Genomic DNA, 72,089 nt, shown 5'->3' on the forward strand with positions numbered 1-72,089 from the left:
TTCACTTGATACCATGTATTTTCGTCTGCATGTCTTCGTGCATTATATTTTTTGAAAAAGGAATTGTAAAATCTTGGTTTGTAAACTGGTGTAAGGATGCTTTCTAATGTTTTGTTTCAAGTTGAAATTTTCAGTTTATCAACAAGAAGAAACCGCTTGAACAGGTTAATTGAATTCAAGTTTAGAATTAGTGTAATTTAATCAAACTAAAACAGAGGAGCAATTAACCTGCATTGTAACTTCACAGCTCAGTTTTATCTCATGACTACAGAAATTAATCATACGGTCATCCAAGTTTCTCCCTCTTTTTATTGCATGATGTAAAATGCCCAAACATTTTAAAGAAATGTTCTTTTAATTCAGTCCAGTTTCAATTTCAAGAACAGGGCCTATTACACGTGCATGTATTTGTAAATAAACCATTGGCAGATCGGCGGTGCAGCAAGACAAATTGTGTGAGACACTGCGTCTGGTCTTTACATTATAATAGACATTGGGTCTTTCGGCGCCATGATTGCAATTTCCACATGGTACAATTTTGAAGGTGGATTCGTCATTTAGTTATGTAAAAAAAAATTACAGTAAATAATTGTTGATGATAACGTTGAGAAATAGACATCGGGAATAGGTGTATACCTCCCGGTCCGGCACGGATGCCGGCCCGCGTCGCCACCCGCGAACTACGATCAAATTTATCTCGCTTGCCATTCAAAAAGCAACACACTTGTGATTGGTTATGTACAGTGTACACAGGGATATCAGAGTGAACAAATGCTAAAATGGACCACAATTTGAGCTATGATTGTACCTTTTTCCAGTACTTTAGCATACCGCACACAGAAGGAACCCTTCACGTACACCCCTGTGGTCAAGCATAGTGTGACCCGTGAAGCGAAATGTTCATGGTTTATCTCAAGGTCGAAGCGCACAGCCCTGCGGTGAGCTTCGTATACTAGTTGGTGGGGATTTTATCAGTCTCGTTATGCTTACAATTTCCCTCAAACAAATTGATACGGTGCGAGACACTCCAAACACTCCCACTAGCTATCACGCAATCGGGTCCACAAGTCAAACCACCAAAGAGACTTGATCGGTGAACAGTTGTGCGAACATTATCAGTTTATCACCATCAATGTTTTTTTATTGTTACTCTTATTATTATTATATTGTTTAATTTCATGTATATTGAACAGTGTTAGACTTAATGTTTTGCAGATGACTAACACTAAACACATGTAAAACCAAACTTCTTCCTCTTTTTTAAGCTGCACAAGTCATGCAAAGATTGTATTATAAATTATTTCCTACATTTTTTTTTTTTGGCAGTAGAAACCGATTTTTTTTTTTCCCCTGGTTATTTAAAAAAGCTTTAGAGACAGATTCATATAGAACCAGAGAGCACTTTGTATTCTGGTTAACAGCTGATTGTTATTAGGTGTTGGGCCTTGAGCCCAAAACCTATTGTTATTGTAAGGATTTACTATTTTTTTTTTTTTTTAGTTCTCCTCAGCAAATTTATTTCCGGAACTTTTTGTCAAAATGGAAACATATATGAAATTCAATTGTCAATGTATGAATGCACAACCCACTGGAGATGTGCTTTTTTTGCAATTACGTCATCATGACGTCATCATTGGTCATGTGACGACACTTCAAAAATTAATAAATTTAATCTTTGAAATTCAATATAAAATCAACCATTGGAGACAGGAACTTGAATTTTGCGGGAATCGACATTATAATACATGCTTTTTATATTATCTTGTGCGCGTAAAATCACGTGACCCTTCCTTCCGGTCGAAACCGGAAGTGCCTAATAATTTGAAAGTGGAAAAAGATATGAACTTACTTTTAATGATTTTCGTGTCTGCCTGGAGTGAAATTTCAAAAAAAATAATGGGTGACGCCTTGAAGTGTTGAAGCGCCCTCTAGCGGCAGGTTAAAAAACGTCAAAAACGCATTTTCACTTGATGTCTGTGGCGAAGTTTGCGGTAATCGCTTCAAAATTAATGTACATGATGACCATAATGCAGACAACACATGTGCGCAAACAAAAATGATTACGTCATCAGACCGGAAGTTACAATAAAAATCCTTTAAACCTTAAAAAATTGCTAAGAAATCCACCGTGAGCAAGATTTGGCTATATATAGCACAGTTAACATAGCTCTTAAACTTTCTGGTAATAACGTCACAATGACGTCATCAAGTATCATATTACAGGCAATCAAAAATGTCTAGATTTAATCTTTGAAAATCAATATAAAATCAACCATTACAGATTTGATTTTGTTTCTTATGGCAATCGATACAATATTGCAGGGTCTTCATTTTCAGTGTTAAGTGCAAAATCACGTGACCCTTCCTTCCGGTCGAAACCGGAAGTGCCTTATTATTTGAAATTGGCAGAAGATGCGAACTTGCTTTCAACTATGTGAGTGTCTGCCTAGGCAGTACTGTACACAAATTGTACACATGACGTCATCAAATGTTAGAGCGCCCTCTGGCGGTATGTTGAAAAGTCAAACATGGATTTAAACATGCATTTTGAGTTGATGTGTGTGGCATAGTTTGCGGTAATCCATGGCCCAACACCGTGTGGTTGTTCCTACAACCTCTAGTTGTTTTTGTTTTTTATCTGTTCGAAGTAATGACACACGAGAAATTTACCATTAATTACTTTTCTTCTACAAAGACATTTCGTTACATTTTCAAAGTTATAATCTCTAGATAAGCTTATTCTTTTTTAATTAAGGGGGGATGTAATAGTATCATACCACAGAGGGCGCTAGTCATATTTCCAGATAGTTCTCAAGTTCATGTTGCTGGGCAATATAAGACAGCCGAAGTTATCACCAAAGTTGGAGGTCATCTCGACTCTATGTGAATCCACCAACCATTACAGTGAGCACATTACGGTTGTTGGATTTTTCGGGTGTTGAACATTGTACGGCAACCTTGCATGGCACAACATGAGATAAGGTATTTAGTTTCCCCTAGCTCATATGGGCCACTGATTTTCTGGTAGTTTTCTGGCTGTTAAACTAGGTACTGACAACAGCGTTTACCGATCGCCAAATTGTGCAGGCACTGCACTAGCTTCAGTGTGGCGCTCATATTTCATTACAATATTTTCTGAGATGTACAACCTTCAAGGCCATGTATTATGGGTGCAAGAATTTCACTGCTCCACAACAATCGCAATGCTTAGGCCTCCACAACCACATGGCTGTACTTAGTGCAGTGGATGTTGTGTCTACCTCAGTGTCAAATTTCCAAATCTGGCTGAAGAAAAATAGGGAACCTCTGTTTATACAAATGTATTGGAGGGGCAACTGAAGGACATCGAACATTTGAGGTGTTAATAAATAGCTATTCTCTCTTTTTCTGAAAACCACTTGTTCTTGGTTCTCTAGGAGTGTACATTCAACCAATATGGAACGGTATATTTCCTTCCCAATGGATATGCTCCTAACCGCTCGGGAATCTTTCAATACAGTTCCATCCCTAATGACTTTGATAGTGATCTTCAGTTCAGGGCCATTACGTCACAATATAATCATATACCCAAGCTGTTAACATTTAGATGAAGCGCAATTTACCATTTAGGCTACGGTGCCCTTGAAAATAATTTTTCAAAACATCTTCTACTTTTGACATTATCTACATATACGTAACAGATGAAGTTTCCTGATGTGGATTCCGCATTAAGTCTATTGGATAATTTACCCCAAAGTTAGTGATGTACAACATTTGTAAAACGAGGCGAAATCTCACCTTCTATTCTGTGTGAGCTGAAGTGACACATCTGTCCCTTCAGTGGTTTGCAGTGTCAGCCTGGCTGTAGTAAATCGCATGTACAGATCCCGTACCTCAGCTGTATAAAAGAATGCATAACAAAATAATTAAAACACGAGAAGCTAAATCTATATGAGTATGTTTCAGATACTGGGTCACTAAAGTGTGACAGGCATCTCAAAAATATGAGTACAAAAAACAGTAATTTTTCTGTGTTTATTTTAATCTATGATTTGTTTAGGAAGCACCTTAAAAGTACAGAGATAGTTTCCCAATCCAAAGTACAGTTTTCATAGTTATTTATTTTCTGAAATTCAAATCTAACGTGTGTACCATATGGTGTCCTGTTTGTGCTATAAACAACATTTATGAGGTTGATAACTTGTGATATTTGGTATGCGTTAGCATTAGTCAGGGAGCCCAACACTTGAAATATCGACCTATTTGGACCAGGGCTTTAGGTTATAGAGAAATGACCAATGGATTAATGTACCAAAAGACGCTGTTACATACGTTAGATGAAATGTACAGAAAACACTTCAAATTTTGCTGTTGGTCAGTTTAGTCACTAAACATCAATTTGTCATTTGAAGTACAGAAATGTGCTATAATATTGTACATACCATGTTGGGAGATATTTATTAGACATTATTGTCATAATATCTAACGTGCGTTAACAAAATACACCAACTTTCACAAAACATGTAAAACCGCAGTGACTTGGAATAGACTAAAAGTGAACATTAAATGAAGATTCTATACAATTGCAAGCTAAATAATCAAAATATGATGTAAAATGTAGCCTATTTTATTAATTTCACATTTTGCTCTGACGTATGTATCATGTATCTATTGTGTGGACACCAAAGTTCAGCCATGCACCTTTTCTTCATTTATATTTGAATGTTATGAATGGAGAATAGTACAAAATGTATGCATGGGTAGCTTCACTTCAAATATATTTTAAAACGTATTGTTTCAATTTGCTTCCATGTAGGAGGAAAAATGAAATCTGACGTATGTAACAGTTGGACACCATGCAAAGTGATTTGTGTCCTTAACATGATTTTTATGTACATGGAAAGCACATGGAGACAATAACATTTTTTTAACTATAGACTTACATTTCTACTACTAGTAATGGTCTCGATGCTTTTGGTCATTTAGAGTTCACACACAAAACCCTGGGCTGCCAGGGTTTTCAGTGTAAAACCCCATGAGTGCCCAATGAGAGACAAGCGGCAGTGTCATTTGCATACATGGGTCAGTCCTGCAGTGGGGCGGTGTCCAAGGGGGCCTGACCGCCAAACCGCAAAGCTAATACATTGCACATGTGCAGCCTAGCTGTGCTGTACACGTAGATGCATCATGTGTGTGTGGTGCTTGCATGTGATTGAAGTTCCTAATTCTCGGAAACATAAGGCATAACACACTGTTTAACTTTATTATAATCATAGAGCAAGGAACAGATTGTGAAATAAGTGGAATCATTAATGGTTCTTATGGGAGGCCTAGATTCACTGTTGCTGTATTCACCATATCAAACTTTTACAAACAAAATAATCCTTTTGATGACTGTCCCTAAGATTATTCCCACTTTTTATATACACATCAATAATAATGATTCCCTCATATGGCGCTCTACAAAGATCACATCGCTTCACAATAAACAGCAAAAAGTTACAGAAAAATTACGAAGAAAATATATACAAAAACAACAACATATCATAACTTGGGAAATAAGTGTGCTTCAAGTAGGCGGTGGAAGCTACACATTATTCTGAGATTCATCGATAACAAATCCATATGGTTCCTAATAGTTTGTCTCGAATGCAGATCCATCATGTCCATTATTTTTGCAGTGTGAATAGCCTCAATGTAGCCTGCCCTTAATCCCCTATAAGTTGCCGCATATGTAAATTAGATCATGGACAGTTTCTGGACCCAGAGTGCAGTTGACCACAGCTTTTATTACCCTGCAGTGACTTTTTCGTGCAATGCAGGGTCCTTTTCAACCCATGATATCCCTGGAAAAATAGCTCGGTCGGGCGGCCATTTTGGAAGTAAAGAAAGGGCCTCCTCCTTCCTTTGTTTCAGAAAAAACAGCTAGGACGCTAAACATGTTTGTTTTTTATTTGGCCTAAATCAGATTTGTGAAATTTAATGCCGATTTGTTTTAATTTAAATCAGAATATTATTTCTGTTTTCACAGTCAACATATTGTTCTTTTTAAAATGTGTCTAAACCTTCCCATGCACCTACATTTTATACCCATGAACAAAAGGTTCAAATTCCTATAACACCCATAATCCACTAAACTGATTCAATATTCAGAAATTTCCAAACCGGTTCCAATTGACTTTGATATATTGCCTTGAAACATTTGTATTGAATCAGTGATTAAAAAAAAATCACCTGATTTCATCTATATGCATAGTCAACCTCATTGGTACAAATGGGTACTGAAGACACTTTAAAGGTGATAGCTTGATTGATAAGGTTAAGATACGTTGTGTGTGGATATGAATGAAAATCATGTTATTTTTTATTTTTTTTTAAAGAAAAAACACTGGACTCTAAGTTTTCTTAATTGAGGGGGTCAGCCTATTCTTTCAAGGGAAATTAATGCACTCGACCCTTCCCCTCCCCTCCCCTTTTTTTCAAAGCAAAAATACTTGACCCTTCTGAATTAAGTTTTCTTATTTTAGGGGAACGGCCTTTTCTTCCAAAGGAAATTAATGCACCCGACCATCCTATTAAAAAAGGGGGGTTGGAAAATTTCTTCAAAGGAATAACACTCGCCCATAAATTTTCTAAAAAAAGTCGTCCGACCCCTCTTTTTGGAAAGGGGGGTCGAGTGCATTACTTTCCTTGGAAAAGAATAGGCTGACCCTCTCAATTCAGAAAACTTTAATAGGGTTGAGTGTTTTTCCTTTGAAATAAAAAAAATGTCCAAAGTCCGTTTTTAAAAAGGGGAATGGAGTGCAATATTAATTTCCTTAGCCTTGGTCAAGGCGCTAGTTGTTATTCATCCGGCCGTAAGGCAAAAAAAAAAAGTCTCTGGTTTCTGGTATGGAGCTTGCCCAAAAAGTGGTGCGGCGACGCGGCTTTTTTTTTTTTTACCTGATTTTTTTGCTTCAAATGTCGGCTGATGACTGCAAATGGTGCCCGACTAAACTTAGTGCAAATATATGTGAGTCCAGAGAGGCCACATAAAGCTTATTCTCGAGTTAAGGAATTTAAAAAAACAACCACCGTTTTAAGGGAATATATACAACATAGAAGATATTGTTAAACTGACTTGTTTCACGTTTTGGGCTTGTAGATGCTTGAAAAGCCAAGAAAACCTGTCATGTTCTTGTAGTCTGGTTCCCTGACCCCACTTAAGATAAAACGGAGCAATTAATACACTTTGGGGAATGTAAGGTCAACACGACCACTCTCTGTTATTGTTCTGATAAATCTTTCTTTTTTTCTGACAATACTTCTCCGCGGCTTTTCTCCTAAACTGTTTATGATATGAACTTGTAACTTTCAATATACATCGACCCTCATCCGTAGTGGTCATATTACTCTGACGTCATGATGACGTCATTGGGTGTCAAATTACAAGCGGTTTTAGCTGAAAAAGTGACCAATTACTTTCACCTATAACTCTTGAACAACATAATCAATAGTGTTTGTATTCTGCAATCAGATTTTTTGTTGTGCACGTGAACTCGTTTGACTTTTAAGTCCAGGTTTACCGGAAGGTCAAAGTTAGGTGAATTCAAAATGAAGACTTTAGCCTGAAATCAAAACAAAGCAGAAATTCTTCCAAAGGGTTTGCGGTATGATCCTGAAACCTAATGTGAACTTGTACCATGCTACGAAGATTTTATAAATTTTGTTACGTCATCATGATGTCATCAGGTTTCAAATTACAAGCAATTTTTGGGCAAATTCTGACAAAATAGTTTGCGCTATATCTTTTGAACTAAATAGAGTATTGTGTTTGTTTGTATGCCGTGGGAGACATATCTTGTCCCCAGACACAAAACCTTCACTTCCGGTGTTACCGAAAGTGCAATAAAAACCGAATGTAACTCAAAAGCAGAAGCATTTTACTACACACATATAAATTATGACAGTGTTTAGTGAGGAATGCCAGACAAAAAAAGTGTGATGACTTCATCTTTCGAAAGGGCGCCCCCTATAATAATTTTTTTGTAAAGAACAACTTAGCCAGAGCATACATCGTTGAAAGCAAGTTCATCGTTGAAAGCAAGTTGTAAACTCTCTCCAGCCCACATGCACTTCCTAGCTTACTCAGCAACACTATTCCCCACTATTGATCAATTCTGCCTTACTCGTTTGAACTATGAGCATTTTTTTTCTCTTACGTGTTAGCCCTTGTAAACAAAACAAGGAGGAAATAAGTACTGATTGCAATTTGGCGTTACTCCATGAGTGTGTTGGTGCTGAAATAGTGGGATAAAGTAAGCCGCATGCTTGTATGTTGCGTTCATTGCACTAGCTTTGTGACCGACTACAGTACAGCAAAACATTTTCTGTCCATATACATGCACCGGTATGTCATGCAAATGCTGGTTCCATTTTTTATATGCTCAGTTATCGTTTTAACCAATACATTGCAGGCCTAACCCTATTGGCCAAAGCTTCAAGCAATTGAACATCATAGGGCATGTTATTTATTTCTTAATAAAATGACAATTGGGTCTCAGTCGCAAAAAATGTCCATTACAGCTCGATTTTCTGTTAATGACATATGCCCCCTGCTTTCATAAAATGTGGCCCCACGCCAAAGAGGCAAATTTCTGGAATTTTTTTTTCCTGATGTAGCTCTTGGGTGGGCTGTCCAAATGCTAAAAAGTTTTTGCGCATGAAGCCCCCACCTTTTAAAGTCAAGGCCCCGCCCATAAAAGGGTCAGAGAAAAATGGCTTTAAGTGGTTTTGAACTTCTTGAGGTATCTATTAGTGATCCCGAGAGTTTCAAAGAATGTACCCAAAAATGCCTTTGGGCTACCACAAGCCCACTGACTATAGCCTGAGAGCGTTGACTTGCATGGTTTAAATCTCAATAAGCCTTTAACATTATAAGTTGTTGAAGTATCAGACAAATGTAAAGTCAGCTTACAAAAACCTAGTTTTAACTGTGTGATGCCTGTGTAACTGTGTTTGAAACAATCAGGGGCATAAATGCATATATCCCTTCTCCACTTTTTGAAAAAGGGGAGGGGATTGGCTATTGAATCATTCCCCCCCCCCCCACTTTTTTGTGAGGAGAAACAAAAAAATGTTGATTATATGATGTATTTTTTTCGAAGTTTCCAACAACCAATATAATAATACTTAAAGGGAAAATACAACATTTGCAAACATCAAAAAATAAAACTACCAAATCATTTTGAAATACCTTGCTGGACTGTTAGTGAATGACAGTGTACAGCATCCTGTAAAATCATGGCACCTGGTATACTGTCATTTTCAAGAAAAGTGGTATTTTTGTATCAATTTCCAACGCTGGTCGGCCGACCAGCGTTGGAAAAAAAATGGCTTTTTTTTTCAAATACTGGCCCCAATTGACCATCGCACTTGTTTGCAATCGATTACACACCTATGAACGGGTACAAGCCAGCTAGACTGGTTCCCTGACCTTACAATTCCCCAATGTATGTAAACTGCTCTGTTTCTTCTTATATGGAGTCAGGGAACCAGACTACAGGAAAATGATTGTTTTTTTTTTGTTTTTATAGCATTTTCAAACCCAAAACCTCAAAGAGTCAGTGTAACTATATTTGCTATATATTTCCAACCCCCTAATTCCATCCATTTCTGAAAATTACAGCAAAAGCAAATGATGTATATTCCCTTTAGAAAAAAGTAACAACATAAAATGCACCGTTTTATGCAACAGTGCGTATACATAAAGATGTACATGAAAAATGTATCATGAACAGCGCCCCTAGTATAATGTGGTTTCCAGCCACCGCCAGCCAACCCCCCCCCCCCCCCCCCCACCATTTCGAATTTCCATGGTCGGGCAATTCTTTTTAGTTTGATCATCCCATCCCCCAACTCACCAGCACAGATTTATCTACTGGAAATAATTAGCAGCAAGACTGGCAATGTGAGGTATAGAATCCACACTTGATGTTTAAGTTAATTACATCACACTAACGCCGGTGTGACAGACAGGACAGTTGTACAAAACCTTTTCTTTTCAAAGGCCTGCCACAAACAATCTGTCACTTAATTTGTTTCGAACCCCGGGCTCCCTCCCCCCCCCCCCCCCCATCAAGTTTCTCAGTCGGGCAAGTGTACTTTGCTATATGGTCATCCCCGTCCAACCCTCCACTACCCCCCCCCTCCCCCCCAGCAGACCCAGATTTACACCACTAGCAACTGTGGCCGCTAAACCACCAGCCGAAAACCTAGAGTCCTGTGATGGTACATAGTGGTCAAATTACCTTACCCGGCCTACTCAGAGTTTTACTCCATAGGATTGTTCGTACAGTCTCAACTACCGGTAGTAATTAAAGACTACCAGTACATTTAAGTGTTGTACACAACCTTATGTACCAAAAACGATTTCCCCTTTCCTTTCAGGATCAGCACCACGTAATGCATCCACAAGTTTTTTCCACTATACAGTTTGAATTATTTGTATTTTCAAGAACCCAATGCTCTATTTGGCTAAGGTGACCTCCATAAGTATATATGTTATTTAAAACAATACTCCTTACCATTTAAATACTCCATCTGTTTTCCATATACTCTGGCAACACCAAACATCAACTGTGAAGACAGATAAAGTGAGAGACGCGGGCGGGCTCCACGGGGTCTCAACGGTGGAGCTTCAAGGCATATGTACTGGACAATGTCATCACTAACATGATACAAAAAAGTTACTCCATTATTAATTACACTGTGAGTGTGAATTGCCCTATTTCACGGCAAAGATTGAAACAAATTTATTTCCAGCCAAATTTTGTGCACATTACTGAGACATGATTCTGAGAGCCCAGTCTGTATGGGCAATAAAAATATCATCGTAAGCTGAAACCTAATAGAAGAATGTAATTTGTCAGCATTTCATGTTAATAAAAAAGTACAGTAGACTCCCATATGTAAACAGACCTGTACAAACATCTTAAAAGGGCGTTTCTTACATGGCAGCCATTGCAGTCCATGGGACGAGAGGCCGAAAATGCTATAGTTTACGAGATAGGCGATCTGGTCCGCCGAATTTTATATTGCTATCCAGATATGTAGATTATGATGTACTATATCTAAGCAAATTTGTACCCTGATCCAAAGGTTGTTTTGGAATGAGAAAATCTGGGATAAAAACGCCAAAATTCTGCATGAGAAAAATTAAAAAACATGAGAAACAGCGCCCTCTATTGACAGTCAGAAACCTTTTCACACGCAATGAGTGCTTGCCAGATAACACTTCTTTCAAGTTTCATATTACATACATATTCAAGATTTTTGTTGTTATTTCTCATCAGGATGCCAAACCCTTTTCATTACAGTTTTGTAGAGGCCATGGAAATTGGTCAACCCCTTTTTCAATTTTGCCCCCTCCCCTTTTATAATGTAATAGTCCAGACTTTGCTTTACCTCTGAAAATAATGGACTGATCCAAGAGTTGCCACATCAGCAAGGGACAGGAAGTTGGCTTCATTGTTCTTACAAGCAATGACCCTGCCAACATCTGCAATAAAGTTGTCCTCATGCATTTCTGTATCTTTGGCTGACAACTCTCCATTATTTCTTACAGGTATGTTGATTTTAACTTTCATTTCTGATAATTCACATTCATAGATTTCCTTTGATTTAAGCCTTTGTATTGTGTTTAGTTGTTTTAATTCTTTAGACTGTTAATGTTGAGACTTGAGGAAATAAGTAGTTAAGTTCTGAAACATTCGATTCCTCAAAGTTTGTGAAGAAGTTCATTATTAAGTTAAGGTTCAAAGTTCCTTCATTGCATTCATTTATTCTGTGAAACTTGTATAAGTGTTGAAACATGAAGTTTTAGACAACTGTGAGATCATGTTTCTGATTGATGAATTAGTGTTCAGTTGAAGACAGTTGATTGAGGAAAGTTTCACTGTTAGACCCAGAATTAATTGCAAGGTTCCTTTATGCAAGAAGTAGGAGTGAAGATGGTTTCAGTTGAGATGGATTCTCTGAAGCATTTGTACACGTAGAAGTTTAGCAAATTGTAACGAAATTGGCCCGAGTGCTTGTAGCTTTCGCGCGTCATAGCGCTGAGGCGTGCCATACTTGCTGAGCATGCGCAGTGGGCTGCTTAGGTGACCTTGAGCTGTTTTGCGCGCGCTGTGCCTCGTGTGTGTACGTGGCGGGAGTTGCTGTGGAGCTAGCGGACTGAAGAGACGTGTGACGGCGGAGCTCTAAGAGAGTTGTTGTAGGGCGCTAGGCTTGTGTGCGTCAGCGTTGCTGTTGGTGTGTAGTGGGAGCTGGTAGCAGCGAGGCGGAGCGGTATAGCGACCGACCGCCGGATCCCAGAGCAGCGTGAGAGAGGCTGATCGGAGTGTCCGAGACAGCGGGACTGTCGGAGCCGTGTCAGAGAGTCCGTGGCGGCGGCGGTTTGCCGAATCTAGTTGCAGCAGCTCATAGCGCGGGGTATGTCAAGCTGACGTATTTGATAAAGTTAGTGATGAGCACAGTTCAGGACCGATATTGTTGAACCTCCCCACAAGTTATCACATTCAGTAATAATTTCTATTAAGTGCCTTCAGTAATAAACCTCTCTATCAGTAATTCTAAGGCTCAGTAGGAAACTCGATTATATCCCTTAAGGATACAGGAAACCCTTAAGGAACCTCAAGGCTATACCTTAAGGAACAGCAATCCCTTAAGGAATCTGCAACTGAACTGAAGTGATTAAGGCGTCTTAGTTATAATAAAGGGAAAACCCCGCGGCTCTTGAGTGATCTCTCTCTTTGTCAGATTATTGGGTTCCTGCGCTGCTCTGCCTGGTATTTATCTCCGCTCCATAGGGTCCCGGGAAAAAGTGTTGCGCGCGGCGATATATGGTTGCCAAACGACCTCCCCCACAGTGCTGTAGGGCTGCCGCTCGCCTGTGCAGTACCGAGTCAAACTTGACCCGGACGGGATTCGCCACATTGGTGTCAGAAGTGGGATAAGGCGTGACACTTTCAGGAGACTGCATCTGCAGTGATGGATTCTAAATGGATGGAGGAGGAGCTGGATGTTCTGAGGATGGAGGCACACCAGGCCGAAAACATGTACGACGATGCACTCAAGGAAAAACGGGAACTTGAGGAACAAGTACAGAAAATGAAATCAATCATCGAGGATAAGGAAATAAGCAGGACTGAAACACCGGAACTGTTCACCCCAACTCCTGCTGTCTCAAGCACTTTTAGTTCAATACTAGGGATACCAGGCACACCTGCAAACACTAGACAAACGGAGGAGACATCCTTGGTAACCGCGAAGGAAACTAAGACAAGTGAGGACAGAATTAGGAAACCGAATATTTGTCCTGACCGGTTCAGTGGAAAAGTGCCATGGAAGGACTATAAGGCACATTTTCAAGCTTGTTGCGTAGCAAATGGATGGAAGGACAGCCAGGCTGCTGTATTCTTAGCGGCCAGCCTTCAGGGACAGGCGTTGAAGGTGCTGGGATGCCAACCAGAGGGGAAGGAACTTTCACTTAAGGATCTTTTGGACAGACTAGATCAACGTTTTGGACCAGGACAACAGGCAGATTTCCATCTAATGGAGCTTCGTCATCTTCGTCAGGGCGAGACTGAAACCCTGCAAGAGCTCGGAGCCAGTGTGAGAGAACTTGCAGCATTGGCGTACCCGGAGTTCTCAGACAAGAGTAGAGAGAGACTGGCGAAGGGACATTTCATGGACGCCGTGAAAGACAGAGAAATCAGGGAGGGTATTTTCCGTTCAAAGCCTGCCACCCTTGATGATTCGATCAAGGCGGCGTTGCAAACACAGAGTTTCCTGCAGACAGAGGATCGTAGGACTAGCGATAAGGCTAGGAAGTTTGCTAGAGTACTAGAAGGCAAGGACGAAATTACGATGAAGGAACTGAAGGGAGAGATAAGAGAAACACAGGAGTCCATGGGACAAGCCTTTGGAAAAATCCAGTCGATGCTACAGGATATCAGTAAGGGTAGCCAGGAGAAACAAGTGGGTTATGATTCTGGACCGAGATCTGGAAAGGGATGGAAAGGCAGAACACAGGACGTGTGTTACAACTGCAAAGCTTCGGGACATTTTGCTAGGAACTGTCCTGCACCAAAGAACGACAAGTGTTACAGTTGCAAGGAAAAGGGACATATTGCACGGGACTGTAAAGCACCCAAACGTGAACAAAACGTAGAGTCGGGAAACGATAAACAGCCTTCCCTGGGGTCCAAGGGTGGGCTGACGATTCGAAAGGACCACAAACAATAGGAGGAATACCTCAGGGGATTACACTTCCCTCAAGGGACCAAAGGAAGGGAGGACTTTATGTGAGTGCACGTGTGAGGGGAGCAGAGACACTTATGTTAATAGATACAGGGGCGACAGACACAATAATTTCGACGGCGGTATACTACAAGATACCGAAGGAACAGAGGCCAACATTGAGCACGGAGGGAGTAGGACTGTATGGAGCTGACGGTCACTCCATAGAGACGATAGGTGGAGCGTGGTTAGAGGTTCAAGTTGGGAAGACTACCTCCCCAGTGCGGGCGATCTTTGCCAAATTGGAGATGGATGGAATCCTTGGGATGGACTACCTCCTACCGACAAGGGGACGGTTAGATTTTCAGGAGTTAGTCCTTGCCCTGAATGGACAGAAGATTAAGTGTGTGAATAAACAGGGCAATAATTTCTGTGCCCGGGTGGTCGTAGGAGAGACCATATCAGTGCCACCAGGGCACGAAGCACTTGTATCAGGGAGAGTGACTCGGAAGTTTACTGGGCTCGGGATAATGGAACCTGCGGAGAGTACAGAGTTGACGGCTAAGGGGCTGATTGTTGCAAGGCTTTTGGTAAAGCCTGAGGAAGATAATTTGCCAATAAGGGTTTTCAACCCAGGAAGGAGAGTATGTGTTGTTAAGGCCGGCAGTATGGCTGGTTTGCTTAGTCAGGTGGCGGAAGAGGACGTGCAACCACATCAACCCATACAAGGAGGACGACCTGACCGGTTGCCTGAACATCTGCAGGACTTGTTCAACCGGAGCATCGAGGGAGTGAAGTCCGAGTATCATGTGGAGGTGGCAGGATTACTTACCGAGTTTCAGGATGTATTCTCGAAGGGTAGTGAGGATAATGGACGCACGGAATGCGTAAAACACCATATAACGACAGAGGGCAAAAGGCCTATGCGAGAGAGACCCAGGAGATTTCCTGCAGTCGAACAGGAGGAAATTAATCGGCAAGTCCAGGACTTGCTTAAGGACGGAAGGATTGTACCCTCAAGTAGCCCGTGGGCTTCAAACGTAGTGCTCGTCAAAAAGAAGGACGGAAGCAAGCGGTTCTGCGTTGACTATCGGAGACTTAATTCCATAACGATCAAGGATGCCTACCCAATCCCCAGGATTGATGATTCCCTTGATGCGCTTTCTGGGGCCCAGTGGTTTTCTACGCTGGACCTCGCATCTGGCTACTGGCAGGTGGCCCTGGATGAGGAGGCACAGGAGAAATCGGCCTTTGTAGTAAGGGGCGGCCTTTACAGTTGGCGTGTGATGCCTTTCGGGCTATGCAACGCGCCTTCGACGTTTGAGAGACTTATGGAACGAGTATTAAGTGGCCTTCACTGGGAAACACTTTTAGTGTATCTGGACGATGTTATAGTGTTCAGCAAGACTATACTGGAGGAACTCAGTCGACTGAAGGTCGTGTTGCAGCGCCTGAGAGACGCAGGATTAAAGTTAAAGCCTGCTAAGTGTGATCTGTTCAAACAGAAAGTTCGCTACCTCGGTCATGTAGTAACTCCGGAGGGCATTAGCACGGATCCTGATAAGATCAAGGTGGTCAGGGATTGGCCAGTCCCCAAGACAGTAAAGGAAGTTCGCAGTTTTGTAGGACTAGCGTCCTACTACAGGAGGTTTATAGAGGGGTTTTTAGCGGTGGCGAAGCCTTTGCACAGGCTTACGGAAAAACACAGGGATTTCCAGTGGACCAATGAATGTCAGGCATCCTTCGAGGAATTGAAGAGGCGCCTCACGGAGTCGCCTGTCCTCACTTACCCGGAACCAGATGGAGAGCTGATACTTGACACAGATGCCAGTGACGCAGGGATAGGAGGGGTCCTAGCACAGAGAAAGGATGGCCAGGAGAGGGTCATAGCCTTTGCTAGTAAAGTGTTGAAAAAGGCAGAACAAAATTACTGCGTCACCAGGAGAGAATTGCTGGCTGTGGTGACGTTCTTAAGGCACTTCCGACCGTATATCTATGGACGAAGAATCACAGTGAGGACAGACCATGGAGCCTTAAGGTGGCTCATTAACTTCAGGGAGCGTGCAGGCCAAGTAGCACGATGGCTACAGTTAATCGGGGAGTATGATTTCGAAATCATCCATCGAGCGGGGAAAGCTCATCAGAACGCGGACAGTCTATCCCGTCGACCCTGTTCCCAGTGCGGGATGGGCGAGTGGGACACCAGTAGAGATGAGGAAACCATATGGAAGGAAAGGGGTAGAGCTCCTTTGACATCACTGAAGGGAGGAGAAACCACCTTAAGTGATGGAGGCGCTCAGGCAGACGTGAAGGAGGGCGTAGCAGAGGTATGTGCGGTTGGAGTGTTGCCAGAGGTAACATTGGAAGACTGGAGGAAAGCTCAACTTAGAGAAAGCTCCATGGAGTGGGTAATCAGAGCTAAGGAGGCAGAAAGACCTCGTCCAGATTGGGAGACACTGTCCGTGACATCTAGCGCAAATAAGAACTATTGGTTGCGATGGGAACAATTATCTGTTCGGGACGGCGTCTTACAGCGCCGCTGGGAGTCTGATAATGGCAAGGAGGTTCAGTGGCAAACGTTGGTACCGCAGGAATTCCGACAAAAGATACTGCATGAGCTTCATGCAGGAAGACTGAGTGGACTGAACGGACCATGGCAAAGGTGCGCACCAAATTCTATTGGAAAGGGATGGGTGCGGACATAAGGTCTTTCATTCGGGAGTGTGATGTGTGCGCTAGGAGGAAGTCGCCCAACAAGAAGAGAAGAGCGCCCGTACAGCAACACCTAGTGGGAATTCCAATGGAGCGGGTGGCAATGGACATAACAGGACCCTTCCCAGTGACAAGAAATGGCAACCGATATATACTAGTGATTGGGGACTACTTCAGCAAGTGGTTTGAGGCATACCCCATTCATGATGAGAAGGCAGCGACTGTCACGGACAGGTTTATCAAGGAATTCGTGTGCAGGTATGGCGTCCCAAAAACACTGCATACCGACCAAGGGAGAAATTTCGAGTCAAGGCTGATAGCTGAGGTGTGTAGGATGCTCGGGGTTGAGAAGACCAGGACCACTCCCTACAACCCGAAGTCCGACGGGATGGTCGAGAGATTTAATCGGACCCTGGTTAATATCGTGGCCATGCTCATGAAGGAGCACAAAATAACAAAGACTGGGATGAGGAGTTGCCATATGCAGCAGCTGCTTACCGAAGCACACCACAGGAATCCACGGGGGAAACTCCGAATATGTTAATGCTCGGGAGGGAAGTCTCTCTGCCCCTTGATTTAACAATGGAGGATCCTCCTGCAGGAGATACAGAAGAGATGAAGGAACCGGACTATGCCAAAGTGGTGCGTAGGAGGATGCAGGGCGCACATGACAGGGCTAGAGAACACTTGAAGAAAAGTGCAAGGCGTCAGAAACTCAACTATGACAAGGGCACAATCCAGGGCAACTTTGCTGAAGGCATGTTTGCGTGGTTGTTCAACCCGGTGAAGAAAAAGGGAGTGTCGCCAAAGTTAATGTGTAGGTGGGAGGGGCCCTACCTTGTAGTGAACAGGCTGTCAGACGTAACCTTAAGGATTCAGCGGAAGCCGGGGGCAAAAATGAAGGTTATCCACTGTGACCGCCTTAAGCCGTACCAAGGCACGCCTTTGAAGTCTTGGATATTAGAGACGGGCGGCAGGGGACAGGAAGCGCAGCAGCAACCTGCAGGAGATATTCCTGAGAGAGAGGAAGCTCAGATAGAAGTAGATAGTAGCCCAGTGGAACTGGGCCAGACTTTAGTACCAGAGATACAGTGTGATCGGGAAGCACCTGAAGGTGCAGGCAATGCAGGATCTGACCTAGAACCTGCACCCCTGAACATGACACATGTAATACCTGCACAGGCGAGGAGGAATCCTTTGCGCCAGCGACGGCAGCCACAGCGCTATCTGTAAATAGCTCAGGAATCTAAGGGAGATCGATTAGTTCTAGGACTACTTAAGAAGTTGGGTAGCTACAGTGAAGTAACTGTTCTTTCGTTTTGTTTCTTTTGCTTTCTTTAAAGGAGGATGGAGGATCCCAAGGCAGGTTGGAAGAAGCCAAAGGACTGGAGTACCTTGAAGGTATATGCATGCTCTGAGTGTGAAGACACATTCATCAGTAAGAGGAGCCTGGACAACCATCTCGGAACTCACAACAAGAAGAAGAGCCTCCTATACTTCTGCAAAAGATGCGACAGGAGATACGGGAGGAAGGACAACCTTAGAGTGCACTATCACAATCACCACCCCGCAGGAATGGATGACCTGAAAAGCGTATACCCTGAGACGGAAGAGGAAAGAAAAGCAGCAAAGCAGTCTGAAGACTCGGATGAGGTACCGAGTACTTCTTCTGCCCCCTCCGGACGGAAGAGGAAGAGACCCGAGACTGCAACCGTCGACAGACCGGCAAAGGAGGGCCGGAAGAAGGAAGAGAAACGAGCAATGAGGTCAGGTGAACCTGAAGAAGAGACGAGTCTTTTTGCTGCCCCCTCGGCAGGAAAGGGGATGGGAACGGAAGTTAAGAGTGTTGATAAGCCACCGAGGGAACCGCAGAAGAAGGAGGCCGAGGAGGAAGAAACTCAGGTCCCCTTGACACCTGGCAGGGAGTTAGAGATAGATGATGTGGCTGGGATATCCTTGTCACCAGCTTCCGTGTCTCTGCTCGACAGCGTGGAGCCGCGACGCAGGATGGTATATGGAGGGAAACCACAAGGGATGATGTCAATGAGGCAGGATGTCCAGGCAGAAGCTAGCGACGGGGAGGAAACAGACCTCAACGACGACGCCTCTATTTCTGTTAACCTTGGGCGAGCACTTCAGGGAAGCTCTCTACGGTATCAGGAGGGGGATCTTCGGAAACGCACCTTTCCACCTGCCACAGATATTCAGCCGACGGGCAGGCCAAGACGTCAGCACTGGAGGAACCACCACGAGCCAGAGTATGCAGGGTCAGTAGTGGCAACCCTGGGTGGCGACGGGCGAGTCCGATCGATACTGCTGATCTGGAAGTGATGATGGCCGGGAATGTTCGTCAAGTGAAGGAGGTCAGCACCAGGAGCCAGTTTCAGAATGGGTTGAAGGTATCTGAAGAGGTCGTAGAGAGGACCTACGATGTGGAGTTTACGGCCGGTTTCATCCTCAAGTAGAGTTTAGGTTTTCTTAAGGTTTACATTGTTGTTTTTAACTTAGTTTTGGAACAGTGTAAAAGTTTTATAAGAGAGTATATTTGTTAAAAAAAGAGACCGATCTTGCCTTCATTAGCTACCGCATTCCCTTAAGGAATACTGTATTTATTGATGATCTTTGTGTAAACTCCCTCAAGGAGCAGGGTAATTACTTTTGATTATATAGACGTCCTTGAGGTATGTTGTGATTGTATTTCATGTGTATAAACTCCCTGAAGGAGAAAGTGGATCCTTGTCTATTTTTGATAAAGCCGTATCAGGTGTGATTTGTTTTGGACACTCCCTTAAGGAACCTCAGAATCTTACCTTTCTTTAAATTTCCCTTAAGGAGACCACAGTAGCCTTAAAGGTAAAGGTGCTTATTTTGTGTATAAGTGAACTTTATATTTTCATTGTATAAGATGGCACCTCAGTTAATTTCGTTTTGGTTGTTTTTCAGTTTAACGGACCGGGACGGTCCGAACTTAAGGTTGGGGCTGTGTAACGAAATTGGCCTGAGTGCTTGTAGCTTTCGCGCGTCATAGCGCTGAGGCGTGCCATACTTGCTGAGCATGCGCAGTGGGCTGCTTAGGTGACCTTGAGCTGTTTTGCGCGCGCTGTGCCTCGTGTGTGTACGTGGCGGGAGTTGCTGTGGAGCTAGCGGACTGAAGAGACGTGTGACGGCGGAGCTCTAAGAGAGTTGTTGTAGGGCGCTAGGCTTGTGTGCGTCAGCGTTGCTGTTGGTGTGTAGTGGGAGCTGGTAGCAGCGAGGCGGAGCGGTATAGCGACCGACCGCCGGATCCCAGAGCAGCATGAGAGAGGCTGATCGGAGTGTCCGAGACAGCGGGACTGTCGGAGCCGTGTCAGAGAGTCCGTGGCGGCGGCGGTTTGCCGAATCTAGTTGCAGCAGCTCATAGCGCGGGGTATGTCAAGCTGACGTATTTGATAAAGTTAGTGACGAGCACAGTTCAGGACCGATATTGTTGAACCTCCCCACAAGTTATCACATTCAGTAATAATTTCTATTAAGTGCCTTCAGTAATAAACCTCTCTATCAGTAATTCTAAGGCTCAGTAGGAAACTCGATTATATCCCTTAAGGATACAGGAAACCCTTAAGGAACCTCAAGGCTATACCTTAAGGAACAGCAATCCCTTAAGGAATATGCAACTTAACTGAAGTGATTAAGGCGTCTTAGTTATAATAAAGGGAAAACCCCGCTGGGGCCTGTGTGAGTCTTGTTTGCTCAACCAGAGTTAATCCTCAATTGTTTATCTCTGCATCCTGTGCATGGAGCAGTAGGGCTGTGCGATGTTGCAGTGACATGGGCATACATGTATGTATGGACGTGTATGTCAGTAGTAAAGATATCGATTATCACCAGAGTCAGTATCAATATGGTGTTCCATTGATATTGTTGCGTTCCCTAATAGCAGTTCATGAAACATTATTAGAGTCAAAAATAATTCAATAAGTTGGAAGGAAACAGAGCTTTGGGGTGACAGTCACACATGTCAACACACTGATTTATTCATCTCTTCACTTTACATAACTTTGTTAGATTTCATCAACCTATAGGGTTTCTCCTTTTGATAGTCTTTGGTAGCGTTATAGAGATAACAGGTTGGCGTCTACAAAGTCTATACATGTACTATGTACAATGGCAAAACCATGTCAACCAATACGAACTGAGTGGGCACCGGCACGGTACGGGTTATCGACGGTCTGACCGAAGCGGGAGCGGACCTCTGCGGTGACCGGGGAGGCAACGGCAACTGGACGGGGCCAGCAAGTGTACCAGGCCGCACTACAGTTCGAACCAAAGTGTGCATGTGGCGTATTGGGTATCCAAGGTCAATCGTGGCACTATGCACCAAGGATAGTGTTTATGACAAGACCGGGCTAGCATAGCTGAACTACGGGGGGAATGGCTACGGGGAGCCGGCTGACCACAGCGGGAGCGGTCCGCTGTGGTGACGGGGATGAACTAGCTCTGGCTGGGCTAGAACACCAGACAACCGCACAACATGTTCAAGCTAAGACTAGCAGTCCAATGGCCATTCGAAACCGCACAGCACCATTGGGACTAGTGTATTACTATTTCACCAGCTTCTACACACTCCTCGAGGGATCTAGGAGAAGGATGCTTCATAATAACACTAGTACTAGTGATTGCACTATTACTTCACCGCGCCTCAACCACCAAAGGAGGCCGATGCTTCGTAGTGACAAGAGTCGCACAACAATTGGTGTCTCAGAGTCGAGTTCATCGCACATCATACGATTTACCGCACAACATATAAGTTCGCCGTACAACTTTGGGTTTAGGGTTCGTTCGCACTACATTGGTTTCGTGGTTCGCCGCACTGCCGAAAGTGAGGAAAACCTCCGGTATTTATAGGCAGTAGAAGTCTCGGGATTAAATAATGCATGAGCACTGATTAGGAATTAACCAATAGTAATCTTCCATGTCTAAGGGTCACATGACTAGTCACATGATTTACTAAGAGTGCCTAGTGCAAGAGACTAGAAACGTGTGCATTTACATAAGGGAAAACATGGAAAGAGAAGTGTGCAAATACAGAGAGAGATGTGTGCAAATAGTTAGATCAGAGTGCAAAAGTGTTTACACAACATCTCGAGCAACCTTGATGGAGTGAGTGACAAGCTAAAAGGTTACTGTGTCACAGGTTATTTACATCACAGGATGTCTTACCACGCCCAGCTACGCGACCACGCAAGGTAACATTCCATTCCCTCAAGCTAAGTACGGGACTGGAAAACGGGACCGAGAACTCCCGTTAGAGTTCATGGGTAACACACGGGGGAGAGAAACGCTCCGTGCCGCTGAGCAGTCTCTCGGAGAACGCCAAAGCACGCATGCTATGGGGAAAGGAACTTAGCTCGCTGGGGCGAAGGGAGGTGTGGTCAGTCGCGCACATGTACATCGCTACATGAATAATGCATACAGTAGCGCGCGTGGTATTGCATCATGCGCTGTGCTTGGTAAGAGACCCTGGGAATAAAAGTGCAAGTTGGCAATTTACGATAAATGGGTAAAATACAGGAACTATAAAAGACAACAATAAGATTGTGTACTTCATGGACAGAGTGAATCCAGAGGGCGCTAGATTTCCATAATCAAGCAATCTGGGTTCGTAACAATATATTAGATATCGATTATACAAGTGTGTCACAATTAATCGATATTGGTAGAAGGAATTGGTCTTTTGCATTTCGTGTTTCTTAACTAGAATTTGTGTTTTACTTAGGTTTTATACTTGTATTTTAAATGTATTGTTGGATTTGTTCTTACAAGCAATGACCCTGCCAACATCTGCAATAAAGTTGTCCTCATGCATTTCTGTATCTTTGGCTGACAACTCTCCATTATTTCTTACATGCAGGGTCACCAACTTCATCATTTTAATGTAACTCTCGTAAGTGCCATCTCTTGCAATTACACGGGTGTAACATTTGGAGGCACGAGAGGGGTAGGCGTGTCTGACGAGAATTACAGTAGACCAAATGCGCCTATCCAGTGAAACGAACCAAGACCAGATGCAACAGTAAACGGCATCTAGACAGCCGACGGGACCAGCGAGTTGACTGGGTGTGCGAGACCAGGGTGTACCACCAGCGAGAGGAGGGATCGCCTCAACAGGGATTGCCTCAAGCCGCTGTCACGACTCGACCCCAGTGACGTCACCACGACCATCGTTGCTGTCTATCAAGTGAACAACATGGATATCCTGGAAGTTGTCGAGAAGGTCAATGCCAGAGTACGTGTCCTTTCCACTCAAAAGCTCCTTGGAGTATGCGAGCACCTGGGGCTGGAGACCGGAGATACGGCAGAGAAAGTCAATGGTCATCAGAGGCTGGTGCAGAACACGTACAGTGATGAAGTCCTAGATCGCGCCGATGGAGGAATTGAGCTGCTCCAAGGACTGGACGGATTCATCGATGGAATTGCTGGCCCCGAGGTTGTTCCGGATGAGGCAGCTGTCTCAGCCAAGAGTGCAAAGCCTGACTCTTCAGACGAACCTTTGGAAGTCCAGCCAGCCCCTTTGAAGTTGGTCCCCGCTAAATCCGAGCAACCAACTGTGGGACCAGAAGTCCTGAGTCTAATGCGTCGTGAATTCAAAATTTTTGGACAGATCGGAGAACCCGGCCAGAAGGACAGGCTGACATTTACCAGCCTGGCACACCAAATTGAGACTGGTCGTGAGAAGGGGTACCGGACAGTGAAGTCGTCCAAGGCGTAATCCGAGCTATTGTGCCGGGAGCAGCGCTGCGGAGTTACCTGGAGGGACGCAGACAAATCACATTGCCGAGTCTTCGCCGCATTCTGAGATGCCATTACCAAGAGAGGGACGCCACGGAATTGTACAAAGAGCTGGCGCAACTTGCCCAGGACCCGAAGGAGTCGTCTCAGGCATTTCTCTTGAAGGCGCTTGACCTAAGACAGAAGGTCGTCTTTGCCAGTCAAGAGGCAGAGTCTGGACTGTTTTATGACCCCATTCTCGTGCAGAACATGTTCCGGCATGCCGTCTTGACAGGTTTGAGGAGCGACAGTATCAAAGCTGAGTTACGCCCTCATCTAGACGACCCAGATTTGACCGACGAAACTGTCTTCGAAAAGTTGAGCGTGAGCTCAAGTTTGGAAGCAGAACGGCGAAAGAAACTTCATCTCGCAAGGCCAGTCGCTGTCAACCAGCTTCAGGAGAACGAGCCTGCACCAAAATCTCAACCAAAGCCAGGGCTGCTGACAACACAGATAGCAGAGTTACAGGCTGGGATGGCAGAGCTCGTGGCCCTGAAGACACAGGTCGCCGCCCTGACTGAAACGCTACAGAAGGCCCCGACAAGACATCCCCAATGACGAGCCCCCTCACTCCGACCCTCCACTAGACGCGGTTGCAGGAAGTGCGAGGAAGATGGCACTGGCTCATCCTGTGACAACTGCTTTAAGTGTGGATCGCCAGACCATTTCACACGTGGCTGTCGTCAAGGAAACACACAACGTCGCCAGGGAAACGACGATGGGTTGCACCCACGGGACAGGGTGTAACCAGGTCTGTAACAGCGTCCCAACCAATCCCACAGAATCCTGACCATAACAGAACTTTCATCTGCCACATTACCCCAAGACAACATCGGAAAGTGACAAACCTTGTCGGCCCCAGATGTACTGTTGATTGCCTCCTGAACCGTTTGCCCACGACAGTATTATGGGATACTGGAGCCCAAGTTTCACTGATAAGTACTGATTGGCTTCAGGACAACCTACCCAGTACATCTGTCCGTTCACTTTCCGAAGTTTTGGAACATGAGAGCAAGCTTGACCTACGAGCTGCTAATGGCACACAGATCCCATTTGAAGGATGGGTAGAAATTGAGTTAAAGATGAGGACACCACAGATGTGCCCTCCAGTAGCTTTCCCCGCTCTCGTCACCAAGAACCAGCTACAGCATCCCATCATAGGCTACAACGTGATCGAGATGGTTGTGCAGCATTCCGGCAAAGACGCGAGCTGCATTCTTGGTGGTGCAATGAAGAACTTGCAACAGAGTAGAGCTGAAAAGTTAGTTCAACTCATCCAAACAAATGACCCGGAAGAAGTGTGCAGTGTCAAATCGGGACGACAAGACATCGTAATACCCCAACAGAGCAGTGTCGGTGTGCGGTGTCGGACCCGTGCAGGACCACTAGACTGCAAGATTACGGGACTGTTTGAGCCAGATGTTGAACGTCAGTGGCCTGAAGGTCTTCAAGTTGAAGAGTCAGTAGTCAGTCTAACGCCAGGTACCTGTTGTCCCTTCATCATTCGAGTGACGAACACCACTGACAGAGACATTACTCTGAGACGACGGAGCCTGTTGGGCCATATTCAGCTGGTCCATTCTGTCTACCCGATAGAGCCATCCACTTTCAAGGAGTGGACAACATCCCAACGCAACTGCCCCACAAACAGCGGAAAAGCTACAGTTTCGAGTATAACCAGTGATGACCAATGGATACCACCAGTTGACCTGAGTCACCTACTACCTCTCCAGAAGGCTGCAGTGGAGAAACTCCTCAAAGAAAATTCGGCAGCTTTTGCAAAGGATGACTCCGACCTGGGTAGTGTTCCTGACCTAAAGATGAAGATCGACTTGAACGATACAACGCCAGTCCGAAAGACTTACATGTCCATGCCCCGCCCCCTGTACCAAGAGGTACTAATCAGCCGTGAATGGATCGCCAAATCTACTTCACCTTACTCATCACCGGTGGTTTGTGTCCGTAAGAAGGACGGGAGCCTGAGACTGTGCGTTGACTACAGGGAGCTGAATAGGAAAACTATTCCTGATCGTCAACCAATTCCAAGAATCAAGGATGTGCTGGACAGCCTTGGGGGCAACTGCTGGTTCTCAACCCTTGACCAAGGGAAAGCCTACCACCAGGGTTTCATGTCTGAAGAGAGTCGCCCCCTCACAGCTTTCATCACTCCTTGGGGACTTTACGAGTGGGTCAGAATACCCTTTGGTCTCACCAATGCACCCGCAGTCTTTCAAAGGTTTATGGAGACCTGCCTAGATGGTCTAAATGGAGAGATTGCCATGACGTATCTAGATGATGTATTGGTATTCAGCGACGACTTCCAGCATCATCTGGGACACCTACAGAAGGTCCTGCAGCGTATGCAGATCCATGGTGTCAAGCTACGACCAAACAAGTGCGAGCTGTTCCAGAGTGAGGTACGCTACCTTGGACGACTTGTATCAGCAGATGGCCATAGGTTAATTAGACCCCTCTGATGTAGCTGCTGTCAAGTCCCTCAGCGAAAAGAGACCAGAAACTGTAGGTGACCTTAGGAAGCTGCTAGGCCTACTTGGGTACTATCGCAGCTATATCCAGGACTTTTCTCGTATTGCCAGACCTCTCTACGACCTACTGAAAGTGGAACCAAGTTTCGAGCAGAGTAAGCAGAAGATGAAAACCAAGACAAAGACCAATCTCAAAACGAGGTCAGTGCAAAAGCTCTCCAAACAGAAGATTGACTGGGCAGATCATCATCAACAGGTACTGGATAAGATCCTGGGTTGCCTAGTCTCTCCTCCAATCATGGCGTTCCCAGATTACAAGAAACCATTCATCGTCCACACCGATGCTTCATGTGAAGGGCTGGGTGCAGTGCTGTACCAGAGGCTACAAGGCAAGATGCGTGTGATATCCTATGGTTCCCGCACCCTCAGTCCAGCTGAGAACTACCACTACCACTCAGGAAAGTTGGAGTTTCTGGCACTCAAATGGGCCATAACGGAGAAGTTTAGGGACTACCTATATTACTCTGCCCCATTCACCATGTACACAGACAATAATCCCTTGACATATGTACTGTCTTCTGCTCGTCTCAACGCTACTGGACACCGATGGGTTGCAGAACTTGCAGATTACCACTTTACAATAAAGTACCGCCCTGGGAAAAACAATGCAGATGCAGACACCTTGTCCAGAATGCCCCTCGACATAGATAGCTACATCAAGGTATGCACAAGTGAAGTCTCCCGGGATGAGATTGGCACCACTGTCAATGCTCTTCAAGCTGTAAACATGGATGAAGTCACCTGGGCTGCAGCAATCAATGTGAACCCTGATTTGTCAACTCCTACTACCAGTGGCCAAGTGATGGACAAAGGAGACATTCAGAGAGCACAGCAGGAGGACCCAGTAACTGCAAGAGTTATCCGGTACCTCCAGAGAGGAACACGCCCAACGCGGAAGGAACTGGCCAAGGACCCCTCAGATGTTGTTGCGTTACTCCGCGACTGGAAACATCTCAGCCTTGAAGATGGACTCCTCTTTAGGAAGAAGGGAGTGCGGGCCCAGATGATCCTTCCAGAAACACTGCGACCAGTTGCATACAGGGAGCTCCATGACAACATGGGACATCTTGGTGCAAGTCGTGTCCTCGACCTTGCCAGAGATCGTTTTTACTGGCCCCATATGCAGCGTGACATCGAACACTACTGCATGAAAGTGTGTCCATGCCTCAGAGACCGAAAGCCTGCACAACACACCAGAGAACCCTTGGGTACGATTGTCACCACAGCACCATTTGAGGTCATCTCCATTGACTTTGTTCATCTAGAGAGGAGCAAGGGCGGATTTGAATACATCCTGGTGATTGTTGACAACTTCACAAGATTCGCCCAGGCATATGCAACCAAAGACAAATCTGCCAGAACTGTAGCTGACAAAATATTCAACGATTTTGTCCTTCGTTTTGGCTATCCACACCGCATTCATCATGACCGGGGGTGAGTTTGAGAACCGACTTTTCAAACACCTTCAGCAACTCGCAGGTGTGGCAAGTTTGAGAACAACACCATACCACCCCTAGGGAAATGGACAGTGCGAAAGACTGAACAGGACACTACTGACCATGTTGAGGACCCTTACCATGGAACAGAAGGCTAATTGGAAAGAATCTCTCCAGAAAGTCATTCATGCATACAATTGCACAACAAATGCAGCTACAGGGTTCTCCCCATTTTTCCTCCTGTATGGACGATCTCCCCGCTTACCAGTTGACGCTGCCTTTGGGCTGAACCCACAACTTGGACCAGGTGCTGAAGACCACAACCAGTTTGTGAGGAAATGGAAGGCGCAAATGGAAGAGGCCTACTCCATTGCATCTCAGCATGCAGCCAAGTCTACTGAAAGAGGCAGAAAATACCATGACCAGAAGGCTCGCAGCTCTGTTCTTCAACCTGTAGACCGAGTACTCGTCCGCAACGGGCTGACCCATGTGGGCGTCATATGGGATAAATCTGGGCACGCTCATATGGGCAAAATACGGGCTGGCCCATATGGGTGTCATTAGGAAAAAAGCTGGGCAAGCCCATGTGGGGAAAATACGGGCTGACCCATGTGGGCGTCATATGGGATAAACCTGGGCACGCTCATATGGGCAAAATACAGGCTGGCCCATATGGGTGTCATTGGGGAAAAAGCTGGGCAAGCCCATGTCGGGAAAATACGGGTTGACCCATGTGGGCGTCATATGGGATAAACCTGGGCACGCTCATATGGGCAAAATATGGGCTGGCCCATACGGGTGTCATTGGGGAAAAAGCTGGGCAAGCCCATGTGGGGAAAATACGGGCTGATCCATGTGGGCGTCATATGGGATCAACCTGGGCACGCTCATATGGGCACAATACGGGCTTGCCCGTATGGGTGTGATTAGGAGAAAAGCTGGGCAAGCCAATGACGGAAAAATACTGGCTGACCCATGTGGGCATCATATGGGATAAACCTGGGCACGCTCTTATGGGCAAAATATGGGCTGGCCCATACTGGTGTCATTAGGGAAAAAGCTTGGCAAGCCCATGTGGGGAAAATACGGGCTGATCCATGTGGGCGCAAGGGCGGATCCAGGGGGGGGCCAAAGGGGGCCATGGCCCCCCCCCCAAAAACGAAACCAATTTGTTTTATTTTTTAATGTGACATCGCAATAAAGGCAGGCAATGAGTACACCACCATCTTTTCCTCAAAAAAATTGGTTAAAGTGTTCAGAAATTGCCTCAGATCGCACCACAGAGCATCTAGAATCCAAAAAAATTTTTAGACCCACTTTTTTTTGGGGGGGACCAAAATTTTTTTTGGCCCCCCCAAAAATTGTGTTCTGGATCCGCCCTTGTGTGGGCGTCATATGGGATAAACCTGGGCATGCTCATATGGGCACAATACGGGCTTGCCCATATGGTCGGGATTAGGGAAAAAGCTGGGCAAGCCCATGTGGGAAAAATACGGGCTGACCCATGTGGGCGTCATATGGGATAAACCTGGGCACGCTCTTATGGGCAAAATATGGGCTGGCCCATATGGGTGTCATAAGGGGAAAAGCTTGGCAAGCCCATGTGGGGAAAATACGGGCTGACCCATTTGGGCGTCATATGGGATAAACCTGGGCACGCTCATTATGGGCAAAATACAGGCTGACCGATATGGATGTCATTGGGAAAAAACCTGGGCAAACCCATATGGGGAAAATACGTGCTGACCCATGAGGGCGTCATATGGGATAAACCTGGGCACGCTCATAATGGGCAAAATACGGGCTGGCCCATATGGGTGTCATTGGGGAAAAACCTGGGCAAACCCATGTAGGCGGAATACTAGTACTGGCTGGCCCATGTTTGTGTCATAATGGAAAAAATCTGGGCAAGCACGTGTGGGCAAAATACGGGATGGCCCGTATGGGTGTCATAATGCTGGGCAACTCCATGTAGGCAGAATACAGACTGACCCATATGGGGGTAAATGGTAAAAATCGGGTGTGTGGGCAAAATACGGGCTGGCCCATGGGTGTCATTAGGGAAAAAGCTGGGCAAACCCATGTTCGCGGAATACTGGCTGGCCTATAAGGGTATCACATGGGAAAACCGTGGGCAAAACCAAGTGGGCAGAACACCGCCTGGCCCATTATGGGTGTCACATGGGGAAAAGCGGCAATCCAATGTGGGTTGAATACGGGTGGGCTCATGTGGGTGTCACATGGGAAAAACCTGGGCAAACTTATGTGGGCAGAATATGGGCCTGCCCATATGGGTGTTACATGGGGAAAAGCTGATCTAAGTTTGAACTTCTGGTCGAGCCGGAAGTAAACGTCGAAGGAGGTTATGTACAGTTCGCACATGTTGATCTATGAATGTAGCATCGCATTGCAAAGTATGAACACGATTGGTGATATTGTTGAACAGTTATAAGATAAATAATTGATCATATTTCGAACATCAGGTAGAGCCGGAAGTTAAGGTCAAACGAGGTCGTGTACACTGCCAAGTTGTTGTTCAGTGAATTGTCTATGGAATGGGAAAGTATTCACAAGATCGACAGTGTTAGTCAAGAGTTATAAGCTAAAGAAGTTGTTTAGAAAATGTCCTGTTGATCATTAAGAGTTGGTATGCAAATAGTCATGAATATTTATTACGTAACTGAGCATGCTCACTTGTGAAACAAAGCTGTGGGAGGAGCTTGAAAATTTGCTAACTGTGATTTAGAAAATGGAAATTATTGGGCATATATATATAGGAAGTGTGCACACAAAAGATGTAATTAGAAAGGACAGAGAGGGAGGGATGATTATGGGGGATGTGATTACGGGTATAGGGGATGTGATTACGGGGTATATTATGGTTGTAGATGTTATTTGGGAGGATTAAGGGATTAAGTAGGAGAAGTAAAGTTGGAAAGTTAGATGGAGCATTGTGAGATGTATTAGCGAGGAATGTGACTAGGGTATGCAAGTGATTTAATGGAAATATAACGTGATTTGGACATTATGGTGAAAGAGAATGTAATAAAGTAAGATTCAGGATTAAGATTAGGATTAATATGTTTTGGACAACCCACATTTTACCCAGATGGGCCCCACAGCTAACCCATATGGGTTATCTGGGCTGGCCCATATGGGTCCCATAAGGATCTTGGGTGCAAAATTATCTGGGGCCCATATGGGTCCGCGCATATGGGACCCATATCTTGACCCAGATGGGACCCATTAAAGCTTCCCCATATTTTACCCAGATGTTTGCCCAGATGGGCCCCAGACATAACCCATGGCTGGCCCATATGGGTCCCATAATAAGAATCTTGAGTGCAAAATTATCTGGGGCCCATATGGGTCCTCCCATATGGGACCCATATCTTGGCCCCGATGGGGCCCATATGCCACCCATATGGGCTTGCTTCCTGGGCAGTTTAGCAGAGCCTGGTTCCCAGATGACAGCTCCAGATGTACCAGTCCCCCCTCATCACCATGAACAAGCCGAACAGCAGCCGCAGCTGGAGCCAGCAGCACCTCCTGAGCAGCAACCGCATCCGCAGTTGGAGCCAGCAGCACCTCCTGATGAAGGCAGACCATGCAGACAGCGTCATCCCCCAAGACTGTTCGAGTATGCCCGACTCGGAGAACCATCATACCAACAGATGGATCCTCGAGTCACAGCTGTCCAAAGTTTTGCTGCACCTCCCTGGGGAATGCCGATGTATGCAATGCACAACACTGTGGCCCAACCGGGTTACATGCAATTCCCACCAATGATGCCGCCCAGCTGGATGTGGACCCACCCGCCACCTCAGCCAGGTGGGGTTCCTAGAGTGTAACCCTCCGATGAGCAACAGCCAGTAACGACGCCCTAGAAGAAACCCCTATGCAGTGCACACTAGGGGGAAGAGATCGTCGGCCAGTAGCATTGATGTGAGGTCAAACCCACCACGAGCTGTAGACGAGATACGTAGCCTATAGACAAAGACGTTACTGTGCTTGTCATCAAGTTCCAGTCCATTTCACTGATGATCTTGGACATAAGATCCGGAGATGAAGGGAAGTGGAATTAGCTACTTCATCCACCCTGAGTCCCACAAAGTTACTTTGCTGAGGAGAAACCGCCTAGTAACTGATGAGTGTTATGCTCTTGAAATGGACACACAATGAACCGTTTCTCTGATGAATAGGATCAGATGTAGTTATAAGTTTGTAAATGTTAGAGACAACATTTCTTTTTGCAGGGGTGAGTGTAGAGGCCATGGAAATTGGTCACCCCCTTTTTCAATTTTGCCCCTCCCCTTTTATAATGTAATAGTCCAGACTTTGCTTTACCTCTGAAAATAATGGACTGATCCAAGAGTTGCCACATCAGCAAGGGACAGGAAGTTGGCTTCATTGTTCTTACAAGCAATGACCCTGCCAACATCTGCAATAAAGTTGTCCTCATGCATTTCTGTATCTTTGGCTGACAACTCTCCATTATTTCTTACAGGTATGTCTATTTTAACTTTCGTTTCTGATAATTCACATTCATAGATTTCCTTTGATTTAAGCCTTTGTATTGTGTTTAGTTGTTTTAATTCTTTAGACTGTTAATGTTGAGACTTGAGGAAATAAGTAGTTAAGTTCTGAAACATTCGATTCCTCAAACTTTGTGAAGAAGTTCATTATTAAGTTAAGGTTCAAAGTTCCTTCATTGCATTCATTTATTCTGTGAAACTTGTATAAGTGTTGAAACATGAAGTTTTAGACAACTGTGAGATCATGTTTCTGATTGATGAATTAGTGTTCAGTTGAAGACAGTTGATTGAGGAAAGTTTCACTTTTAGACCCAGAATTAATTGCAAGGTTCCTTTATGCAAGAAGTAGGAGTGAAGATGGTTTCAGTTGAGATGGATTCTCTGAAGCATTTGTACACGTAGAGGTTTAGCATATTTTAGTTAGAAGTTAAGTTATCTTTGATTTTGCCTCATGTACTGCCTTTAGTTTAGAACAAAGGAATCTTGAGACATGCACATGGACCAGTCAAGACCATGCTGGGGCCCTGTGTGAGTCTTGTTTGCTCAACCAGAGTTAATCCTCAATTGTTTATCTCTGCATCCTGTGCATGGAGCAGTAGGGCTGTGCATGTTGCAGTGCCATGGACATACATGTATGTATGCACGTGTATGTCAGTAGTAAAGATGTCGATTATCACTAGAGTCAGTATCGATATGGTGTTCCATTGATATATTAGATATCGATTATACAAGTGTGTCACAATTAATCGATATTGGTAGAAGGAATTGGTCTTTTGCATTTCGTGTTTCTTAACTAGAATTTGTGTTTTACTTAGGTTTTATACTTGTATTTTAAATGTATTGTTGGATTTGTTCTTACAAGCAATGACCCTGCCGACATCTGCAATAAAGTTGTCCTCATGCATTTCTGTATCTTTGGCTGACAACTCTCCATTATTTCTTACAGGGTCACCAACTTCATCATTTTAATGTAACTCTCGTAAGTGCCATCTCTGGCAATTACACAGGTGTAACAGTTTGTCCAACTTGAAAAGATAAGGTTTTAAGATCGAATGTTATAGCTAACATAAAAATTGATTAATAACAGCTTTCAGTTCTGCATGCTCCCACATTTTTTTTTGGGAGGGGGGGGAAGAGATCTGTCAAAAAGAAAAATGGCCATAAATGAAGTTGTTATCAACAGACTTTACGCAGCTAGCATTTTAAAAAGGGATTCAAAAATACTGTTAAGAACCCAGAATGCTTGATTATGGAAATCTAGCGCCCTCTGGATTCACTCTGTCCATGAAGTACACAATCTTCTTGTTGTCTTTTATAGTTCCTGTATTTTACCCATTTATCGTAAATTGCCAACTTGTACTTTTATTCCCAGGGTCTCTTACCAAGCACAGCGCATGATGCAATACCACGCGCGCTACTGCATGCATTATTCATGTAGCGATGTACATGTGCGCGACTGACCACACCTCCCTTCGCCCCAGCGAGCTAAGTTCCTTTCCCCATAGCATGCGTGCTTTGGCGTTCTCCGAGAGACTGCTCAGCGGCACAGAGCATTTCTCTACCCCGTGTGTTACCCATGAACTCTAACTGGAGTTCTCGGTCCAGTTTTCCAGTCCCATACTTAGCTCGAGGGAATGGAATGTTACCCTTGCGTGGTCGCGTAGCTGGGCGTGGTAAGACATCCTGCGGTGTCAATAACCTGTGACACAGTAACCTTTTAGCTTGTCACTCACTCCATCAAGGTTGCTTGAGATGTTGTGTAAACACTTTTGCACTCTGATCTAACTATTTGCACACATCTCTCTCTGAATTTGCACACTTCTCTCTCCATGTTTTCCCTTATGTAAATGCACACGTTTCTAGTCTCTTGCACTAGGCACTCTTAGTAAATCATGTGACTAGTCATTTGACCCTTAGACATGGAAGATTACTATTGGTTAATTCCTAAATCAGTGCTCATGCATTATTTAATCCCGAGACTTCTACTGCCTATAAATACCGGAGGTTTTCCTCACTTTCGGCAGTGCGGCGAACCACGAAACCAATGTAGTGCGAACGAACCCTAAACCCAAAGTTGTGCGGCGAACTTATATGTTGTGCGGTAACTCATATGATGTGCGACGAACTCGACTCTGACAGACCGATTGTTGTGCGACTCTTGTCACTACGAAGCATCGGCCTCCCTCGGTGGTTGAGGCGCGGTGAAGTAATAGTGCAATCACTAGTACTAGTGTTATTATGAAGCATCCTTCTCCTAGATCCCTCGAGGAGTGTGTAGAAGCTGGTGAAATAGTAATACACTAGTCCCAATGGTGCTGTGCGGTTTCGAATGGCCATTGGACTGCTAGTCTTTAGCTTGAACATGTTGTGCGGTTGTCTGGTGTTCTAGCCCAGCCAGAGCTAGTTCATCCCCGTCACCACAGCGGACCGCTCCCGCGGTGGCCAGCCGGCTCCCCGTAGCCATTCCCCCGTAGTTCAGCTATGCTAGCCCAGTCTTGTCATAAACACTATCCTTGGTGCATAGTGCCTCGATTGACCTTGGATACCCGATATGCCACATGCACACTTTGGTTCGAACTGTAGTGCAGCCTGGTACACTTGCTGGCCCCGTCCAGTTGCCGTTGCCTCCCCGGTCACCGTAGTGGACCGCTCCCGCTTTGGTCTGGCCGTCGATAACTCGTACCGTGCCGGTGCCCACTCAGTTCGTATTGGTTGACATGGTTTTGCCATAGTACATAGTACATGTATAGACTTTGTAGACGCCAACCTGTTATCTCTATAACGCTACCAAAGACTACCAAAAGGAGAAACCCTATAGGTTGATGAAATCTAACAAAGTTATATAAAGTGATGAGATAAATAAATCAGTGTATTGACATGTGTGACTGTCACCCCAAAGCTCTGTTTTCCTCCAACTTATTGAATTATTGTTGACTCTAATAAATGTTTCATGAACTGCTATTAGGGAACGTAACAATACCAAGACAGTTTACGCATTCCTATTGGTCGAGAGCCTGTCACGTGGCCGGTCTTAAACGAATGATAAAGACATGCCTAGCTGGTCTTAAACACTTTCCAGTGTCACATGAAATTTGGACTCCCATGAAATTGGGTGCCTTAAGTTTTAACGTTTCATTGGTTGAACGTGCACATCCTCACGTATGCATGCGCAATACTACCAGTGAATCAGTATTTCATATGGTCCGAAATTCACACTACACCAGCCCAGCTCCATTTTACACGACATCACGTACTCAAGCGATGCGCACGCCAATGTCCTTATAAGGTAATGAGTTGTGGAGGGGCATTCCATATTATAGTCAGAGGGGTATTTCGTAAAACATGAAGTAAAATTGTTGAACAAAATGGTTGGCAACGTCTAGTTTTTCACTTGTTTTGATTTTTGGACTGAAAAGATTCTGGGTTTTTTTACCAAAAAGGTTTTTATGAATGGGAATAAATATGTGCTCGGTCGGTATTGACCACTCTGTTAAAGAGCAGTGGGAGTCTGCATGGGTGATAATTACCCATCCAGACTCCCACCGGTCTTAAACATAGTGTTATAATACCTCCCGAACACACATTTATGCCCTTATTATATACATGTTTGTATCAGACAAGTTGAAGCGTCTTATTACAAAACCACTCAAAAATGACATCTCAAGTTCTCACACATGTACTTTATATGTTGATTTTATTTCTGATTACACTTTTGTTAAGAAAACATAAAAAAAAAATCATAAAAATACAGAAAGACATCAATGACTGCAAAACTGTTTTGGTATTTTCTTACATACTTCAGGCACAATGTGGTTTAAGTAATCACCAAGAGAAATACAACAACTGATTTCTTTATCATAATCCAATTGTATTATATCTATTTTGGGGAGCTGGGGGGGGGGCAATTTAAACCGGCACAGTTTTTACCCACACAAGAAGAATGGTATTTAGATGACATAATTTTGTTCAATCTATACTGAATGAGCATTACTCATTTATTTTCAACTGACAAAATGAGCTGTATGAGCACTTTTATACATCACAGGCCAATTACATAATTGTTGCATATAACCATGCCAAAAGTCTCATCAATTTGAAGGACTCACTTTTTGTTTGCAAACTTTTTTTAAGAGAAACTTAATTTATATTCCCCTATTTGGAAGCTTTGACTGGTAGCATTACAACTGCAATTTGTTTCAGCTGAAACCGCCTTACAGTTTTTATGATTGTGGCGCAATGGTGTGCTTGCAACGAGTTATTTATAGCGCGAGTTATTTATAGCACCCTCTGTAGTGGGGTCTGTTCGCGCGTTCCAAAGCAGGAGTGGATCACAGTGCGTCGTTGAGAACGGACGTGAATTGCGGCGTCTCGTGGAGAACGAACGTGTGTGTGCGTTGTCGTGTTGCTGCACTGACGTGCTGACGACTGGGCGAGGACAGGAGGTTAGTAGCTGGAGACACACCGGGGATCTGCTCTATGGTCTGTGTGTTAATTGCTACTTCGTGGGCTGTATCCACTGGGGCCTCGGGAGTCCTGCCGCCGGTAACTCGGGGTAGCCCGATAGTAATTAAGTCGCAAAAGAGCGTGGGGAGCGCTGCGAATAGTCCACCCTCGACGCAGGTGCCGTTTCATTCAGTAATTATTGTTGATTACCTCTTACAATATTTCTTACATTCTAATTGAACCTAATAGAGAATTAAAAGAACTTGATTCTCGTTGTTGTTTGGTAAATAAAGGTATCAGTGTCTGTTCCTTCATCGTTTGTTCAGTCTGCCAGTCAGTGTCCCTCCCTAAAGTGAACACCCTAAAGGAGACTACTTTGTACGTGTTGGCGGCATATGGCCTTCCGAATGGTCGCATTCCGTAGGTCACCTAGATTACCGCTCGTCTAGGCTTACCAAAGGTTTAGTCAGGAGGCCAGGGCGACCTGAGTTTGGGGAGCCCCAGTTCAATCAGCGCCACATTATTTTGAATATTGTTTTAAGAATCAATTCATGTTTTGTTGTCGCTCCATCTATTCCGTGAAAACCACCCCAAAAAAATGGCCCACCGGCTTCCTTTTTTGAGGTTGAATCAAATTGTTATTATTATTTTTTTAATTTCAGGGATAATCTTTTTTAAAAGATGTTTCAGGAATTCAGATGCTCCACCAGATGTCATGCACTTCTATTATAGTTGAAAACATGTTACCATGAGGTAAGAGTTCGCAAACTTATTCTAATCTGGAGGTTTAACCATATATTGATGTTTATAAAGCTAATACACAACATTCCATCTTAAATTTAAAACTTTATCATTGTATGTTGGACAAAACTGTAACGAAGATATTTATGCATCCCGATGAGAAATAACAAAAATCTAGAATATAATATGTAAGAAGTATCATCTAGCAAGCAGTCATTGGCCGAGTTTAGGCAGGTCATGTTCTTGACACGAGCATATCATTCTTACAAAACCCAACATATCATGGTGTGAGATCCTGTTCCGAGTGCAGTGTCCCTAATTTTGTCTTATGTTGTGTAATTCAAGTCAGTTGTGTGTATAAAAAGCGTGTGGTCAGCCCTGTCAACCAAAATGGCAATAGCGAAAAAATTACACATAAGTGGATTTAAGTTTTAGCACAAAACGTGTTCGACAGCGACTAAGTGAAATTCAAGCCCTGATAAGAACACCTTTATACTTTGCATAAAGCCAGCAAGGTGATACATTGTCCCAAAAGTTCAAAAATTATTTTCGTCTTACCATGTTTTGGAGACGCTAACTGCACAGTACTCTCTCCGTGATAAAGGTACTGATGTGCACTTTGTAGCAGCAAGCCTACATGAATGAAGACAAAGAATAAAAAAAATGATACTTATAGCTGAAATTTGAACATGGCTTCACCCAAATTTCTGCTACCTAAGGCCCCCCCCTCAAAAAAATTATTCTGCTTCCGATTACATGCCTTTCAAAAATATGGTCAGCAGGTCGGATTTTTTTATATTTTTTTGCCAATTTGGTTTTGTGCTGACTGAATGGGGTACTCAATTTATAAGCTAAGTTTCAGCCTGAACTATTTCCATTGCATTACAAAAGCTATACCAAAAAATGTCCACAAAAAGTGATTAAAACTTACCTTTATTATTGTAAATATGTTTACGTTCAATAATTTATAAAAATAATGGAAAATTCAGGCCGTACGCACCATATGCACAACGCTAGTCAAGACAGGAAACTTGCCAATATTGTCCGTACATCGCGCGGTAGCATGCGTGATGCACTGTGTGTGACTGGCGGGCAATGAACCTTTTTTTTTTACGGGTAGAAAATTTTATGGGAAACACGCTGCATCGTATCACCCCAAATCTGAGTAGTACGACCTTGAAATGAACTCTTGAACACGGAAAATATATACACAGACAAGTTAGATCAAGTTCTGTGAATTAACTTGCAAAAATGTTCTTTCTCCATCTGTGTTTGCTTGCCATTTTTACAATGTCAAACCCAACCAGTTGACAATGCACCGCTGCCAGCCATGCATATACCATGCACAGACTGGTTACCACATTTTCATCATGTCTTCTAAATTGGCCGTTGTGCGCAGCGCGGCGGAAACCAGTCATCACTGTATTGAGCTAACATTACGCTGGTGTTTATAGTCAACACGACATCGAATTGTGAACTAGTTATCGGAACTTATAAAACAGAGGGAACTTATAAAACAGAGCTTTCTTTTTAAAAAATAAATAGCAAATGTAAGTAGGAAAACAAATAAATACAAACATTTTTTACACAAAAGGGTTGTTGAGAGGTGTTTTGTAAAGAAAGAAAAGACAACAGGATTTTTTATTTATTTATTTATTTATTTATTTATTTTTTTTTTGTTTAAGGGTCGGTCAGGTAACCGGAAGCAGAACAATTTTTTGGGCCTAATGTGCATGTATTTAAAGAAGGCAGTGTTTTTGTTTGCTTTTTTACTTCCATGAAATACATTTTTTATCATTCATGGGCTACACACCAAATGTTGCGAAGTTTGGATGTTTGGACCACATTAATTTCAACCAAAGGGTGTACTTTCGTCAGACCAAATTCCATTTTTCCCCGTTTCTAAATTTTGCAAATACAATTTTCTTTTAAAAATGAAATACATTCAGTTTTATTTATAGAATGTCAATAAAACATTAACAGTACCGTGAATGAACCAAATAGGTTTCTGCATAGCACTTGCCTCGAGGGGTATTGTCATCGCCCTAGGCGATGACAATACCCCTCGAGCCTCTCGGCTGAGGGGTAAAAATCAGTTCTTGGAAAAGATTTGCACAAATATAAAGACGTTATAAATTATTCCGTGAACGTTCTGACTTCATATTGCAAGACAGCTGACAAGCAATTTGTGATCTGGAGAATTCGTCACGGGAGGAACTGTGCAAAATTCTATGCAGGAGTTCGCCAAACCAACGGAGAATTGTATGCACATAATTATATCATTGATAACTATTCGCTATGGATTGCAACGTTACATCCAACGTGCGTCAGGTATTGACATTGTTGCAAATGAACAATTCAAACCAGCTAACAATGTCTTCTTTGCCATGCTTGTAAAACTTAAAGCTGAAGGAAAGGGAGCAGTGCAGCACAAGAATCCTATCAGCAAAGAAGACATGGACCAAATTATGTCAGCATCAGCCCGTGGACCAAGCAACTCCCTTGGCACTTCAAATCAACGTATTCGTTGACATAATTATGCATTTCTGCAACAGCTAGGGCAGGAAAATCTTCATGGTATGATTTAATCCCATTTTGCAATTCAGACTGACTCAAAAGGGCTGAAATTATGTGCCAATTGCTTGTGACAGGTCTGCAAACAAAGAATCATCAAGATGATATGGGTGATGGTGAAGCAAGCCAGGCAGGAAGAATGTTTGAAAAACCCAGCAAGTTCTTCTTAATTGTCCGCTCAAGTCATTCGTGCTGTACTTTAGACTGAACCCAAACTGTGACATGTCATGGCAACGTCCAAAAAAGATCATTGGGTGACAAAATGAAGAACATATCCAAACAATCACAATGCTCCAAAGTGTACACAAATCACTGTCTGGCAACAACGATAACCACACTTGATGCCAAAGGTTTTGAGGCATGCCACACCACGAGAGTGGGTGGAATAAGAGTCCAGTATCAGGAGCTACAGCAGAGTAGGTGAAGAACAAAAAAGGAAAAATAGCCTGGCCCTCTCAAATAATGTTTGTGGAGATTCAACAACAGACACACACTGTGAAGCTATCAAGCAACAAGCACACATACATGTATACAGCTAGTGGCTCCAATTTGTCCATTGCTGACCATGTCACAAGGGGAGAACATTCTCAATGAACTTGCAACATTTCCCTTTGAGACCTATGAACTTTCTTTCTCATCATGATATGAATATCAACTAAAAAATGTTAACTACAACTTTCATGGATGCGTGGTTAATATTCATAATCACTAAGTGTACATTCACAGTAACACCGATCAGCAACTCAAAACAATCTAGGGAAACTTAAAATTTAATTGTTGAAAAGTTTAATTGTTTATTGTTGAATTGCTCCAACTTCTCTATTGCTGACCATGTCACAAGAGGACCACATTCTCATCGAACTTGAAACATCTCCTCCCAGAGCCTTAGACCTGTGAATTTTTTTTCTCATCATAATGTAAATGTGAATAGTCATAATCATTTGTGGGTACACCCACATGAAACAAACACTGAACAGCAACTCAAAAACGAAATCTAGGGTAACTAAAAACATTCCTTTAATTGAATAGCTAATTGTTGAATTGCTTTAATATGAGATAATTTTTTAATTAAAACAGTTCAATTATAAATCCCTAAAAAGTTTCATTTCTTATTTTATATTTTCAACTGAGGTGTGTTATAAAACGGGGACATTTCTATAGTCCGAAGTACCATTAGTCCGACGTCCCATTGCTCTATACGTTCCATGGGTATAAACGTCCCATTGGTCCAACGTCCCATTGGCCCGAAGTAACATTGGCCCGAAGTCCCATTGGCCCGAAGTCCCATTGGTCCGAAGTCCCATTGGTCCAAAGTCCCATTTGTCCAATGCCCCATAGGGTTAGGGTTAGGGTTAGGGTCACCAACCTGAACCAGTGGAACTAAACAGTATTATGTTTCGTTAAGGACGAATGGGACTTCGGACCAATGGGACGTCAGACCAATGGGACCTCGGACCAGTGGGACTTCGGACCAATGGTACTTCGGACTATCGAGACGTAACCTTATAAAACACATATGAACTGGCATAATTCGGTCACTATAGTGCACGTCTATGCCCCCCTCGGGCCTGTGAGTGACCAGAAGAGGGTGCTATTTCCCGAGGCCGAAACACCCTCTTCTGGTCACTCACAGTCCCTCAGGGCGCATAGACGTGCACTAGTGAACACATCGCCAGTTTATGTGTATACTAGAGATCTATGTCTGTTTGCAACAGAACATATATACATGTATAGGGCTTTTATGGGTTTTTTTTAACAGGTCCCTGACTATGCATGTACAAAGTTTCAATTGAATTTGTCCTATGGTTGTTCAGATGTATTACTTAAATATGCACCTTTAAGACTACACCACAAGACCCGTGATCCCGTGCTCGAACAATGCATGAGGTCACCGGTCAGATTTGTGAATAGCCTAACCTTTCCACAGACTAACATCCAAGAAAGCAAGTTCATTTCATTTACCAATTGCAAAAATTATTGCACTTCCAATTTTAACCGGAAAGAACGGTTAAATGCAAATTTGCACGTTAATTCAAATTTTAAGATGCTGGATTATTCTAGTAATTCCCGTAAAAAGCAAAATCAGATCTGTGTTCCTTTATTATGTTCAGGTTTGGCAGATGATATGTTTCCATTATTTCACAAACCTCCATTTGTTCCCCAGAATGAAAAAAGACAAAGAAAACTACTTGTGACCACGGGAACCGGCTCTTCAAGTTTAGAGATGGAAATATTACTGCTTTTATTTCTCATCAGTGGCCGCATGGCAGCAAAGCGCAGCCAGCGCTGTAAAACGACTTTTACAACATGTGTGTGCTCTTCTTGGTGGCTAACACAAGACTGAATCAAGCTAATCTAAACCACAGGAGTGCCTCGCATTCCTGGGCAGACCACATAGGGATTATGAATAAACATTCATTGCTAAAGAGGTGATAAAACAAAGTAACTGGTGTAGAAAAATATTGATTTATTCGGTTGAGTACTGGGACGAATTAAAATAAATCTGCTTTATCATTGATATGTAAATGAGACACGGTAGAGTGGTTAAGGGCGGGTAATTTGAATAGGGAGTGGCACAGGAATGTGTGCGTGGTTGGATTGAAGGTAGATCACTTCACGCTTGCGAGCAGCAACGACAACACACAATTTTTGTGGCGCTGTACTTCCATTGCGTTATATCAGCAAATGGGAGAGACGGCAGTTTTGCTCTCCTAAAGTCAATTTGACATCTCATTTTAAGAAGCTACATTACATTAAAGGCTACTGACAACAGAGCTCGCCCCTACATCGGTATCAATCAAGACAAGACAGTCGTCAATAGCAGAGGGACCGAAGATCGGAAAGCAGAAAGCAGAAAGCCAGTTTACGAAGCTAAGTTAAATTACAGTCTTTTTAATTTGCAAAAATGTAGTTGCAGATGTTGAAATTCACAGAAGATTTTTTTGAGAACGGAGAGAATTCTGGTTCCAAACGAAGAGGGTTCTGGAGATTTACTTTCCCACCGTGAATTGTGGGGACTTTTACACTAGTTCTTTTGTTATAAGATGTAACCAGTCCCAGAAAATGGTCAATTTCTGAAAACCCACACTCTACTTGTTTGAGACGAAATATAGGCCCTAGATTGAATCGATGTTCTGCCATATAAGTTGTTGGAAACCCATAATAAAGCCGTTTATCATTAATCCTTTGTAAGTTTCAATTCAGTGACAACATTTGAATGTCGTCCGAAAAGGGAGTAGATAGCCCTGGCATCACTATCAGTCAAATTTGGTGATACGCCCATATTTCTTTGTTCCTTGACAATGCATTGATTCACGTTGAAGTTTGATCTGAAAATCTTAATATCACCTTGTGAGCGTTTGACCAATCAGGTTTTCCTGGGTTTCACAGAAATCGGTTTTTCCAATTGTTCCAATTCCTACCATCATATGTGTCTTTAAATTGAGTGTACCAAAATAGTACGACCGCTGGAAAAGGGGGCAATTGCAAGAACAAGGATAGTTGTCTTAGAGGACGGCTTGGAACACTCCAGTTTCCTTCAGAAAGCCATAGACTAGAGAGCACAGTGCTCAAACCAAAAGTGGTTGGTTCTAAAAATGCGCAAAACGGGGTTGAAGTGGTGAGGAAGTTGGTTCAGAAGGTGAGAAATGCAGAATTATGCATACATGTCATGTAGCCCCTATAGATGACTTGCTTAACGATGGTTTAGAGATTTTGCCATCTTATTCCATCTTATAACAATTGCTTTCAGAAAGTCAGAGAGCACATGCTCAAGATGTCTTTTAGACAATGATTGAGTTTGCCAGTTCCTTCAAAACCAGAGAGAAGATTTAGTTCTAGTAGGCTTAACTTGAGATTCGTAAGTCCAAAGGTATTTAGAATCCCGTTTCACTGATGTATTTACATCTGTTCTCAACAAAGTTCACTAGTCTTGTTCGGAGTAAAGTTCCTTCAGTTTCAAAACTGTTCCACCGACGCTGGACGCACTGGCAGTACAAAAGGGATTCAATAGAATATTTGGGCATCGGTCAGATAGCGAGATGACTCGAAGCTCGACTCGGAGAGAATCGAAGACAGTGAAATTGGCCTCAAGTTAACCCTTCTATAGAAACATGCATGGTCAGCCTAGTTTATTACTTGGCCTAATCTTGGCCAAGATAACCACATTGGTTTAATATGAAAGCCACGAGTATCACCATACAAGAGTTTAGTGGTTTACGTGGCAATAAAGTTAGGGTCAGAGTCGTTTCTGACAGAAGTGTAAAACGAGATGCGTTCAGAACGCCAACAAGACAGTCTCAGCAGACTTACACCAAAATATGGTGATATCCTCAGCAGATGTTTGGTATTGTAAAAGTTACAATTGATCTCCCCAGCGGATGTTGATTCAGATTTGGCAAATAAGCTTTTATTTGTATTCAGAGTATAGTTGTAGCAATAAGCAGTGAGAAATGCGCTTTTAATTAAATGCACTTAATAAAGAAAGTGTTTAATAAGTTGACGCATGATTTTAATCTCGTTAAAGTAACAATCATTGTTATTTTCCTTTCTGGAAGCTCATCTTAAACAGCGATAATTGGAGGCAGCGGATTCCTCCATCAGCCAAAAGTCAAGAGCTGGATATAGTCTCGCCAGTCAACTGCCTTCCATGCTACTCGAGTCACAAGCCCCATCAACAGTCTCGCAGTACAGATCATCCTTCACGAGATGGCGACAATGGGCAGAGTTGCATGGAATATCATCCCTACCCGCAGATCCTTACACGGTAGCCTTATACCTGATCCATATTGGAACTCTGCAACATCACCATGCACCTACAGTCACAAACTCTTTATCTGCCATGTCATGGGTTCATCTCATGGCTAGTTGGGGACCATGATACAACCAAAGACCCTCTCGTGTCATACACCGCGCTAAAGGTCTGACAAGAACACTGGTTAAGCCAAAGAAAGATCCAATTACACCAGATATTCTTTCTGAGATGGTGCCAAAATAGGGTAAAAACCGTTCAGTACACATCTTATTTTATATAAGAATCATGGTCAAGGCCCTTATTTCATATACCGGGTCTTACCGGGTCTTATCGACTCAGTGAGTTAGCCGCACTTTAATTGACGTATTTACGTGTTATCTCATGCACTCGGCAATGTGAATTCAGTTATTATTGAGAGGTAATTATTGTCAACATGTACAGTTGCAATGTTGAAATTGTATGTTAAGTGAGTCAAAGTCTTCCCTTCAGATAAAGACCTTCTTTTGTGTTCAGAAACTTAAACAAATGTTAAAGAAGAGTATAAAGTGATTTCACAGAGGTATAAACCGATGAAGTACTCGAGAGTTTGAGAGGGAAGGTTCGAGTTTTCCTAGAGCAGCCCCATGCTGCTGTTGGAGTCTTAGCGGCTATCAAAGCAGATATCCAACAGGCTGTTCAAGCCTCATGGACACTATATCAGAGACAGCGAAGGATACTTTAATATATCCAAGAGAGTGATTGCAATATGATGTTAAATATCTAAATCCTTTTGGGGATTCAGCATTACAGACCCGTTCTTTATAGTTCATACCGGTTGCTGCTGCAAGCACAAATACCAAAATCAGGATGATTTGATTGTTTATTGTGTAGAATGGTGTTGAAATGATAAGCTACCCTTAGAGTCTATCTAATGAATGATAATGAGGTATGAAGTCAGGCCTCCTGCCTGGAGTTGATTACTTTTCCAGAAACTTTGAATGTGTGGCTGACCCATCCAGGGCCAAAGGACAGGTTTTCTCATGGTGGTTCTTAATAAAAAGAACAAAAATATAACATGTACATAAAACAATGTAGATAATAATAATTTCAATACTTGGAAACATGAAAACAATTCCAAACTTGTGAAAAAGCAATCCCACATACATCCCACATACTGACTGTTGGGATATAAAATATTCAGAAAACTTTCAGTAGAAATAGGAAAAACCAAAGGTGCCAAAAAAGATAACATTGAAATATGTTTCAAATATTTCACCGGTTACATACGGAAACCTGACCGAAAAGGAAAACAGTGTTTCTGCCACAAGAAGGCGCTGCTTGCTTTTCACAAACAGCAGTGTTCATCAGAAAGATGAAATCGACTGGTTACAAATATGGACTTTGTTTTAATTTGAATCTGATATAAAATCACATAAAACATATAACCAGGCCTCTCGACCTTAATGCTAGCCCAGCATACAATGTCTAGTAAAAACTGCTGCGGGCTTGTGATTGGTGCTTAATTATGAGGCGCCAAGTGTAAATAAATTATTGAACAAAATTATTTGTATATAATTCATTATTTATTAAATAATTCATTTTTCAGCTTATTTAGGCTTACTTATTTAGGCCTATATATAATGCATTATTTACATATCATGAATTTCTCCTCGGACAATTATATATAAATAATCGTTTGGCAGTTTGCATTATATTTAAATTTATATGCCACTATCATTTACAAATATTTTTTTTGCAACCTAATTATTTACATATAATTTGTCAATGTAATGTTAGTATTTATAATTTTTGGCAACATAATTATTAACAAATAATTTTTGCAAATAACTATAATTATTTATATATAATTTTTTTGACGTGTCACATGTCACCAAAAGACAGTGTGTGGCTCTTGTACCATTGCGGTAAAGGGGTGTGCTTTCTTAAAAACAATAATTACCAGCATTTGCACTGTTTTAAAATATATGTTCAAATAATATAGGTTTTCCCGGCCGAATTCAGCAAAACAGCAGTCAAATTCATTAACGTGCATTCGTTTTCGAGTGATTTTTCTCAGCTCGTTGTTCTCATGATTCATTTTCACACTTTGAGCCTTCAATTTCATTTGCAGACTTTGAATTGTGTACTGTCACGCATTCAATTTAGAACTAGCTTCATTCAATTAGACGATGCATACCCGTCATTCAATTTCACGCCAGTCGACTAGAAGAATTCCCTCCTGAATTTTACTTTCGTTTTCGTGGGCAATCATTTTCGCACTTCGAGCCTTCAAATTGAAAAAGGAAAGTACAATATTTATGAGGAAAACTGAAATGGACGATGCTTATATTGACCAAATGGAGTTTACTGAATAATTTGTTATTTTTACATACAACAAACACACACCCACACACCCACCCAGACTTGTTTCACATACGTAGTGTGGACTTTCCTTTCTTTTCGTGTAGTTAAGGAACACCAGTGGAAAAACTCATTTTTCTCAAACTGTGAAAACTCTTACAACCCAATTTTTTTTCAATGATTCCCTTTAGTGTTTCTCTTCATTCTGCTACAGATAAACCTAACCCAAAAATGCCTCTAAACCTGTTTTCCAGAAATGGGGAAACACTGTGTGGACGTGGGCAAGTCCACACAACGTCGGTGCTACCTACATTATGTGGACGTCTTTTGTTCGGAAGTCCACACTGCGTATGTAAGACAAGCTCACACATACACATAGGCATGGAAGTGGGTTACTTCCTTTGTTCTCGTGTACTAAAATTTTGCAACGTCGCACACTAATTTCAAAATACTCTTATTTTAACCTGAATTAATTTCCTGGGCTGAAATTCGGACTTAATGTCCCTTTTCTAAAACTCTTCCATTTGCGACAGATCAACCCACCTTGGAAATTCCTAGTTTTTGAGTAAAATCCATATTTCTATTTCATAAAAAAACTTGTGGGGTACCAAAACGGTACCCCGCAAGTTGATGGGCATTCCTTGTGGGGTACCTCCCATTGTTCCGGTACCCCATAAGGCAGTGGTTGTACACGCACCCAGACGCACCCATCTCATTGTTATACTCATGAGGACCTGATCCTTTTGTTTGTACTTCCAACTTTTTTTTCAACAGCTCCCATAAGGTTTTTACACGAATTCTCCCGAGGACCTGGGCCCAGCTAGGTCCTCAGGCCCATTAAAATTGCACACACCCCATTGTCCCAATTCCTCAGTCGGAATGGATAACCAACCCACGCAAGTGTGCATTTGCCTGAAATTGGGGACTCCTATTGTCCCTCTTTTGCTTGTACATTAACTTTTTAGGAATATCTCCCACATGTTTTGTACACATCGTCAAATTAGAGACCTTCGGGAAATGGGGACCCTATTGTCCTCTATTGTTCAACGTCCCCTATTGAAGGTAGAAACAAACTCAATGACACACACCCACATTTGTTTATGATGTAAATCAAGGATTTTCTATTGTTCCTCTTCCATTTTCCTTTGTTTATACGGTACTCTAACTTCTTTGCAACAGCTCTCATTGGTTTTGAATACGTTTTCTAAACGAGGAGTCCTCGATTTGGCTCCTGTCCTCGATTCATCAATGATGTTGCACATGTGTGTCCTCGATTTACACCATAAACAAACGCACATCTGTGTAAACACCAGCAATCATGGACCCCCTATTGCCCCTAATCCTCATTTCTTTGTTTGTACTCTTTTTAGCAACAGCTCTCATTGGTTTTGTACACGAATTTCAATCGTTGACTATCGGTCAATCGTGGACCCTTTGTTTGTGCCCTAACCCTTTTGTCTGTAGTGCCGGTGTTTACATACTCACACGTGTATGATTTATGTGTGATGTTCCAATTAAAATTATTCGGAATTCGTTCGCAATGGCTTAATTTCTTTGTTTATCACATTTTGCAAGTACTTCTTTGTCTCTCCATTTTTCATTCATCTTTTGTTTCTCCTTTTTGCATGCCCCCTCCTTTTTCCATTTATTAATCCTTTCTGTTATAAATATATACCGGTATTTTCGGCTGTTTTATTTCATTTTACTTATAATATAGGTGTTGTTCTTTCTTTTCATAATTTTAAAACGAAACAAATTACGTATCAGAAAATTAACTTTAAATGAAAAACATTGCACAAATGTCCCAAATGCTTGCCTATTCACGAAATTGAATGCCAAAAACACTTACCGCGGAGAGTCCGTGTGAATTTGAACGCCATATGCATGTTTTTCCAAATTGAATGCTGACTCTTCAATTGTTTTACAAATGTGTGCAATCGTGTGCTCATGAAGTTCAATGGAATGATCCTTTTTGCTCTTTGAATGGAGATCTAGTTCATCAATCAATTTCGTCCTAAATTGAATGAACCTATCGTTAATTCAGATGCTAAGCTTACGAAGTTGGGCAGGAAAACCTCTACTTTTTATATGGAGTTTACAACATTTCCTTGTTTGAAAATAAGTTGTTCAGCTTTGCAATATAATTTCCTTAAATAATTTATTCAAGATATGATGTAAAACTCCAAAAAGGGTTAAAACACCCCTTACGAAATTAAATGACATGTCCATAAAGATGGTTGCTAATATTTATTCTTTTTCATAGAAAAGGTCAACAATTTTCAGTGACATTACTTCTCCTCTTTTTCAAAAAGTTGATAAGTATGGTAGTGAAAAGGGACCTGTTTGTTCCTGACAAAACCAATCAGATCTCAAAGCAAGATTTTAGCGCTCCAGGCAGATGGCACATGTTGTGTTGCTCCATGAATCTTTTTAAGCTTTAAAAAAAAGCTTAAGGTCGAGGCCTGTATAACATTTCCTCAATGATTACAGCTTACAAGTAGGTGTAGTTATTTGCACTAATTGATCAGTATTTCAATCACATGTAAATTCTTTGGTGTAAAATTAAATATACAGTGCTTAAAGAACTTGAAAGGCTAATTTCATGAAAAGGTGGACAAACAACAAAAAAATAAAAATGTGTTGTATCTTTAGAACTACAAGTATAACAACAATAAGTGTGGTATCGAATTAAAGGAGACCATAAGATCTGTTGTTTGATTTGTGTTGCAGCAAGATGGAATGAAGTAAAGTGTGAAGTTTGGTAAAAAATAACTGTTTTTTCTTGATTATGGATTTTTGGTACTAATTTTGGCACCTCGTTTTAACATGCAAAACTTGAGTGGTAAGTTTTGTATTTTAGAGAAAGGTGCAACTTCTGTACAAATAAAGCTCTTTTGTTTGATTATTTCTTCTCTGTATGTTATAACTTGTCCCAAAGATGGGCGGACAAACTGTAACATATACGCTACATAAAAATGTAACTAACCAACGTTTTTGAGCACTACGTTTTAAACTGATGACAGGCATTGAGAAATGTTATTACATGTACATGTACCGGTATGTCAAAGCAGTAGGCCCCTACAGTGTAAGTAAGCAAATACAGAAGAACTATCATTTATTTCAGCTGTATCCCACTTTGAGGGAACTTTTTATGCAGAGATGCATATTTTTTTCCTTGTCAGTGTTTTGAAATGTGCATGTAACTTACCAAGACTGCATGTCCCATTACAACTCACAAAACATTAAAAAAAAGAAGATATTAATAGTGCAAAAATGGAGAATGGATAGCCACCCATGTTGAAATAAGTACCCAAACAGTAGTGTTACATTGCTTAAAATGTAATGAAACTGACCGTGGAAATGCCATGAACCACATCAGTTTACCTTTAATATCAATTTTTTCTAAAAGTTTCATTCTAAAATTGATTTTCAATTATTACATGGGATACTGTGACTGTACTGATGTGGTTTTGTCAAAAATAACAAAGCAAACAGATTAAACCTTTATAGCAAAGTTTGTAGAAATTGATGATCTGATTGCGATGTTAACATCATGTAACGTCAGAAACATGATGATATATTGTCTTTTGTACCATAGTAAATATGCAGTTCAGTATATGTTTTCATTTTTTTCCAATGATTACCACTGCAATCAAGTTCATATTTTGCAATTTTCCATATGTGCAACATCATGTTCGGAAGTACAAATTAGATGGATCTAGTTTACAACAAGTGCATGTACCGTACCGTATACCGTATGGTATATATTTTAGTTGATAGAATACACTGCTAAACTACTTGTGTGGCAATTTGAATACAGAGTTTACATAAAAGTTAATATGTTAGTATATTTTCTGCCTGCAAATAAGCTAACAGGACAATAATACTAAAGCAAATCCATAAAATGTGAGAAAAGTTGAGATGTCAACAAAGTGTAACGTCCGAAACACAGCAAGGGACACAGGTAGGAAAATTATCTGCCAATGTACTTTTTTCAAATTTATTTGTCATATAACCATAGTGTATCCTCCATTGTCTACATGCAATAAGTTTGACCCAAGAAAACCCTATTCTTCCGGACCGAACAAAAACTTTAAATGGTGAAACCCGGTATTTTAGGCTATTTTTGACTTGTAAAAACACAATTTTTGCAATGTAAAAACGTAATTTTTTTGTGATAGAAACTCAAAACTTAGCATAAATAATCTCTGAACCATGCTCTTAACATTAACATTCACTGCTAAAGTAGTTGGTAAGGGATGAGTTCAATATCACCATTTTGAGATATGTAACAGTTTGTAGTAAAATGTACAAATGTTGTTATGTTAATGGATGTTTCATAAGTTCAGAGTTAGATTTAAGCTCAGGCTTTTACATTTCTTATAAATAAAACTAGTTTTGAAGCCTGCTGACATATTTTCATTATTTACCCTCTTGGTTGACACAAATTAGACCGGGAGCTACATGTAGGTTGAGTTTAATTAACAATATGAGCACAAAAGGTTTGATGGTACCAATCGATTGCCCGTCAGGGGGTAGTTCTGAAATGGCCATTCTTAAGTTGCCCTAGGTCAGATGGGGGTCAGGGGACCATGGTCAAGTGTCCAAAATTTCGAGTTTGATTAACATGTCTCGCACAAGTGCTGTTTTTGGACTTAAGTGTTGAGATTGACCCCCTGATACCAAAAATGCTACTCAAGAATGGAAAAAAGTTGGATAAAGTTACTTAAGAATGAGTTAAAGATTGCATGTTTCTATATACATGTATACTGTATACAAATGTACACGTATATGTCCTGGCCAATAGTAGAGCTCCTTATTATGCCCATTCAGTGATGTAGTGCCTTGATGCTGGGCCTTGGCCTTAAGGCTGCCTTAAGGCTGGATTTTAGGGCCTTGGCCTTGAGGCTTGAGGGCAAAAGCCTTGGCCTTGGCCTTGGCCTTGGCCTTGGCCTTGAGGGATCACGGCCTTGCAATTTTGAGTCAAGGCTCTTTAAGGCCCATAGATTTTTGCATTTTCCAGATAAATCTGTTCGAAATTTTGCTGTTACCATTTTCATCGTATTACCATGGAGGAGGGAAACCCCTTGTAGATTTGTGTGTTGGGCACACTCCCACTTTTATAGCATCACATGTTGTTACCATTGTAGTAGATTTGCTGCAAAAATATTCTGTACACTTGTGGGGCTAATGAGATGATCACTTAAATTGCATACAATTATGGAATAGATATGATTGGTTGTACATGTATGTCTCTTGTTAAGTGCTAAATATTTGCATGTATCTGTTTTAGATAATGCTGATATTTCTGACCATGTTGGCCCAGCAAATAAAAATTTCCCAAATCAGTTTCTTGGATCCCCCTTTTGTTACACTCGGGAGAATTGTGCGTCAATATAGAAGTAAATCTTTATTTTGTTTTAGTTAAACCAAATTGAAGACCTGAACTTATACTTTAATAGATCTAATACAGTCATAAAACGGTGTATGCGAGCATGTTGATTGCAATTTAAGACATGTTGTTCTTCTTAATGGGCGATTCGTGATGATGTGTCATGTGACTATAATTAGTTCTATATCGGTGGTCATTTTATAAAACAGGGCCTTGGCCTTAGCCTTAGCCTTGAGGGTTAAGCCTTGGCCTTGGCCTCGAGGCTTGAAGGTCTAAGCCTTGGCCTTGGCCTTGAGGGTCAAAGCCTTGGCCTTGAAGGTTTAAGCCTTTGCTCCAACACTGTGCCCATTATTTTTGGCCAAAACCGTGCCCAAATTTGTGCTAAGAGCATGAAATACGGCGTGCAGATCCAAAACGGTCTGAGAATCATTTTAAGAGGTGGACCCAACTTAAAACCTGCTGATTTTGGGGCCGATTCTCTTGAAGGGGTGAAAGGAATAAAAACTCAGAAGATGTGTATTTATTCATTTCCCTTCTTTTTCCATGCCTTGAAATGAATTTGGACATGACATAAAACATTGTAGCATTCTAGCATCATATTTTCCGCCCAATTTGTGGGCGTGGCCTTAATGAGTAAAGGGGTGGTGTATACGAGTAGTTTAATCCAATTGTGACAAATATCGTGCATTTTCATGGCAAAACCATAAAAATTGGCAGGCATGGTTGAACTTAAAATGGGCTGAACATATCTTTACGAGAGGGATCCACTTTGGAATATGCCTACTGTGGGGGCAGAGCACAAACTCCAAAAAAAACCTGTTGATCTGCAGCATTCAGTGTTCATTATGTATAATTCAAATAGGCGTAGCATATGAAATAAAAAACATTCTAACGTTAAACCACTAGGTACTGTCACCCATTTGGTGGGCATGGCTTAAATTATAGGTGATTTATGGAAGCACCTTGATTCAAATGATGCCCAAATCATCATTTTGGTGGTAAAAACACACATTCTGCATTCGTTAACTATATCTTTTACAATAGACTATAAACCATGTCAATGGTATAACATTTTGCCCCTTTTGTGGTGCTACATTTTAAAGTACATGGTTGGAGAAGAATAGTATGCATACTGACTCAAAGTAATTTAATCTACTTCAATTAAATATTTCTGATTTAGGGCTTCTAGTATCCTGTGGCAGTATATTTACATTATATTACTTGTCAAGAGTCTACATACATAAATGCAGTCAGATTCCCGTCGTGGTTTACTTGATAATTCGTCACTGTCACCACGAAGTGACACTAACATCGAAAAATCAATATTTTACGATTAAGATTTTTTTTCTTTCTGATTTGTGATTAATTACACATAATCTATAACCTCAAGAAGTTACTAAACACATAGTTAATTAGTTTTGTCAAAACATTAATTAACATTCATAAATACCTAAGACAGTTTACGCATTCCTATTGGTCGAGAGCCCGTCACGTGGCCGGTCTTAAACGGATGATAAAGACATGGCTAGCTGGTCTTAAACACTTTTCCAGTGTCACAATAAAATGTGGACTCCTAAAAATCCAGTGCCTCTTATCGTTTCATTGGTTGAACGTTCACAATCCTCAAGTAGGCATGCGCAACACTACCAGGGAGTAAGAATTTTAAAGTTCTAAATTCAAAACGCAACGCGCCAGGTGCGTTCTGCGCGACATCGCGCAGAACATGATACGCGCGCGTCAATCTCCATAAAAGGGTTGTTTACATCTTACTTGCCAGCTGAACACTCCATTATTTTGCAAGAGGGATGTTTCAAAAAGCATAAAGTGAATTTGTTGAACAAAATCGGGATGTTTTGAACGAATTATATGATTTTTTCTTACCGAAAAGGTATTTATGAATGGGAATAAATATGTGCTCCGTCGGTATTTATCACTCTGTTTAAGACCACTTAGAGTCTGGGTGCTGATAATTACCCTCGCCTCCAGCTCGGGTAATTATCAGCACCCAGACTCTAAGTGGTCTTAAACAGAGTGATAAAAACCTCCGAAGCACACATTTATTCCCTTATTAATGAACATTTGCAACTTAATGAGTCAAAACCGGAAAATGCGTTTTCACGAAGTGTACCATTCTTTCGCGTGTAAAGTGCCTGCACACTACGCATCAAAAACGGGTTTTGTGTTTTCACGAAGTGACACAAATGTCACATGATATGCGCGACTCACATCTGGCGTTATCAGGAAGTAGCGCTAACCCATTAGCTAATACACATGGTTAGTGATACTTCGTGAAAACTCGAACACAGCGTAATCTGAATTTTGAGTTTTCACGAAGTGACCTTATGGTTAATTAGTTTGATAACTCATTAAAATTATTTGTTTTCAATAAAAATCATACATTAACGTGATATTATCAAGATCCCAGCATTCAGACAATGTAAAAAAATATGAATTTTGAGACTAACGATGTTCAGATCCCCGTTTCAAAACATTGCCAACTCAAATCGCTTGTATCTCGAAACACACATTTTCCACTCCCATCATTTGCAGCTATCCAAAAACTAACTGACGTAATTATTGTTGAAAAACATACTTGGTTGAAAGATAGTAAGGGGACTAAACTCCCTGTGAAATTATTCTTTCTGGCAAGCTGTCATTTTGAAGAAATCAGCAAAAGAAGGCCTTTCCAACGGTTCTTCTTAAGAAGCACCGTTGGAAATTTCCATTATCGAGTTTTATTCGGCGCAATTAGCGTTGACAAAATGAGTATGCGCGCGTCATGCGTGGCTGCTATAATTCGTCGGATCGGTGCGCAACATCCTGTAGCTGCAATCAGCTCAGTGAGAACGTGTCTCGGACGCTGAATTCAGGCCCAATTCCAAACATGATTCAGCAACTTTTGATTTCTAATCGACATCCTAGAATGTTGTTTTTCTCCAAATATACAGCTGAAGCTGAGCTGAAACTTAATCAGGTTCGTTGTTCAGCACCCTTCTATAGATTTAGAGCACTTCTGTTGCTTCCCAGCAGTCACTGACCGTCAGACTGACGTTGTATAATGGTTGTTTTATGGTCGCAACGTCGGATCAACCATACATAACCGAAAATCAACGTTGTTTTAGTCGACCAAAAGACGGCGTTGTCATTATAACGTCTGCCAGACGTTGCTTTAGTGTCGACAACTTAACGTCAGAATTTTACGTAACAACAACGTCGAAATATAGTTGGAATTTGGTCGGAAATATTACCAAACGTAATTTCAACCACGGTATGACGTTGTTTTGTCAATTAACGTCTATACAACGGACTGAAAAACAACGTTGTTTTATTGTTATTTTTGCGTTTCCCTTCGCGACGTCGCAATTATGTCATGTTTCCAACCAAGATATGACGTTTGCTTTCTAACGTCGTTTCAACAACTCAAAAACGACGTTGAATTGTGGTTGGCCGTCGGTTATAATATCCGACGTCGTACTTATGTCATGCTTTTGACTAAAATGCAACGTCTGTTTTTGAGGTTTTTTCAACGACTCAAAAAGTGACGTTGAATTATGGTCGGCTGTTTGGTTATAATATATGACGTCGTTGTTTGGTCATGTTTTTAACCATTATTTTACGTCCGTTTTCTAACGTCGTGTCAACGAATCAAACAATGACGTTGACTTCCGGTCGTTTGATGGTTAAAATATTTAACGTCATTATTAAGTCAAGGTTTTACCCAAACTATAACGACAGTTCTCTAAGGTCTTTTCAGCAACTCAAAAATGACGTTGGATTATGGTCAGCCGCTGGTTATTATATTTGACGTCATTTTTAAGTCATGTTTTCAACCATGATATTACGTTCGTTTTCTAACGTCTTTCCAATGACTCAAAATCGACGTTGTATTGTGGTTGGCTGTTAGTTATAATATCTGACGTCGTATGCCTTCAACCAAAACACAACGTCCATTATCTGACGTCATTTCAACATCTTACAAAGCGACGTTGAATTGTGGTCGGCTGCTGGTTATAATATTTGACGTCGTTATTAGGTCATGTTTTCAACCATGATATTACATCCGTTTTCTAACGTCATTTCAACGAATCAATTAACTACGTTGGTTCTTGGTCAGTGGATGGTTACAATATTTAACGTCATTGTTATGTCATGGTTTTACCCAAAATATAACGTCCGTTTTCTAACGTATTGTCAGCAACTCAACGTTGAATTGTGGTCGGCTGTTGGTTATTTACATTAAGTCGACAGTGTCATGGTTTCGACCAAAATATAACGTCTATTTTTCACTTTTATTCAGCAAATAAAAAAGTCATTAAACCGGAATGCATGTGCAACGTCGTAATTTCCAAACGAAATTATCGGATGCCTTTTTAATTTGAACGACTAAAAAAAAGACGTTGAATTATGGTCACCTAGCTGATGGTTATAAATTTGATGTCCAATCGTTAGCATCATTGTTTTAACCAAAATATATTGTCCATTTTGACGATTTTTCCACTTAGCCGCAGCGCGCGCCTATTATAATTACTTGGCCCAGAGCCAAGTGCCGCGCGCGCGAAAAAAAACGTACTATAGCCAAAACGTATTAGGCCTACACGTAAGCATATGTATGCCCTGTGTGTGACCTTGCATTCCAACGAACTCCACTGCTGTACGAGTCTGGCCAGTTTGAATCATCCTTTAAACCAACAGTCACAACTGAAGCAGCTTTGGGAAGAGACATATTGGCCAAAAATGAACAAGGTTTTGGCACCTTTTGTGCACAATATTGTCAAGATTCGGTTCTGCGATGGAGTACAGTTAACATTGGAGATGTTCCCACCCCTGATCTATAACTCCAAGTCAAGATACGACATCAATATGTATAGGACAAGCACAAGTCAAGATTTCGATTGAACCGCAAGCAAGATGATCTGATTTTACCATGTCTGAAAATGGTAAGTTTCAAACGCGAATGTTTCCGAGTTAGTGATTTGCAATTTCTTTGAAGGTCAATAGTTTGGAAATTGTATATTTATTATTATTATGTACCCTACTAGTCATGTCAGTTGTAACTTTAAAATTCCATCAAAATACCTTAACTTCATTGTAGAAAGTTATTAATGTTAGACTAGACATGTTGGATGCTATTGTCATTCCTTATCTTAAAAAGAAAGTTACACTAACGATGCCCTTTGTTTAAACATTGAAGATGTAGAAAATCCAAACTAATCAGCAGTCATGCTAGTTCTGCCTGCTTTCTATCATCATGTCCAATCTTTATTTAGGCCTAGGAAAAATGAGGTCATTCTAAAGCATATCTCATTATGAGACGACTTCCCACACGTACTGTGTTGATTGAAGATTTAGAATATTAAATTTATTGTGAATTTAACTGCCCCGCAACATATTCCGCATCCATCACTAACTCAAACGATCGAAACGTCTCTTTCATTTTGATGCTGATATTGTGAGACAAATACGTTTTCAATCTAGTTTACGGTGTTCAGAGTTTGGGAATCACGTATAACGATACATAATGCCACTTTTCTTTTGTCGTGTACTCTATTTCATGTTTTATTAATACCAGTATTTACTACAATAATTGGTTTGTTATAGTCTTGGCAAAGCGCTTAGAAACACGGCTTACGAAGCGCTATTAATGTTAATTTTTATCCTTATAAAGAAAGTTACGGTGCTTGCAATTTTAAATTCTTCATTAATTAATTTCAGTAAAATTCGTTTCTTGGAATCGCATGAAATCGCCCATTAGACTTAAAATAGGCCTATGCTTCGACTTGTCTTCTTCGTACATGTAAGAATTATTTTTAATACTTTTTTCGGATTTCTAAAATTAAACTGCTGCTGTAAGTTCAAAGAATCTGTTTCGTTTTAATTATTTACGAGTCACCATTATTTGAAAAATTTGTTGGTATTCAAGAAAATTAACAATGTTGTTCATTTTTCCCCTTTTCCAGCTCTCTGCTTTGGTCAGTTGAGGGAGACGAATACACTACCCAAGCCTTACTTTACGTGGCCCCATGCACCATCAGGATCAACATCAACCGCCTGATGTCTTCTATACCTGCACAAATATTCACAAAAGAGATTAGAGATCATGTCTGTGTTGGTTGTGATTCCGCGTGGTAATGAAATCTGATGTCAAAAATGATCGGCCTATTAACAATTGAACATTTGAAGCGTCTAATTGACATTATTTAAGCCTGTCAGACTGACGCCACTATTTTGAATATTGACTAACGTTTAGAAAACTTACTTTTTTTCACTGTTATTTCGGTTGTGTACTATAAGAACCTAGCCAACCAGTTTATTAAAAAATAAACAAGTTGTGTAATATTCTACACAAGTTTTTTTGTGTGAACAACGGTTTACACAACAGGTTGCTAGGTTCATATATTACACAACCGTTTGATTTTTACACAACCGAAATAACAGTATTCAATGTCTACAAAAATTACATTTGCAACCATGTACTGACCTAACTTCAACCATGGAATTCAAACATTGAAACGACGTTATTACGATGGTCAGATAGACGTCAATTTTGACCTCACACAGACGTTATAATTTGGTCATTTTTCGACGTCTAAATAACTTCAACCGCGACGTCCTGTCGACGTCCATTCAACCAGACAAATCATGGTCAGACTGACGTCATAATTTGACTTTATATGGATGTTAGATTTCGGTCAGGTTTTCGACGTCTAAATAACTTACTCATTCAACCATATTCTGACCTAAATTCAACCAACAATCTGACGTCCTGTAGACGTCCATGTAACCAGTTAATCATGGTCAGACTGACGTCATAATTTGACTATAATCGGACGTTAGTTTTCGGTCATGATTAGCAGTTAATCATGGTCAGACCGACGTCACAATTTTGACCACATATCAACGTTAGAATTTGGTCAGGTTTTCAACGACTAAAAAACTTACACTTACAACCACTACGGCAACCAAAAAACAACGTCGGAGTTGGTCGGAATCTGACGTCAGATAGACGTTAAATCGACCAAAAATGCCTGCTGGGTTCAAACGAACAAAATGCACTAATTACAAATGATGGACTATACCTTTAAGGTCACTTCGTGGTGTCGGTGACGAATTTGTAATGACTTTTGGGCGTGATCCCTGCTATATGGCATTGTTTATGGCTTCTAACAAGCGCCTTCTGATTGAAAAAGACATTGACATGTGACCAGGCACTTTCAGTGCATTGCCCCTTTAAGACTAGTTTAGCTCAATGGTACAAGAAAGGCCCACTGGTTGCCCTAGTAACAGCCACCCACTGGAGTTCATAGACCCTGAGATGTGGTCAGTGTGGTCAGTGTGAACAGTCTGAACTTTCAGAATTTTCATTCTTAGCCATCATCGTGGAAGCATCCCATTATTCCTAAGCTCCAGTCGTCCTAGTCAAGAACTCAGTGCTCATTTCCCATAGTCCATACATGTACATTCATTTTAACTGCATGTTTTCTAAGGAGTAGTCCCCAAAGTTTGGTAAAATATTAAGAGAATAACTGAATAATAGAATTGTGAATTACAGAATTAAATATATCTCAACCACCTCTGAATAAGTGAACAAATAAGAATAAACCCAAGATAAAAAGTAACTATTCAACTTTAGCTTAAACTAGCAAAGAACTTTGCAAGAAGTTTAAGTAAATCAAATAGTAAGAAATCTGATAAGGATAAGAGAATATCAAAATACAATTAACTTGAACTCCTCAAATGAAATTGATAAATCCCTAGTGGACTCGCCCAACAGTTTCAGGGAGTCTTGCGGTACGAAAAGTGATAAACTAATCCCAAAAATTAAAATGCACTAAATTATCACCCTAAATAATAATAACTTATGAACACAAATGTGAATTGTAAACTAGTAATAACGAGAAATAAAGAATGATTTGTAACTTACAGAACAAGGATGGGAAAATGAGCACAGTTCTTGACTAGGACGACTGGAGCTTAGGAATAATGGGATGCTTCCACGATGATGGCTAAGAATGAAAATACTGAAAGTTCAGACTGTTCACACTGACCACACTGACCACATCTCAGGGTCTATGAACTCCAGTGGGTGGCTGTTACTAGGGCAACCAGTGGGCCTTCCTTGTGCCATTGAGCTAAACTAGTCTTAAAGGGGCAATGCACTGAAAGTGCCTGGTCACATTTGTTTTATTTATTTGTTTTCCGTTATTTTTACAAATTTGCTTCGCGATATAACTACTTCGCAATTCGATGTCACGGTGACTATAATCACGTGCGTAAACCAACTCAATGCGGCGACGACTGGTTCCCGCCGCACGGCGCGGGGCCAGTTTAGAAGACATGATGAAAATGCGGTAACTTAAGTCTGTGCACGGCTATGTGATCGATAGCGTTAGCATGGCTATATGCATTGGGCATGTGCACTGTCAACTGGTCGGAGCTTATTTCCCTGGATTATTTTGTCCATCTTGGTGTATGGAATTATTAACCCACCATTCCCATAGATAAGGACGCATAGAATATAAACGTGAAATTGACTTCTTCAACAAGGTAAAACAAGAATAAAATTATTTTCTTTTTTAAGTCGTATCACACAGAGGTTTTAGACCATGGACGTCAGTCGTAATGCAATGAAGACGTCGTCAAACCTGGGCTAGGCTAGGCCTAGCCTAGCCTAGGTTGGACTCCTTTGAGTAGGGTAAGTTTAGGTATATTCGATCAGGGGAAGAATTCAACCGCTCGTTACTGATTGCTCAATAAAATGCATCCGAGGTATCAAGTTATCATAATAAACCGTACACATGATGTTCGTTCCTGCCCTTGATTGTCCATTGTTGAGAAGTCAAAACAGTTCCATGAAATCTTTGTAATTCAGTCCAAAATTGAAGTCGCATAATATGTTGTGTGGTGCGGCCATGTTATTGGGTCACATAACCATACAAATACAATACAATACCAGAGTCTTATATAGCGCACATATCTACCAACAACTAGGTTCTCAAGACGCTGCTGGAACACTGGTATCATTGGTGGCGCTCTTTGAGACTTACAGGGGTGATGACGTCAAATCAAGCCAACCTGTCAATCATTGTGGGTTAGGTTATCAGGTCGATGCATTATTGGCTGACAACCTTTAGTGGGCAGGGTTGATATAGGGGTGACCGATTTCTAAACAACAGCGGGTGCTGCTTCGACAGTACTGACTGTATTGGCCTGGCCCGTTGGGGCACGTTGGGTAAATGCGATTGGGCTTTGAGATTCACTTGAGATTTTAAGGGTTGATTTGTGTAAATTAGGTGTAATTCATTCTTATTTCCCCTGGAAATATTTATTTTTATGATGTACAGAAATATAAAAAGTGGTGGGGAAAAAAATTCTGTTAAAATAAAAAAACAAAACAATAACAGGCCCTAGGCATTGGCCTGATCCAAAACTGCCACATGCCGGTCAAATTCTCCCACACAGTGACTGCTCATTCAAAAAGTCAAAGGTCATACATCGTGACCATCAATACTGACCAGGTAAGTTCTGAAATTAAGGTAAGCGGGTGCTTGGAGTTTGAGTTTCTTCCCCTATTTTAAAATACAATGGACCAAATTTCCCTTATCTGGTCGAATACTCCCTTTCTTACCCTACCATCAGGTAAAAATATGAACAAAATGTTTTAGAATTATTTTCACTATGGCAGTAGAATTAATACCCTGGACGTCAGTCCTAATGCAATGAAGACGTCCGACCTGGGCTGGACACGGATGTGTACACACACACATGGAGTCCAGGGTATGAACGTCTGCTGCCTTAATAGCGAAAAGAATTCTAAAACATTTTTATCATATACTACCTGATGGAGGAAGCTGAATTTGTGTGTTTACCGAAAATAAACTGCAATTCCACGCTTTCGCACTGAAATATAATATGCATGTGGGTTACTCCATGAAGTTCGGGCAAAAAGTGTGACATTGGGTCAAAGTTCCCAAATATTGATCTGAATATTGTTTTTGATAGCTCAACTACTATATTTTTAGGAAATAGTATGCTTTTTCCCCAAAACATAAAACTGAATTTGTGGTTGATCTTTATATTCATGATGGGAAATTCAAAATACCTATGCTACATGGACACCAAATCTAAACAATTGCTCTGAACATTTTTGAATGGGTTAGGTTATTTGTCAGTTTTCTTGTTGTTTAAGATTAACTTTTAGGGTATAATCAAAGGAAAAAACAAATGGTTCAGCAAATGATCAAAATAAGTTGATACAACCCATTGTAAACTGAGGCTTTTTGTGTAATTTTGACAAAATTGTGCTTGTTTGGGAAAAGTAACCAAATCAGCTAGAAGAGATCTAAAATAGCATTTATGAGTAAAAGTTTGACTTAAATGACACAGTCAGTGAACCACCTTTCTAAAATGATGTTCAAAATGTAAGCCTTTGCTCGTCGTGCTGAGAAATATGGCTGACAATGTGTCAATTTTACCTAGATGCTACATGGACACCGTGTCCTGTAAATAGGTAGAAAACAGCACAATTTATCCAGTAATTAACTGAAAATTAAGCAAAAAAATGGCTAAATCATGTTTTATGGCAGTGGACATGCAAACCGAATACAGAAGCTGAATTTTGGATACATAATTTGGATGTTTGTATGAATTATAGAGTGTGGAACAATACCTATGCTACATGTACATGGACACCGTGTCCTATTTATCAATTTTCACTTTAGAGGAGCAAACCCTTATGTAAAATAGAGTTCATCTGTATCTGACTGTTATTAATTTATTGTAATTAACCACTTTCTTGGTCCTAACATTAAAAAAATAATTTGTCTACAATCATAGCTTCACAACTAAAGGAATACTCTCTTACCTATGCTACATTTTCTACCTATGCTACATTTGGACACCACGCTATATTTTGGAACATAAATCTTAATTGCTGAAGAACAATTTTCCAAAGCATGTTTTATTTTGAATATCCATCCAATTACTATTTACCAAAGGTTAAGATGTGTCAATATGTGTGGAGGTATTTCTGCTTGAGGGGTTTCTTTAGTTTGAAAATACTATGCTACATGGACACCATTTCAAAAAATGATACTTTTTCTTCTTGCATCTTATAAACAGCAGCAAGTTTGGAGAATTCAACTTTTTAAAAACTCAACTTGGAGTGAATTGAACATATTAAAATCAAAATCTTTCAGATACAGTGTACTGTATGGAGATAGCAAGCCTTAGTACCTATGCTACAGGACACAAAAAGTGTGGACACCAAATGTAGCATAGGTAACAGAATTTTCAAATGCATGTAATATCAACACGAGCAGCTTTTGTACAATTTTATGCATAGATATGGGTGAATATGACTTTAATCTAATAGTAAATTACTTCAAGGGATTGATCAGTTGTCATTTTTGCAACAAAACACAAAAAATAAAAACACATGTTTCTGTTAATTTAAATGTCACACTTTTTACTGACATTTTTAGTGGTTTTTGCACACATATTGCCCAATAAAAAATATTTGAGGGCAGATACAGTCCTAGTTTGATTTTATTTTTAAAAGTAACATCATATCCTTTGAGGAAAATGTTACTTTGAAGGATTTGAAAGACTAAAATTTTTACAAATTGATAACAAAGAGAGTAATTTCAGCATTATCAGCTATTATTCCAACTTCATGGAGTAACCCACATATGCATAATTCTGGACACATAATACTGGACACAAGGAATATGTGGTTCGAAATTAGCAGTAGCCCGCTAGCCAAATGCTAGTCAAAACAGCCGCGGGCTAGTCAAACTATTCCTTAAGTAGCCTGGCTGGCGAGTCAAAAAAGAATTGGGATACGGCAAAGATGGAATGGTAGGAAGAAGAAATAAATCAGGGTTGGCGATTTTTTTTTTTTTTTTTTTTTTTAAATCAAAAAAATCAGATTTATTTGATTTAAATCAGATTTTTTTATTTAAATCAGATTTTTTTTAATTTTTTTTACTTTCAAAATATTGATATGTCTAAACATGTGTCTAAATCTCCCCATGCACCCTCAAACCCATCACAAAGGAGTTTACAGGTCTCCATAATACCCATCATCCACAAAACTCAATAAATTGATAAATGCTTTTGAAAAAAATTGTTTTGAATCAGTGATTTAAAAAAAAATCACTTGATTGCTTCTACATGTAGTCTACATCATTGGTTCAATGGTACATTAATACTGAAGACACTTTAAAGGAGCATTGCTTGATTGATACAGCTGAGATACGTTATGTGTGGATACGAATGAAAACTTGATTTATGGTACGTGTACATGGCATACAAACAAAATACGACAGTTCTCCATGGGCATGTTGATTTCATAATAACGCTTCTAATTTCGAAACCGGTGGCACTGATTGTGTAACTTATAGTGTTTGATTGATGGTCCAAGGCAGTGTTGTAGTACTCGTACTCGGTACTCGTACTCGAGTACTACTCGAGTACTTTTTTTTTAGTACGGCTGGGGAAAATGTTACAGCTTCACTTACCATGGCCTTATTTTATCGATACTTTCAGTTTGAAATGGTAATTGATTGGCTTGTGGAGAAATCGAGATTTCCTGATTTTCCTCCGTGCAAGTCCGGACAAACACATTTAACAGCTAGCCGTGAGTGGGTCTGTATATCGGTCTGACTGGGCCTGGGCCAATTACGCACAATGAACCACACATGGCCGTATTCGGCAAGTACTCATACTCGTACTCGTCAACCTAAGTACTCGGCTGTACTCGGTACTCGGAAAAAAGTACTTGACTACAACATTGGTCCAAGGTGGAGAACAGAAATCAGGCCTTGCACCTTAAAAAGGTTTTATATGAATCTCAATCTAAATTTGTAGAGAGAAACATTAGGAAAAAGACTACAATTGGGACTTTTAATACACCTTTTGATGGTTCATGTAAGCCTTCATTAGCACAGTTCATTCACAATATTACTGTAATGTAAACAGATCAAGGAATGATTAAAGCAAACGTGAGTGTGCTCTCTTTAAAATTAAAAACTTTGAAGAAAAACTTTTAAACTCAGATCTTGACTTAATCAATACAATGATTTTGTGTAATTATGCAAAACCTAAATTGAGTCGATGGCAGGTCGATGGTGATAAAGTAGGGGTGTTTGAATGTACACTTTGTAATTAAGTGGAATCAGTTGATTTAAATGATTAAAATGACCTCAATCAATTGATTTTGCCCAAAAAAAAGATTTTTACAAAAAGTGATTTAAATCAGTGGTTTTTATGAAAAAAATCATTTGATTTAAATCGCGATTTAAATCAACGTGATTTAAATCAGCCAACCCTGAAATAAATCATTGAATTCAGAAGTCAAACCTGTATCAATATGTGTGTACAATTTTATCAACTGTTTTAAAGGGTTGAATGATAAGATCTAGCTGTTTATTAAAAACATCAACAAAATTGCCTCAGAATAGATGAGAAATCAGTTGATTTACCTACCTACATCTGATGGATTCCAGATTTATTCAGGCTCATTTGGATCACTTTTTATATCAGTTCTTATCAATTGACATTTTAGATTTGTTTGTAAATGAAAAAACACTTTCAAGTTTGTTCAAAAAAATTTAACGAGTGATCGAGTTCCATGAGTCCACACGGACATTTTCGGAGGTGAGAGGTCTCTTTCACATCATGTGTTTTTTTCCGTTTCCATAAAATTCCGAGGGAGTTTTTTTTTAAAAGAAATCAATATACCAAAACTAATTTCAAAAACTTTCCTTTTCGAGGGGCCCTGAAGCGCGCCACCAGGGGTCAACTTTCTGGCCATATACACATTTTACGTGCACATTGTTCATGAGACACTCTGTAAAAGAAAAAAAAACATGTGGCTAGTGAAATTGCCCGCGGGCTAGTGAACAAAAAAGTTAAGGTTGAACCCTAAATATGTTAACAAAATATCAGCTTCTACCGTCAGGTTAAAATATGAACAAAATGTTTTAGAATTTTTTTCGCTATAGTAGAATTAATATCCTGGACGTCAGTCGTAATGCAATGAAGACGTTGTCCAACCTGCTGGGCTAGGCCTATCCTAGTCCCACTAACTGGGGCGCCAGAACTCCTTTTTTTTTGACATTAGGGCCTGTTGTACTAGCGTCCCACTTAAAGGAGGAATTCTCAAATTTCGTAATTTCCATAGTTCACCACAAAAGTTGCCAAAAATGAGGCAAAAATACTTGACAAAAATACCTTTGAAAGTACCTACAGGCTTGTCCACATATCAAAGAAGAAGTAATGGGGCATCAATGATATTCACGATCATTTTTGGGTTTGCAAATTAATCCTTGAAAATTCAACCTCTATAACACAGATTTAGCCATCATACAGCGATCATTCAATAACCTTTCTGGCTGTGACCTAACAAAGCATTGTCTATGCACTTACATACCGTGAACTGCGTCGATAAATAACTCCACGTGCAGATCGTATATCCAGCACGATATGGGGCCGCACACGGAGTTTGTTTATCAACAGCAGGTCACGGTCGTGTCCCCTGCTTCGCGTACGAGTTTGTATGTACGTGCGTAGACAATACGTTAGATCACAGCCATAAACGTTATGAATCTTAGATAAGTGCTAGTTTCACGGATTAATTTGCAACCCAAAAAATAATCATGAGTATCATTGATGCCCCATTACACCTACTTCATCTTTGACATGTGGACAACAAGCCAGGTGCTTTCAAAGGTATTTTTGTCAAGTATTTTGCGTGATTTTTGGCAACTTTTGTGGTAAACTTTGGAAATTGCAACATTGAGAATTCTTCCTTAGTGGGATGCTAGAACGACAAGCTAACATCCCTAATGTCAAAAAAGGAGTTCTAGCACCCCAGTTAGTGGGACTAGGCCTAGCCTAGCCCAGGTTGGACTCCGTAGTGTACACGCATGCTCCCCATGCACACCTAGTACGCTGCCACCACAGCAGCAAATGGCACTCGCATACATGTACGTCTTCACGCAGGGTTCGTACTAAAAATGTTTTCAATGGGAGCGTGGAATTGTGGGTTTATTTTCGGTAAACATGTCGCCCGCAGACATATTTGCCTTTTATAAACCCAGCGCATGCACAATTCTGGACAGAAGGAATACTTAAACAAAATTTCATCTTCCTCCTTTAGGTACAAATATGTGACCCGCTCCACAAAAATGAGTCTGTTGTGGCAAAACTGAAATTTTGAGTTAACTACATTAATAAAATGGGAATGAAACAAGCTTTCATTTGGTATATCATGGGCCTCTCTAGGACATTTGGTTGCACTGTTGTGCCTTTTTTAATTCTGTCAAGTTTTTGCAAAGCAAGAAATGTCTCAATGAAGAAAAAAGGGTTTAAAAATTACAAATACACTGTAACTAACCAGGAAAAGTACCAAAAATCATAAATTTGTTAGTCTTTTTCTTACAATATTTAAATTTCTGTGTAAGATATCTGAACTAAAACTATCAAACAACCAAAATAAAACAAAAACAAAAAATCCAAATTTTGAGCAAATTTTCACTGTTTCCATTTAAAAGTGGTAAAAGCTGGAATTCAAGCTATGCGACATCAGACTCATTTTTGCAGAGCGGGTCACATATATAAAAAAGTGTTATAATATTTTTCGCTATGGTAGAAATTATACCCTGGACGTCAGTGTTACAGCGGAAGGCTATGTGGTGCGCTCATGTAATCAGACAAGGAGGTCTGCCCTGCGCAGTTATAGACGGTTTGGCTACGGGTACGAGGTGTGGCAGAGGTCACCCAAAGCTGGGCTGGGTGGACAATGTGACGAAGTGGAAAGGCAGAAGTGTGGAAGAGCTGAGAATAGCGGTGATTGAAAGAGAACAGGTGATGGCGGCGACCCAAGGGATACGCCCCCATTACAATCAGAAGACGGCGGCCACGGATGCAAATCTATGCCGAATGATGATGATGACGTCAGTGGTAATGCAATGAAGATGTCGTCCAACGTGGGCTAGGCATAGCCCTTGCCTTGCCGTCATTGCATTACGACTAACGTCCAGGATGAGAATTCTCTACGCATGGGTGCGCGTGCTGTGTGTGACGAACGCATTTCAAACTTTCAAACCCTCACCGATGACTATGCCCGTGTGCACAAGATGGAGGGCGCGGTGTTTTTTCCAGTCTTACTAATGGAGATCAATGATGCACGTAAACAATGACAAACAACACGTGTACGACTAGACTTGGCAGTGAGAAACTGATGAAAAGAGTCTACATCAACGTACAAGTTTAATGTTGCTTTAGAGTTTATTTTCCTGATTAACGTCGGTCAGCATCACATATGGAATTCCTGAACCCCCAGATCAATAGATAAGGACACATAGAATACTAGGACATAAAAATTGGCTTCTCTGACAAGGTAAATATATTGAACATATTGGTAATAATTTTTTTTGCCCTGTTTTGAGAACTTCATAACCTGGACTCCCTCCGTAACGTAGGGATGAAAGGGAGTCCACCTGGACTTAATGATGTGCATCGGGTCGGGTTGACCAGGCCAAACCGACCCAAAACATTAGAGACATAAACCGATCTTAACTCCCTCAAACTGACCCGACCCTACCCGACAAAAAAAATAAGGTAAAACCGACCCAAACCGACCTGACCCAAAAAAAAACGAAAAAAAACAAATACCTGGCTTGGAAACAAAGACATAACTTTTTTTGTGCCTGTCCTTACCCACGTGGCATGAATTCTTTTGCAAAACCATCCTCTCTCTCTTTCTCTGTCATACTCAGTGGGTTGATTGAGAGTAACTTCGCTTTAACAAATGCATGGTCATCTAGCGGGATCATGAAAACTGTTACAATCTATATCTATTTCACTCTCAGTCCCGATCCGACTGGGGAAATTAATACCGTGGGAACTTGATAGTGCGCTCAAAGGCCACACCACACAATGGGCTGCGGTCACAGTGACTATCAATAATATTGCATCACCCGAATTTGTCAACTGTTTCGGTTTATTTCGGTTTATTTCGGGGGGTTTTCAAAAGATGGCTAAACCGACTCGACCCGACCCGAAAACAAAAATGCAAAACTGAAACCAACCCGACCCGACTGAAAAGATGGACAAACCGACCGGACCCGACCCGAAGTCGGTTTCGGGTCGGGTCGGTTTTGGTTTCGGTTCAGGTTTCCACATCATTACCTGGGCTAGGCCTAGCCTAGACACAAGGAATATTGTAATCGAAATTTCAGCTTTCTCTGTCAGGTAAAAATATTCAAAAAATGTGTTAGGGTAAATGTCCGGAATTTCTGCACGCGAAGAATTTCGGCACCCTTTATTCAAATAGTGAACTGGCCCGCCAACGCGGTCACATGACCACCCATTTTGCTATCGGGTGACAAGACAAACTTGGGCCTTTGGTTTTCAACCAAAAATAATGGAAACTTACGACGCATTCTTGCAAGAAAACTGGGATTAAAAATCTCTCCGCAAAAGGCGAACTATTTTTTTAAAGTTTTTTAAGATTCATTGGAAGATGGGGTTTAAGATGAAAATGATGATTGCAGCCGGTTTTTCATGTCGAAGTGGTTAAAATGGAAGTTATTTCTGATGTTGGTGATCATTTGCACCGCTGAAAGTGGAAGATTGTCCAAGTGCAGGTGTGTAGTCTTGTGTGGGATGCCGAACTTACGAGCAGGGATCAGAAAGTGACCCGAATTTCGGCACATGATAAACAACTCACAAAATTAATATTAGCTTGATATAAACCATTTTGCATTTTGTTGGGGACATAACTAGCCCAGGTGGACTCCCTTTCCTCCCTACGTAACGGAGGGAGTCCAGGGTATAAAGCGCTCAAAACCAGGCGAAAGAATTTATGGCCAGTATTTTCAATATTTTTACCTTGTTGGAGAAGCCAATTTTTACGTCGTAGTATTTTATGTAGCCTTATCTATTGGGCCGCTGGGTTCAGAAATTCCATATGCGATGCTGACCGACCTTAATCTGGAAAATAAACTCTAAAGCACCGTTAAACTTGTACGTGTTTGTAGACTCTTTTCATCAGTTTCTCACCGCCGAGTCTATTCTAGTCGTACATGATGTACGTCTGTGCAGCGTGTAGTCTGGTTCCCTAGACCGGACGATAATTTTCGACGCTCATATCACGTCTGGTCCGGGGGCCAGACTATGCAGCATGAATATGCAGTGCGCACGCGCGATTTGCTTAGTAACCACCCTCATACGCACGCACACTTACTTGAAGGCGCGGTCGCCAATCCAATGACCGAGCGTGTTTTCGTGCCAGTTACCAGAAACACGTTTCGGCTTTGGTCATTGGTTGAGCGTTTTCGTGACATCGGTTGGCTGGAGTGACGTCACTGTTCCAACCAAAACTAAACAAATGAGGGCGCTAGTGTGCATGCGCGCTTTCGTGCGCACGTACATGACGTACGACTTGGGAATAAAACTGATGAAAAGAGATTACAAACACATAGAAAATGTAGGCGTGAAATAAGCTTCTGTAACGAGGTAAAATGTAACAAAAATCTGGTCCAAATTTTGGGTGGTCTGATGTAGAGAATTCTCATCCTGGACGTTAGTCGTAGTGCAATGAAGACTTCGTCCAACCTGGGCTAGGGACATAACTAATATAGGGCAAAAATACAACTTTTACGGGCGTAGAAATATAAACATCCGGAACTAAACGTGCGCGTAACGCAACTTTTTCCCCACGCATTGAAACATGGTGCTGCCCATGGCAGAAGCATGTGACTGCACGCACTTCCAAACTTACTCACAGGGTGCCGAATTTCCGGACAACATGAACGTCTTACAAAGTCACGTGACATTACTGAAGCAGGTTCGGGATTGATTAAGTTTTGGTATCACAACATGCGCTAGGCCTATGCCCATGTGCTGTGTGTTGACGGGAGTACCGGGTAAATCAATACTGCATATGTCGCAAAATAATAATCAACTCTTATGCAGCCGAAACTCGGGACGTCTACCCTGTAATCTTTTTCGCTATGGCAGGAGAGATTCATACCCTGGAGTCCAACCTGGGCTAGGCCTAGCCCATATTTTTTTAATGTATCCATCTCTCAGTCCACCTAAAAAGACGAGGATCTATTTCGACGCACTCACATTCAATTTGCGTTGGACAACGCGCGTGCGTTGCAAGCGTTACCTGCGCAGATTAATATGGTGACTCGTGGGATACCGGTAGGCCTAGCTCTGGTTTTGCCAAAGTCTGCAAATCACAGTAGGCCTATCCTAGACCCGTGAACGTGACGTTGTAGTTAACAAGCCACGTTCACGGGTCTAGCCTATCCTAGCCCAGGTGGACTCCCTTTCCTCCCTACGTTACGGAGGGAGTCCAGGGTATGAAGTGCTCAAACCGGGCGAACAAATTTATGACAAATATTTTCAATATTTTTACCTTGGTGGAGAAGCCAATTTTTACGTCGTAGTATTCTATGTGTCCTTATCTATTGGGCAGCTGGGTTCAGGAATTCCATATGCGATGCTGACCGACCTTAATCAGGAAAATAAACTCTA

General features: G+C 41.5%; 1 protein-coding gene and 1 long non-coding RNA gene across 3 annotated transcripts; both read left to right on the plus strand.

Annotated features, from left to right (window-relative positions):
• The first annotated feature begins 11,320 nt into the window (after positions 1-11,320).
• On the plus strand, positions 11,321-23,727 carry LOC119735229. The gene is made up of 2 exons (XM_038208937.1): positions 11,321-11,584; positions 22,862-23,727. The coding sequence occupies exon 2, from the start codon at positions 23,198-23,200 to the stop codon at positions 23,717-23,719; it is 522 nt and encodes a 173-aa protein (XP_038064865.1). The 5' UTR covers positions 11,321-11,584; positions 22,862-23,197; the 3' UTR covers positions 23,720-23,727.
• Positions 23,728-31,991: 8,264 nt separating this feature from the next.
• On the plus strand, positions 31,992-46,005 carry LOC119735239. 2 transcript variants are annotated; one of them, XR_005272146.1, is made up of 4 exons: positions 31,992-32,267; positions 37,401-37,491; positions 39,886-40,056; positions 42,218-46,005. It is a non-coding gene; the product is annotated as an uncharacterized LOC119735239 (long non-coding RNA). The 2 variants fall into 2 exon arrangements; XR_005272145.1 differs by lacking the exon at positions 42,218-46,005 and having other exon boundaries at positions 31,993-32,267; positions 39,886-41,327.
• Positions 46,006-72,089: the final 26,084 nt, after the last annotated feature.

Source organism: Patiria miniata, unplaced genomic scaffold (assembly GCF_015706575.1).
Source record: "Patiria miniata isolate m_02_andy unplaced genomic scaffold, ASM1570657v1 HiC_scaffold_10, whole genome shotgun sequence".
Classification (NCBI taxonomy): Eukaryota; Metazoa; Echinodermata; class Asteroidea; order Valvatida; family Asterinidae; genus Patiria; species Patiria miniata.

Excerpts from the sequence above, each read along its gene's own strand:
- LOC119735229 (XM_038208937.1), top strand. The coding sequence starts at position 23,198 with ATGGATATCCTGGAAGTTGTCGAGAAGGTCAATGCCAGAGTACGTGTC.